Source organism: Balaenoptera musculus, chromosome 17, assembly GCF_009873245.2.
Source record: "Balaenoptera musculus isolate JJ_BM4_2016_0621 chromosome 17, mBalMus1.pri.v3, whole genome shotgun sequence".
Taxonomy (NCBI): Eukaryota; Metazoa; Chordata; class Mammalia; order Artiodactyla; family Balaenopteridae; genus Balaenoptera; species Balaenoptera musculus.
In genome coordinates, this window is record NC_045801.1 from 41,469,920 (window position 1) to 41,542,008 (window position 72,089).

The 72,089-nt window shown below is 38.8% G+C and overlaps 1 protein-coding gene and 1 non-coding gene across 8 annotated transcripts; both read right to left on the reverse strand.

The window, feature by feature from the left end:
* Window positions 1–15,428: 15,428 nt before the first annotated feature.
* LOC118883542 (NADH dehydrogenase (ubiquinone) complex I, assembly factor 6) lies at window positions 15,429–53,757 on the reverse strand. Of its 7 annotated transcripts, none has more exons than XM_036830489.1 (9): window positions 53,551–53,757; window positions 47,914–48,013; window positions 35,752–35,874; window positions 31,370–31,426; window positions 26,847–26,949; window positions 24,782–24,915; window positions 23,630–23,731; window positions 21,137–21,193; window positions 15,429–16,824 (listed from the first exon to the last, which is right to left on the reverse strand). In XM_036830489.1, exons 1-9 carry the CDS (start codon window positions 53,745–53,747, stop codon window positions 16,696–16,698), a joined length of 1,002 nt encoding a protein of 333 aa, XP_036686384.1. In that variant the 5' UTR covers window positions 53,748–53,757; the 3' UTR covers window positions 15,429–16,695. The 7 variants fall into 7 exon arrangements, with proteins under 7 accessions (XP_036686384.1, XP_036686389.1, XP_036686385.1 ...); XM_036830494.1 differs by having other exon boundaries at window positions 47,910–48,013; window positions 53,551–53,688; XM_036830490.1 differs by lacking the exon at window positions 31,370–31,426.
* On the reverse strand, window positions 22,902–23,025 carry LOC118883906. Its single transcript, XR_005017135.1, has one exon. It is a non-coding gene; the product is annotated as a small nucleolar RNA SNORA14 (small nucleolar RNA).
* Window positions 53,758–72,089: the final 18,332 nt, after the last annotated feature.

Genomic DNA, 72,089 nt, shown 5'->3' on the forward strand with positions numbered 1-72,089 from the left:
ATTATGCTGGTGCTGAGATACATGCAAAGACTAACTTCTGGGAAGGAGAGCGTTAAAAACTATGGAGGGGGAAACGGGCATTTTTTGTTACTCCTCTCCCGATAAAATAAAGCCAATCTGTGCAGAGTGAAAGAGGTCTTGAAAGAAAGTGGATGCCAGCAGCAGGAAACCCCTCTGCCTGGCACTGAACCCCCTGCCAACACAGCTCATTTCCTCAGCAAAAGCCGCTTAATAGGATCTCAGCCTCAAACAAGGCACAGGGCGTAGGGCTGGCACTGTTGACGCAGCTGCTTCGGAGGTGCCCTGGGGCGCTTCTGGGGCTGAGCCGTGGCTCAGGAATGACTTCAGCCCCTGCTCTCAAGATTCCCACAGGCGCCTCAGTCCCCACCTCTTAAAGAAGGAAGGACGTGTCTCACATCCAAACTCATCTCTGCAGGAATTCTGCCAGGAACTACTTACCGGCAAATGGAGCCAAGATAGGTATTTCCAGCACATGAACCATTCTCCCTGTGCCCACTGAACAGGATGCAGATTCCCTGAAGCCCTCACAAAGAAGCTGCAAAGGTCACTGGGTCAGGCCTGGTAAATGGTCAATGTCTTAAACCCTCTGTGGGCCCAGGAGCCCCCAGGACAGCCCTGGGTGCTATGCAAGCCTGCAAGCCTGTCTGGCTAGGGGCCCTGTGCTGATGAAGTCAGCCTTAGGCTTTCAGATAACCAGCCATATGGTACTAACAGATGCAAAGCTAGTTGGTTTGACTGGGCAAGGAGGGCATATTTAATTTCTAAGTGATCTGGATGACCACCAATGTGGTTTCCCTGTTATAGAAGTTACTTTTTACTGCTTGTTGCTTTTCTAAAGTTATTTTCTCCCTCTGACTTAGACAAATAACATAGGGAAGGGGATTAGAGGGGGGAAAAAAAAGGGGGGGTGGGAAACCATGGGAGATATGCTTCAAAACCACAAACCTGAGGAAAAGGGGAAGTGAGGGAGAGAGGGTTTTTCTGTTTTTAATTGCAGTTGAACTGCACAACACAGTGCCATAGAAGTGAATGTGACACCAGAAATTCTCTGCCCAGCTTCTGGTTGTTGATACATTTTAATTCTTATGTGTGACATTAACAGTTTTAGTGTATATTAATTATCTGCCATCTGGCCTATTTCTTTTAAACATACCTCTGAATTAATGGATTTTTATGTGCCTTTTGTTTTGTTTATATAAATCTTTTTTTTTCTCAAAATTCAAAGTGGAAAGAAACCCAGCATTCATTTTTAGAAGCTCATTCTCTAAAGTTGAAAGAGATAAAAATGTATTTCTTCTCTTAAGTTTATTTGTTTAATAACCTGAATTTATTAAAGCATCCAAAACGTAAAAGTCCAAGATTCAAACCTTAATGGCAGTGAGATTCCAACAGATGAAGTCCAGTGACCTGGTTTTCTCTTAAAGTGACAGAAGTATGTATATAAATAGATTAAAATAGCAAACACTCATGTAGCACTTATTAAGTACTAGGCACTGTTCTAAGCACTTCATAGGTATTGACTCATTTCATCATCGTAAAGATTCTACAGACTAGGCACTATCATTACTCCATTTTAAGGATGAAAAAATTGAGGCACAGAGAGGTTAGATAACTTGCTAAGGGTCACACTCTAGGAAGTAGAGGAGCCAGCACATAAATTCAAGCTGCCTGGTGCCAGAGCCACATTCTTGTCCCATATGCTATGACTTTCAAAACTAAAAAGAGCTTCCCTTAGGACACAGTGGTCCCTCAGGGGAGCTGCCTTGAACTCTTGAGCTGAGCCCTTGTCTGGATATGAGGTTCATGAGTTGAGGGGCTCCTGGAGGCAAGAATAACGAAGGTGCAGAGATGCTGAGTGACTTGCCCCAGCCTGTGTGGCTGGTACGTGGCTGCACAGGTTCCAAAGTCATTGTGTAACATCAAGAACATATTAAACCGCTCTTAGATATTTGTAAAGTCCTTAGGAAAAATTAATATGTAATAATCAGCAATATTTTAAAATCAACAGATTTTTAAAATCACCAACTATGTTAAAGCACATCTTTAAAGTAAACCTCATACGTAAAAATAAGGTGGTAGCATTACTTTTATGGAAGTAACACAATTTTTACCCTCAGTAATTTTAGAATTAATAGATAATTGAGATAATGTACATGAAAGTTTACAAGTTTGATTAACATGGTTGAAATGTCATATGGCTCCATAACTAACTGATTTGCTGCTGTTGTTTGTTTGCTTTCTGTGTCTTCCACTAGAATATAAACTCCATGAGAATAAAGACCTTGTTTACCTTGTTCCCTGCTATAGAACAATGCCTGGTACATAGCAGGTGCTCAATAAATGAATGTTGAATGTATGAATGAATGAGTGTATTTATCAGCCTTGTTGAGGCTGTGAGCTTGGATAAGCTCTGTGAGTCTGTGGACAAGAAAGGAAGAATCTCGCGGAATTCTGCCATTCAGACGATGGCAGTAAAAACTGGAGTCAGAAAGTAATCCGTGGGGTGGAGAGCAAAGCAAGAAAGTGAAGGATCATGAAAGTCAAGAGTAGGGAGAAGTTTGGGAAGTGGTGAATAGCATTAGGAAACACTGCAGAAAAATTTTAAAGGGTGATAAAGGGAAGGCACTGTTGCATTTGGTCTTTGGGGCTGAAAAAAAGGCAGCTGCAGAAGAGAAATTGGAGTGGAACCCCATTTGCACAGGAATTAAGGAATAATTAGGACACTAGGCAGGAAGCTTGGCAGTGAATAGAAGGAAAGAGAGTTGACAGCACTGGGCATTTGCCTGCAGAATGCAAGGACATTGTTAATTCAGTAGAAAAGTGTCATGTTGTCACTTTGTCACTGTCTCAAGTGGGGGCTCCCTCTCACTTGTCCTTTGTCCTAAAAGAACAAAAGGGGCCTTGAATTTCATGAGTGCCCCAATGATGCTTCTGAGAGCTCAGGCTTTGGAATCAGACTGTCCAGGTTCAGATCCTAGTTCTTCCTATTACCAGTTGAAGAAGAAGAAATTACTTAAGTCCCTAAGTTTTCTCATTGGTAAAGTAGAGATTCAGTCACTGAATATTATTAAGTGCCTACCATGTGCCAGACACAGTTCTAGTGAGGGAGTTAACATACCAGCGATAAATAGATCTCTGTAGTATTCCAAAAACATGAAACTAACTAATATTTTAAAATTATATCTTGACTTCTGTTTCCAGGAAGATGGAGTAGATATACTTTTCCCTGTTGTTAAGTAAAACTGAAAACCCTGGACATTGTATATAAGACATGAGAAGACTCTGAAAGGTGGAGAGAAAAAGACAGACAGGCTAGGGACTTTGGGATCTGAGGCACAACCTGGTGATGAGTTCCCTGGGTTTTCTTTTAGCTTTGTGGTTCCCAGATTTGGAGCTGAAGAAGCTGGCATCCCCTAGAAATGCCAAAAGGAGCAAACAAACAAAAAGTCCCCAACAAAAGTCAAAAGACCAGGAAAGGGGCAACCTAACAAGAGTAAAAACTTTTAAACTGTAACCACTTACCCCAGCCAAAAGCCACAGAAAAAATGGTGGCTCCACTCCCACCCACACCAGCAAAGGGGGACTGGGAGCCTAGACTTCCTGCCCAGCCGGGTATATCAAAGGACCCCAACTGCAACCCCCCACCCCACACACACACATTGCAATGGTATAAGAGAAGCCCATAGGGAGCCAGACTTTCATCCCCACCTGACAGTAATGGGTCGTGACCCTATGATGTCAATGGAGACCACATGGGGCATCTGAATTCCACCCACAGCAGCAGTAACAAGGCACCCCTCTCCATCCCTGCTGGGGTGGTGTCAAAGGCAGCTGAGTGGAGAGTCAGGACTTTCACTGCTGCCCAGAGATAACGAGGCCACCTTGCTATGGTGTCAGTAGTGGCCACATGGGGAACAATAACAAGGCAGTCCTACCTCTCCCAGCCAGGGTAATATATATTGGTGGATGCCTCGTGGGATCCAAACCTCCCACCCCTGCCCAGCAGTAACTAGGAGCCCCTTTCCTCTCCAGTGTCAACAGAGATCAAGTTGTGAATCTGGACTTCTACCCCAACCTGGAAGCAACAAGGCAGTGTCCCTCCCTTCCTCTGCCAGGAATCAGAAGAGCCAGTTAAAACAGAAAGTTTAAGTAAGATCCAGAGCCTCATAACGTAATATCCAAGATGTCCAGTTTTCAACTGAAAGTTACTCATCACACCAAGAACCAGGAAAATTTAAACTTGAAAGAGAAAAGATCATCAATAGGTGCCAACACTAAAATGACAGAGATATTACAATTATCTGACAAAGATTCTAGAGCAGCCATCTCAACAATGTTTTAACAAGCAATTATGAACGTGCTTAAAACATGAAAAAATAGAAAGTCTGAGCAAAGAAATGTAAAGTCTCAGCACAGAAATAGAAAACGTAAAGAAGGTCAAAGTGGAAATTTAAGAACTGAAAAATATAACTAAAGTTAAAAAGTCAGTGAATGGGCTCAACAGCAGAATAGAGGGGTCAGAGGGGGAAAAAATCTGTGAACTGGAATATAGAGCAATAGTAATTGCCCAGTTTGAACAATACAGAGAAAATAGACTGGGAAAAAAAAATGAACAGAGGCTCAGGGACCTATGGGCCCATAACAAAAATCTAACACTGATGTTGTCCAAATCCCAGTAGGAGAGAAGAAAGAGAGCAAGGCTGAAAAATCACTTGAAGAAATAATGGCTGAAAACTTTCCAAATTTGGCAAAAGACATAAACCTACAGTTTCAAGATGTAAGTAAATCATGAACAGGATAAACCCAAAGAAACCCCATACCAAGCTAAACTTCTCAAAACTAAACACAGTATTTCTTCTTTTTTTTTTTTTTTTTTTTTTTTAATTTTATTTATTTATTTATTTATTATTTTTGGCTGTGTTGGGTCTTCGTTTCTGTGCGAGGGCTTTCTCCAGTTGCGGCCAGCGGGGGCCACTCCTCATCGCGGTGCGCGGGTCCCTCACTATCGCGGCCTCTCTTGTTGCGGAGCACAGGCTCCAGACGCGCAGGCTCAGCAATTGTGGCTCACGGGCCCAGTCGCTCCGCGGCATGTGGGAATCCTCCCAGACCAGGGCTCGAACCCGTGTCCCCCGCATTAGCAGGCAGACTCTCAACCACTGCGCCACCAGGGAAGCCCAGTATTTCTTCTTATATTTATTTAAATGTAATTTTATGCCACTGAATATAATAATGAAATTTCAACAACAACAACAAAAACTCCTAAAGACGAAAAAATCTTGAAAGCTAAGAGAAACAATACCTTACATAAAGAAGAAAAACAACTTGACTAATAGTAGATTTCTCATCTGAAACCATGGAAGCCAGAAGGAAATGGCATAACATTTTTGAAGTGCTGAAATAAAAGAACTGTCAACCCAGAATTCTATATCTAGTGAAACTATCCTTCAAGAATGAAGGGGAAATCAAGACATCAGCTGAAGAAAAACTAAGAAAGTTCATCATCAGCAGACTTATCTTAAGAAAATGGCTAAAGGAAGTTCTCTAAACAGAAAGGAAATGGAAAAGGAAGAAATCTTGGAATATAAAAAAGGAAGATAGCACAAAAAGAGTGAAAAATATGAGTAAATACATTTCCTCCTCCTCCTAGGTTTTCTGAATTACGTTTGAACATTGAAACAAAAATTATAACACTGTATGATGTTCTTCTATGTAGAGGAAATATTTAAGACAATTAGAAGCAGGGGAAGGCAAAGAAATGTAAAGGGAGATAAGGTTTCTACACTTGACTTGAACTGATAACATATTGACACCATTAGATTGCAATAAATTATGCATATGTAAAGTAATACCTGGAGCAACTACTAAAAAAGCTACAAAGAGATACACTCAAAAACACTATAGCCATAGGAGAATGTACAGATTAATGTAATTACGAAATTAAAATTAAAACAGTATAGATAAATAAAACATAATTCAAAAAAAGTTCAAGTAATCCATAAAAAAGCAAGAAAAATAAAACAGAAAAATAAGAAATAGAACAAACAGAAAATAAAATGGCAGATTTAAATTCTAACATCAATAATTACATTAAACATGAATGATCCAAATATACCAACTGAGGGACTTCCCTGGTGGTGCAGTGATTAAGACTCCACGCTCCCAATGCAGGGGGCCTGGGTTCAATCCCTGGTCAGGGAACTAGATCGCACATGCATGCTGCAACTAAGAGTACGCATGCCACAACTAAGGAGCCGGTGAGCCGCAACTAAGGAGCCCTCCTGCCACAACTAAGACCCAGCACAACCAAATAAATAAATAAATAAACATCTTAAAAAATAAAATAAAATAAAAAATAAATATACCAACTAAAAGACAGAAATTGGCAAAATGGATTAGAAAATATGACCCAATCGAATGTTGTCTACAAGAAACTCACTTAAATATGACTATATATGTAGGTTGAAAGTAAAAGGATAGAAAAAGACATATCATCCAAATATTAATCAAAAGAAAGCCAGAGTGGCCATAATAATATCAATAAAGAACACTTTAGAGCAAAGAAATTTACCAGAGATTCAGAGGGACATGACATAATGACAGAAGGATTAATCCACCAAGGAGACATATCAATATTAAATATGATGGAGGCACCAAACGATAAGAGCTACAAACTACATGAAGCAAAAGCTGATAGAATTAAAAGAAGAAATAGACAAATACACAATTATAGTTGGAGAATTCAACATCCCTCTCTCAACTATTGATAGAACAACTAGACATAGAGTCAGCAAGAATATAGAACATCATCAAGCAACAGGATTTAATTGACATTTATAAAACACTTCACCCAACAAGAGCAGAATACATATTCTTTTCAATTGCTCACAGAACATATGCAAAGATAGGATTATATCCAAATTTCACATTTAAAAAAAATCCACTAATCAGATCTATTGATACTTTAAATATCTAGATATAAATACTGGGGGTTTTTGGAGTTATTTTATCAAAAGCAAAGATTTCAAATGAAATTTATTACACATTCATTGGGAATGATGTTGACTGCATCTGCCATCAACAATAACTTCTTTCTTTCTTGCCCAGATGGGGCACAGCAAATTAAGGCAGGGGAGGCACTCACTTTAAATAAACAAAAGTTATGAAAATCTGGATTTACAGAGAAGATACTTTCACATTCCCAGATGTTTTTGCAAAAGGTTGGCCAAAATATTGTTTTATTGGAATCTCCCCAATTTTAGCCTAAATTCTCTCTCCTAACTGAATAGTACTGTTTACATTCCACTTCTATAGGCAGTTTCCTACATTAAGGCACATGTACATTGGCTCTGATGAAAGTTTGTCATTTACCTTCTCTGGGCACACAAACATAAACTCATAAGCATACATTTGATCACTATTGTCACACAGCAGCAAGATGAAATTTGAGCCTGTTATTCAGCAAAGGATATATGCACATACATTTCATTTCTTCAAGCTCTCAGCTCCTCAACTGACCAGACTGCTCTGGTTATGAGTGACAGAAATTCAAATCAAACTTGCTTAAGCGAAAGGGAGGAATTTCCTGGAAGGCCCATAAAACCCAACTGTTGGCAGGACAAGGGGTGCCAGTGGAAATCAGGGACAATGGGACCATGAATTAGATGTCTTTCGGACTTTCTCTTCCACTCTCTTTCTTTTATTTCTACTTCTTTCTAAATAGGAATTTCATTTCTCAGATTTCCACATGGCTGAAAACATGGCCACCAGTGGTTCTTGAGACTCACATCTCTTGCCATGTGTGTGTCTGTTTCCCCAGCTCCAGCTCAAATAATTTCAGGAAATGAGAGAGATGCTGGTTCATAAGACAGCAGGTGGTAGATATATGCTATAGTCACACGGTTCCATCCGCCACAAACACCTCTTCAAACCCTAATCCCCCTGGTGAATACCTAGTTTACTTTTTTTTTTTTTTAAATAAATTTATTTATTTATTTATTTTTGGCTGTGTTGGGTCTTCATTTCTGTGCAAGGGCTTTCCCCAGTTGCGGCGAGCGGGGGCCACTCTTCATCGCGGTGCGCGGGCCTCTCACCGCCGCGGCCCCTGCCGCCGCGGAGCACAGGCTCCAGACGCGCAGACCCAGCAGCTGCGGCTCACGGGCCCAGCCGCTCCGCGGCATGTGGGATCCTCCCGGACCAGGGCACGAACCCGTCTCCCCTGCACTGGCAGGCGGACTCCCAACCACTGCACCACCAGGGAAGCCCTCTAGTTTACTTTAAAGGTTCCATTTAAGCATCATTTCCTCTAAGAAATTCTTTTCTAGTATCTTCTTACAATAGAGTTTAACACTGTTCTTTGGATCCCTACATACCTTCTATGTATTTACCTCTATCATGGATCCGGTGATGCTTTATTTTGCTTATTTGTTTACAGCTCTCTTTCTACTGGACCCTGGCATCATAGACATCTTTGCTTTCCCAGCCCCTAACAGGGCAGCTAGTTTGCTGAATGACTGCTGATGATTTTTTTTTTTTAAACAAAACCCATTGCACAACTCATACCAGGTGTAGACAATGAGTAGTTGGAACCATCAATGTGCTCACTAATGTGCATGAAGTAGTGACTACAGTAGCAGAAGAAATCACTGATGTTCACCCAGGAAGAATGAAAAGGCCTGCCCCAGGCTAGGGTCACACTTAGCATTTAATTGCATTCTCTACTCCCTAGTGTGGTTTCCTTGGTTCAGGAGAGATAAAACTCCAAACAGAAAGTGTCATGTCAACCTAAATAGTGATTTAAATCACTACTAAATATCTAAGCAGTTACATCCCAGAAATGTCATTGAAAAAAATTCCCATCTAGGGAGTCTGCATCAAGATTAAAAAATTTAAAACTCAAGACACACACACACACACACACACACACACACACACAAAGCAAAAAGGACCCTTCCCCTTTCCCCCTTGAACAAAGAGGGGAAAAGATGAAGGAAGAGCCAAGTGATTTTTTTTTTTTTCTTTAATAGTGGGAGAAAATTTACCACGGACAAGAGATGCCCTTTGCCCCAGATAATAAGTTCTCCACATCTAGGAGCTCTGGGCAACTGCAGAACCAAGCTCAGGCCTCCCAGTGGCCTATGGACTGCTCTGTGGGTAAGACAGGAGAGTGGCCTTTCAGCAAAGCAGCCATCCCTGAGAGCCACGCCTGCCCCAATTTCCTTTTCCCTCCTGTTTCTCCATCCTGCTCGATGCATTTTCTAGGAACATTCTATGAGCCTGGACCAGTGCAGCTGCACTGGGCAGGGATTAGTTGCAATAGTAAATCTTCTCTGGTGGGAGCAAAATAGATATCTTTGACCTCCAGTTTTTCACCAGGACCCAGCTGGATTGGTCCGTCAGAGCCCATACTCCAAGGCACACAGTAGCTTAATTTTCCCTCTGACGTTCAGGCAACACAGCATAAATTCCTCTATTGCTCATCCATCCTCTCTCATTCTCACTTACAGGCACAGACATGAAAAAGTCAGAGAGACTAAGAACGAGCTCCCCACAGCAAGTTTACAAGGTGAGTTGAGCAGCTGTGTGGGGCATCAGTGCATATAGGACATCACTAGAATAACTCAGAAATGCGTTTCCATTAACTCAGGTCCCACAAGCAATTCCTCACATAACCAGTAGATGTGAATTGGTCCCACGTCCACAGAAAAAGTGGGGAAAATAGTCCTCACCAGCACCAGCTCCATCCACACTAAATTAATCTTGAAAATTTATTTAAATGAATATGAGTTTGGACAGGCTAAATTATTACTCATATTCCTTGGTCGAGTACAAGTGCCCACTTCTCTTGTTTATTATGGCTCATATCTGAGCTAACCAATCAGAAAACAAAATGGAAATCTTGTTTTACTTCATATCTGTCCAAAGCCAAGAGAAAAAAAATTAAAAAAGAAAAGAGTGTCAAGATGATTTAGAACTCTATTTCAAAGTTTTTGCTCAGAGGCATGCTAACTTGCAGTGTGGTTTACAGGCATCTAGTTTATTCTCCTCCTCTCTTCTGTTGCCTCTTCACTGTTTGAGGAGGGGAAAAAAAGGAAACCAAGACGGTGAAAGAGAAAGCTGATGGGGTGGATTAAAGTTTGATTGATGCTCCAGAATATGCCATTTTGGACAAACAGTAATTTTTTTAAAAAAACAGATTTATGAAAAATGATCAAGTGTGACCACTCACTTCTCAAAGAGTCTTTTATTTTTAATAAAAGGGAGTTATGAGAACATTTCTTCAAGAAGTGACCTCCTCTAATGTATTTAAAATACACTTCAGATTCAAATACAGATGGAAATTGAATATATGCCTAAGATGGCTGATGATATTGGTTCACGTGGATCTATACCTCACATCTTGCTTCAAATTCATTCCATGTAAGAAATCAAAACACAAAAAATACTAAAAGAAGTCATGGGAGAAAAGATTTTTTTATCATCTTCAAGTAGGCAAAGAATATAAAGAATTAAATCAAAGGATAATCAAATGGCTTTTACATATATGAAAAGATGTTCAAATTCATCCATAATAAGACAAAAACCAAGTAAACTATTCTGAGAAGTGATGTAAGTACATAAATCCTGTGTTCCATTCTACCCAGGAAATCCTTATAAATATTGACAAAGGCTATTATGCTGGCTTTTCACAGAACATTACATGGAATGGTGGCTTAAATGACTTTATTTAGTTATTAAAGGAAGGTTTGACTTCAGAAGGCTGGAGGCCTTAGCTATATTTGGATTACAATTGCAAAATAAGAGAGAGAACATATTCCCACTAAATTAAAATAATGTTCTTAGAATAAAAATTAAGGGACTTCCCTGGTGGCACAGTGGTTGAGAATCTGCCTGCCAATGCAGGGGACACGAGTTCGAGCCCTGGTCCGGGAGGATCCCACATGCCATGGAGCAGCTAGGCCCGTGTGCCACAACTGCTGAAGCCCGCATGCCTGGAGCTCGGGCTCCACAACAAGAGAAGCCACTGCTATGAGAAGCCCGCACACCACACAAGGAGTAGCCCCTGCTCGCCACAACTAAAGAAAGCCGACGCGCAGCAACAAAGACCCAGCACAGCCAAAAATAAATAAATAAATAAATAAATACATTTAAAAAAAAAAAATTAAGAATATTTTTCCAATATGATCTTTTTCAAATTGTATTATTAAGCTAAAATGCAGACTAAAAAAACTACACAGAATATACCAATTTTGTATATTATATGTATGCCAAGGAGAAAATTGGAAGGACATAGACTAAAATGTTAACGGTGGTTATTTCTTACCTGGTAAAATTATAGTTGATTTTTAAAAGGTTTTCCTTTATGCTTTTGTGTTTATTTTTTTCCCCAAGATTTCTGCAATGAGCACATGTAAGTTACTTGTGTAAAAAGAAAATAAATACATTAATTTTTGGAAAATGATCTCTCAGTAAAGAATTATACACTCCCCCAACCAAGACTCAAACAGATCTAATTCTAACGACCACATGGAATAGCTTACAAGAAAGGAGTGGAGGAGGTGTCTTTATGTTGATTGAGAACTTTCTCAGCTTATTAGTCCACTTAGAAGATAAACAAAGGATAAAACCACTGCAGCAAGAAACAAATGTAAGATATAGTAAAATAGCTTCTCAAATCATTAATGTGGGGTCCTAAAGAATCTTTGTAGCACCCATAAAAGAGATCTTGTGGTTTTAAAAAGCTCTAAAACTTGCTCTCCAAGAAATTCAATCTGTAGGCCTGTGTTTAAACACACAGGATATTATTACATAACTAAGCAACTGGGAAGATTAATCGTGATTAAAAATAAAAAGGAAAACACACAGAACACCAAGGCAGGACTTGTTTAATGAGCGAAGGGTAACTCAAAGGAAAACAGTATTTGTACAGGGTAATAAGAAGTCAACCCACAGACTTATAAAATAAGAATAAAAATATTCTATCTCATATCTGATTCAAAAGGTACACTTATCAAAGATATGATTACACTAGAAATAACACAAATGATATTCATAAGCATATACACAAAATATATTATGGACCATTTGCGATTTATTTCTAAATCTCATGCCATTCTTCAAATCCGAACACCTTAATATGTCTATGATTTCCCTTTCCAGACTTACTTTTCCTTCCTCACACCCTGCTTTCCGACTGTACCTGATAATAGTTGCTTGAACACCATATACAGTCTACTCACTTTTTTTTTTTTTTTTGGCTGCATTGGGTCTTCGCTGCTGCTCACAGGCTTTCTCTAGTTGCGACAAATGGGGGCTACTCTTCGTTGTGGTGCATGTGCTTCTCACTGCAGTGGCTTCTCTTGGTTGCGGTGCATGGGCTTCAGTAGTTGTGGCGCACGGGCTTAGTTGCTCTGTGGCATGGGGGATCTTCCCAGACGAGGGCTCAAACCCTTGTCCCCTGCATTGGCAGGCGGATTCTGAACCACTGTGCCACCAGGGAAGCCCTGCCCACCACATCTCTGACATGAACTTCCAGTTTGTCATGTACATATCAGCCCCAACCCATTTCCTCAGATCCCACGACCCCACCTTACACTCTGGTATGTTCATTCAGACCATAAAGGTTTATGGAGTAGCATCAGGATCTATGATAGGTTCTGGGGACACAAAGATGAATAGAACATTGTCTTGCACTCAAAAGAACTTTGGCTGAGTGAGGGACAGATGTGTAAACAATAGTTAAAATACAGTTGGCTTGTGGGGAGAAAGCATGGCTATGCTTAGTGAAACCAGCCTCCACTTGGTGGTCACTTATTAATCCATCATCCACAAATTCTCCGTAACCATTGCTTGCAAACTCGAGTGCTTACAGAGTAAGCAGGTAACATGAATTTATGAATCAGGTTGGGTGTGAGACAGTCGCTCGTGCTGAGACCTGTAGCCAAATGGAGAGTACCTGTCCTATCTAAAGGCATTCAATTTCTCACTCTTTTTCAAATGCCATGCCTGAATAACAGAATATGCCTGCAGGCCTGATTTGGTTCAGGCTGCCGGTTTGTGACTTCTGTATACTAAGATTAACAACGTCGTTTAATGTTCGCTACATGTAGGTCCCTCTCCTAAGCACTTTGCAAGTATTAACTTACTCCTCACAGCAACTGTGGAGGTTGATATTATGATTTTGCCCATTTTACAAAGGCACAACTTGGGCACGGGAGGGTTCTCATATCTTGCTGAGGTCACACATCTATTAGGGGGGTGAAACTGGCACCTGAAGCCAGTCAGCCTCCTTCACAGCCCACACTCTTAAAAGAAGTACTTCATAGCACTATACTGCTCTGTATCTAAACTTTCAAAATTCCTTTATTCAGCTTAAACTACATAATGAATTACATATTTAAAAATGTGCCAAATATTATTCCTTTTTGTTGTTGACCAAACTTTTTTAATTGGTATAAACAGACGTGATGTAAAAATTTGACCATCTATCTGTTCACCTTTCCATAAATTTCATTACATTCCTTGCTTACCATCATCTTTCTCATTTGAAGATCCTAATTCTTTAGAAAGAACTTTGCAGTTATACTCCAAGAAATACATGTTCATTATAGGAGAAAGCAGGTAGAGTTAAGTGTTATTTAAGGTATTTTCATGATGACTCCCCGTCTCCTCTCCGTTCCCTCCAGTCTACCTCTGACATCCTTCCCAATTCTGGGTGTATGTGGATTATTAGCCCTCCAAACAGTAGGACAATGTTTTGTTTTCTTTTCAATAATTGTCAGCATAATGTTTACAACTCTGTGGATCTTTCTAGACAAGGCAATCGATCAGGTCATGTCTTCAGGGAAGTCCTATTTATATGAGCTAAAACAAATCCAAGGACACCTAGGCATTTGGTGAAATGGGCAAAATATAAACTCCCAAGTCTGTGATCTTAAGTCAAAATGTTCCACTAGACCAGGAGATGTGGCCACTTTTTATTCACAAACTTTCCTAAGAACTCTGGACGTTACATTATATTCTTTTTACTTAGGTAAGTTGAAGCCAAAAAATGAAGTCTTAGAGAGGCTATTGGTTCGGCCTCCTGGCCTTTGTTCCTACTGCTTCCTCAGCCAGGACCTCTCCCAACATCTGCACCCTCTTCCCAAACCCTGCTTCCTACCTGACCTTCCTGAAACTCCTCACACGGCCCCTCCTCTGGGAAAACTTTGACCTCCAAAGTGGTTACGTGCCCTTCCTATATATACCCAGTGACCAGCACTTAATATCTATTTCAGTTGTCTACTTATTTCTCTAATTTGTTGTTGGAATTTATGTAGTAATTATACTTCTTAACCTAACTTGTACATGAAATTTATGCAGTAACACTTTATTTCTGGAAAAAAGTTGTGCCCTTGAGCTTTTAAACTTGGCTGTTTATTTTACAATCTCAAGAATAGTAAAAATATATGGGTTGTGGGCTTTGGCATTGAACTAATGTGGGTTTGGCATCCAGCTCTAGTTCTAATGGCTGTGTGACCTTGAACTGAGGCAGTTTTATCCTTTGGAAAATAAAGACCTACTGCTCTGTGAATATTAAAGCTTAGGAGCGCAAGAGCACATCACCTGTCCAAGTTCGTGCTAAGTGTTAACTGCTGTTGTATTTCTCAAGAGTAATTTAATTTCATCAAAAGGAGAGATTTAACCAAAAGAATAGAAAAAATAATGCCAGCTGATTTGGAACTACTCAAATGCATTTTATGATAAGCAACTTTACCTACATTGAGATTAATACTTAACATTTGTTATCTGTTGCTCTCTACCTATTCAATATCAAAATACATCTTAAATGGTTTGAAAATGTATCTGACTCCTTTAAATGCTCTAAAAAAGAGATCTGAAAAATGAAAAACAATGTTGGCACCATCTAAGGGAGTATCTTTTAAGCCAGGAAATTAATAGTACAGTAAATGTCACCGAATAAGACCCTATCTTAATCTCTAGGAGACTGGAAACGTCAGTTCATCCAACTCTCTAAGCATCAAATTTCAAACGGCTTAGAAAGTATTTTGAAATTATTTACTTAAAGTAAATTGGCTTCTGAGCCAGTAAAAAATCCAGTAATCCAGTTGAGTGTTTAAACCCCTCTTTTTAACCCTTCTTAGACGGGAACTAAGATGCTTAGCGATTGATTGCTGCCAGATTTAACCTGGTAAGACCCACAAACAATTCTTACTAATAAAGACTATCTCTAATGAACTTTCCAACTCTGGACCATTCAGAATCCCATGAGGAAATGTGTCCCATTTCCCTGGATTTTCCTCTTTTAGATAAGCTTTAAGCTCTCTAAAGCCACAGGATTAAATAAGAGGATATTCTTTCAGCATCAGTATAAACCAAAAGTACACTAACATAAACAACAGCATTGTATGTTCATTCATTTATACATTTATTAATCTCCACTTGCTCTAAATCAGAAGCCATACGAGGTGCTGGGGGATCCCAAGATGAATAAAACAATCTATTCTTGCCCTCAAGCAGCTCTCCATTTGAATTTTATTTGCAAAACTGTAATACTTTAAGCCATCATTAATTCACAATTGAAGTAGGCACTAATTCATAACTGAAACCAAAGATTTGAGATGGCATAGAGAAATGGTACAACAGAGGTGGGAGTGGGCAGGAAACAAGACCACTAAAAAAAGAAAGGAAAAGGAAACTAGGGCATAATTCTGGTTTTAGGAGTCAGAGACTCATCCAGAGTCCAGATCTGCCAACTACCAGCAATGTAAACAATTTTGGTTTTTGCAATTAGTATGTTTAATTAAAAATTTTTAATTACCAAAAATGTTCCTTGCTTCAGTTTTGAAGATCAGATGAGAACACTGGAAAGTATACAGCACAGAGCTTTTTAGTGGGAAGCTCAACTAGTATAGTAATTTTTAAAAATGTAGTATCCCCTTAATGAATGTTCAATACAATTTTGTTAATTTACATTAATACACATTTTGTTAATACAGTTTTGTTCATGATGATAATGCTCAATAATAGAGAGTGAAACAAAAGGGTAAACAAAGAAGTAAAAGCCTTCAAATCAGCCAGATGTAAAGTCAAATTAGGGTTCGAGCTCTTGAAAGAAGTTATTTTATCATCATGGTCAAATTTTCACAGGGTGGTAAAGATTAAATGTTAGAGATATAAGGCCCTCAACATAGCGACTGACACTCCTCAGATATAAACTTCACTCTTCATGATCCCTAAATAAATGCATTTCCCAGCTGTCCTGGACGCCTGGGTTTTGGCTGCTCAGAATGCAAACCCAGTACTTCCTGAGCCCCTTCCCCATTCTTCTCTAAGGGTGAGGACAGGAGGAGACGTGCTTCCCCCTGCCCTCTGGTGGCTGAAGCATGGCCTGCAGCCTAAGCACAGCTAAAACGATGCTCCCTCCTGGGGCTCGGACTCTGCAGGGATGGCACAGCAGACACTGTCTGGGCTGCTGGTGACAAGGGCGGTGCCTGCAGCAGAATCTGGGCATCACGGCCCCACAGCAACTTCTCATTAATTCTGTGACCTACACACTCATCCAATAAGTGAATGTTCTCCTTAGGTAAACAGTTCCTGTTGTTTGTAAACAAGAACCCTAAACTAGTACACTTTTGTAAAACTAATAAAAGTAAATATCAGTGCCACGAAATTATTTTAATATCTTTTTCTCCATGACTGAATATACAAAGATAATGGAAGTAAAGTATTCTTCTGCTGTAAAGATGGGTGGAATATATCAAAATCCACTTGTTGAATTTTCTTTAAATAGTCCTCCAGAGCAACCTGAAAAAAGAGAATAATGGTCACTAGATCACAGAATGATTAAGTCTTTAAAAGAAACAAAAACAAACCCAGCAGGTATTAAGGCTATTGTAGTTTTCCTGAGATGGTCTTCTACATACTAAGAATGTAAATGAAAATTTTAAAAGAGAGAGAGAATAAAGACATCTTCTAAGAAGTTTTCTATGAAGCCAGTAAAACTATGTCACAGATCTAGTACTAGAAACATCAAGCCAATTCTGATCATAGTTTAGCGTTCTGGTCAAAATGTGAAAGAGAAATTATTTGTCAGGTCTTATTACTAGATTCTGTAGAATACAAAAGGGGCGTTTCATTTGAGGAAAATGAACCCACCCCCCACCCCACACAGAAATGCACAGTGCCATGACGGGGAGCTCAAGTTGTTTCTTTAAAAGATTATTTTGTAGAAAAAGTTTAAAGGGTCTCCATGTTCTTGCTGGAAAACAATTTGCAACCAGGGAGAACAATCACAGGTCCCTAAAAACGTCACACCATGCTCCCCCCCATCACTCAAAACTTGACAAAGCTTTCTCTGGGACCGGGGGCCAGAATGGAAAACAGTGACGATGGGCAGTGCTCCTTATGCTTTTCAATCTTATTAATTTGTAAATTTTTATTAAACAGAGAAGCCACCTACTTTTGCACTGCACAATGTGAAGCGGCCCCACCGCCTTCTCAGCCCACGTGCACAGCTCCCCCTAGAGTTCTGCGGCGCAACCTGTGTGACCCATAGAGAGCATGCTTGTCCAAAGGACTGTGTGTTCTCCCAGACTTCTATACACTATAAACGGATGAGTGTACATACAAATTCACTCTCTACTTTTGAAACCCTACACTTATATATATGTACAGCAATAAACATGTGCATTAATGTGCACAGATGCAAAAAACCTGGAAACAATCCAGAAGTTCTTTGACAAAAAAATAAATGTTCACACAATGAAATATTAAGCTGCCATGAAATAAATGTAGCTAGATGCAATAATATGGATAAATCTTAGAAACACTCTGTGTGTGTGTGTGTGTGTGTGTAACCCACAAGACATAAACAGAAAATGATCCATTTTTATACAGTTCAAAAAAAAAAAAAACCTAAGGGACTTCCCTGGTGGCGCAGTGGTTAAGAATCCACCTGCCAATGCAGGGGACATGGGTTCGATCCCTGGTCCGGGAAGATCCCACATGCCACAGGGCAACTAAGCCCATGTACCATTACTGAGCCTGTGCTCTAGAACCCTCAAGCCACAACTACTGAAGCCCGCACGCCTAGAGCCCGTGCTCCACAACAAGAGAAGCCACCGCAATGAGAAGCCCGCACACCACAACAAAGAGTAGCCCCCGCTCTACGCAACTAGGGAAAGCCCACACGCAGCAACGAAGACCCAATGCAGCCAAAAAAAAAAAAAAAAAAGGCAACATTTTGGTTAGGAATACATAAAATAGGGAAAAGCTTTTCTAGAATAAAAGCAAGATAATAATAAATACAAAATTCAGGATAGCTACTTGGAGGAGGAAGGCAGAGGCAAGGGGATGAGATTGGGAAAACACATGAGCACAATTTAGTGGTAACATTCTAGTTCCTGGATTAAGTGGTGAGTTCATGGGCATTCATTATGTTATGCTTTATAATACATGCAGACATATATATTCATTTGTAGATATCAAAGAAAAAACACGTTAAGAGAAAAAACTTTGAAGATATTTTAGTGTACTTTCACATGTTCGCTTTTATTTTTGGAAAAAAAGAGCTCATGTTATTCATAATGTTCTGTAACTTGCTTTTTTTAAAAATCAATTCATATACTGTTATTAACTTTCCACCTCTAAGAACGTTATTATGTTCATTTTAATAGTTTTATAATATCCAATTATAAAGAATAATGAAATTAAGATACAAGCACATGAAAGAGTATTATACAGCCATCAAATATTGTATTAATAAATATTTCTAATGATGTGGTTAAATGTTTGATAAATAGGACACTGCCATATAAAGTGTGACTTTAAATATACAGAGAAATTCATTTAAAAGAAAGAACAGTGGAAAAAAAAAAAAAGAAAGAACAGTGTAAACAGCATTTATCTCTGGGTCTGGGAATTATAGGTGATTGTTATTTTCTTCTAATATTCTTTTTATATTGTCCAAATCTCTATTATGAGAATGTAATGCTTTTATAATTAGGAGAAAATTCCATTAAAATACAGATGAAACATGACCTCAAAATTAGAGCTCAACTGGGCATTCACAAATTAGGATTTGGTTCATGGTTAATGGTAAATAAATTGTTCAAAGTAACAAATTCATTGTGAAATTCTCAAAGATGTTACAATCTCTGAATATAGCTTCTTAAAACCTCATGTATAGAGCACAACATACTCTACCCTAGACTAGTCATTTTCAAACCATTTTTAAACAGCAAAACCTTTTCTTTGAACAAAGTAATTAACAGATGCTCCATATATAAAACAAATGAGAAGAGACGTGCCCCAGCTGGACTTAGGGTGTAGGATAGAACCAGCTCCTCGGAAACTGCCATGTAGTCCCTCCACTTTCTCCTGGCACAGGACGGAAACAGAGCTGGGCTCCAGCCCCTAGAGTTTCTGATCTGTGGTGGATCCCAAGATCTACATTTCTAACAATATCCGAGGCATATATTGCTGGCCCGGGGACCACACCACTAGCCTAAGATAGTGGTTCTTAGGCCTAGCTGCACTTCATGATTACTGGGGGAACTTTTAAGAAGTATCAGTGCCTAGATCCAACCTCTTAGGTATGATTTAACTGGTTTGGGGACGGGCCCAACATTGCTTTGTTTTGCTTTCAAAGTTCCCCAAGTGATTCTAATGGACAAGCAGAGTTGAGAACAGCCTATTCCACAAAAGTGAACAAAACAAAGTCTTGAACTTTCTTGGAGCTTATAAGTCAAGACAGGTGATAGGGTACTTCCCAAGAGGTCCAGTGGTTGGGACTCCACACTTCCACTGCATGGGGTGTGGATTTGATCCCTGGTTGGGGAACTAGGATCCTGCATGCTGTGTGGTGCAGCCAAAAAAAAAAAAAAAAAAAAAAAAAAAAAAAAAAAAAAAAAAAGAGAGACAAAAGAGATGATAGTACATCACCAAATAACCAAATAAATAACAATTAAAAATGGTGATATAGAACAATGTGTTGACACAGAAAGAGATGCTTGGCACCTCATTTATACAAAAAATACATATATAATTACATGAACATAAGAAGTCCAGAAAGATGAACAGACATTATCTCTGGAAAGGACAGAACTGTGAGACCATTCTAATTTCTTTTGCCTCCTCTTATGTGAACATCTAAAACATTAACATATTACTTTTATAATAAGTAAACCCAGAAAAGAAAGAAAATGATTTCAAACACTCAGATCTGAGACCCAGGATAGAAGATGTGAAAGGATAGAAATGAATCTTTAAATATATTTTAGGGAAAAATGTAGAAGGTATGTTTGGTACTGTAGAAAATGCATGAATTTCCCTTTTCAAACATCACAAATCTTTGAACCTTGGTTTCTATCTATAAAATGAAGTAAACCACACCTAGGAATAATGTATGCAATGACCTAGCTCAGAACCTGTCCCACAGGAGGTGCTACTAACCGGAAGCTATTCTCATTTCTTTATGTATTTTACCACAATGGTTCCTGAACCAGGCTACACATCAGAATCACCTGGGGAATTTTTAAAAATCACAGATCCTCTTAGAAATGCTCCCTTCCCCAACCTCAAGAGTCTTATTTAGTAAGAAGACCCCAGGAATCTGTATTTTTGAAGAAGCCTTCCAGATTATTCTGATGCAGCCAGCTCAGCACTGGTCTGTGAACCACTTTCAGGAACCAATGCTACAATATGGTCACTAAGGAGAAAAAAAAAAAATAGACTATTAAGTCATACTTACATGGCTATAAGTAGCCTAACAATCCTATGAGGTGGTTTCTCCTATGATTCCCATCTTACCTATGAATAAACTGAGGTACATAGTGATTAAGGAACTTGCTCCACAGCTAGTAAGTGGCAAAGCAGATTCAAACCGATGCAGTCTGGCTGCAGCCAGTGCTAATGACAATTCCACTCACCTGCCTCTGGGGAACAGAGGCATGACCTTCACCAAAAGCAGAATGTAACTAACAAAACATACCATAGGGAGGAAAACAAAACAAAGACTCCAAACTAAAGAACTGCACCGGGAACCTTATAAAATAGAAAAAAAAATTATACACATCTGCTTCATTAATTAAACAACCTTCTCTGTTAATCTACTTACTGTCTGAAGGAAAGCAGGAAATGCTTTCACAGGAACACTTTTGTGGAAGGACCTAGCCTAGAAAAGGAAGACAAAAGGAAACTGGTTTGAAATACAAATATTTCTGGAAATAAACACTCTCCCTCCGAAAGTGCGCACAAAGCAACACCAGCAGTTTAAATCAGCACTGCTAGGGACGCTCTCGAAAGCACGAAAATAGTTCTCATCTCCTGCCGGTTGAGATTAATTTGCCAGGATCTAAAGGAATCAGGAAAAGGTACTATATTAAGAATTCTCTTCTTTCTTACATTTGGTTTTGGCATTTCCAACTGCCTTATAACTTTGACACCCCCAGCTCTGTGGTAAGGGGTAAATGAAGACATACAGGTGACCCTAGAATAACATGGGTTCACTTACACGCAGATTTTTTTCAACAGTAAATACTACAGCGCTACACGATCCTTGGTTGGTTGAATCCACCTTGGATACAGAAGACCACCTATAAATTATACACGGATTTTCAACTGCGTGGAAGGTTGGAGCCCCTAACCCCCGTGATTGTTCAAGGGTCAACTGTACTTGCATACAAGTCCCAGCACCTCCCCAGCTTGGATGTCATTCCCTCCTGTCTAGATGAATATAAGATCCTTCTAGCTGATCTTCCTGCCTCTGTGTTCCCCAACCTTTAATTCATGCCCCACAGTCAGCCAAATTCATGTCCTAAAGTCACTGTTTTACTTTTTCTTTCTTTAACTTAACCCCCTGATAGATCATGTCCCAACTATTCATCTTGGAATTCAAAGGTCTACACATCTTGAATCCAACCTCATCTATCCAACCTAACACCCTACTACACTGGACTACAGAGCCCTGATCCACTCAGGCTGATGCCCATCATCCAGGCCTCACCAAGCCCACTTCTGTCTAAAGGGCTTTGTTTATATTGTCAGATACCGCTTCTTATTCCTGACTCACTTACCCCATCTACTACAATTGCTCTCTTCAAGATCATCCACAACTTACTAATCATCATACCTATCTTTTCTCTCAATCTCTCCAAGAAATGCAAAACTTCAGTATTCCCCATTCTTGGAACTTGCTCCTCCCTAAGTTTCCAAGACACTGACTCTGAGTTCTCCCTCTTCTTTGATCATTCTTTCCTTCTCCTTCTTCCTATTAAATGGCCCTTCCTCCTCCTACCTGAGAAATGGAGGTGGGCTCGAGGTTCTGCCTTTGGTCTTATTGTTTAAATGTATATTCTCCTTGGACAACAGCATAGCCACACTTAGAGCTTTAAACATAAGCCTTCCATCTGGATGACTCCCCAGTCTGTATCTCCAGTTCTGACCTCCTTTTAAAGTCACAATCCTGCAATCTGCATTTTAGCCCACCTCCCTAAATGCCCTCTAATCCCCTTACATTCAGTGATGTCCAGCAGCTACCGATCAGCACCCAGCACACCACTGCTTTTGTATTGTCGTCTCGGACTGGCACCATCACCATCTATATTTGAACTCCATGCAGCCTTCGACTTTCCTGCTTCCTGATTCTGCTACAATCCAATCAGTTATCAAGTCTAGTTGATTTTTCCTCTGTTATATGTGTGTGTGTATGTATATATGTATATACATTCACATACATACATATACATATAAAACATCTACCCTCTCTAAATCACTATTTTTTAATGACTTATTATAGCTTAATTAGTTGGTTTTAATATTATAGTTTTAATATATTTAAGTTATATTAAATATGATAATCACCTGTTTGTACTTTCTGGGCTTTAATAACTTACATGTAAATTTTAGTTTCAGAAACTATTTTGACTGAGCAACCTAGATAAGTTACATTCGCTCATATCTTGGAAGCATTTAGAGTAAAGCTACCAAGAAGGTTTAAGAATGCAACAAATCAGACACTTCTTTAAATGTGGCAGTAAGGAGATTATATACTAGAGATTATTATTAGAGTAAGCAGGATGAAAGCCAAATTACAGTATGGTGAATGGTGCCATGGTGGTAAGGGCCTTGAGGTAAAATGAATGTAGAACACTTATGCAAAAAAGGTTAATTGGGAGGGAAAAATAAGAAACAGAAGGGTCCAATGGGCTGCCTGTAACTTCAGAAGGCAGTAGCAACAAACCAGAAGATAAAAGGGGCAAGTTATCAGAAAGGCCAACTGAAAATGCCAGCTGGGAACTGCTGACGATGCAAGGTCCTGGAAGAGTAGAAGAGGCATCTGCCTTGACAAGGCAGAAAGACACACCGTCCCCTGAGAGAGAAACAGTGAGTGGATGGATCAGAGAGGAGCCTAACTGAGGAAGCTGAGAGGGAGAAGGAGATTTTTTTAAAGTAGAAAAAGTTTATAATAATCCCTGAGATAAATCTATTGGGATTTCAGTGAGCGATGGATATGGACTGCCAAAGACAGAACACTACAACCATGCTCTAGGAGTAGCCACAGCTAGAAATGATAGTTTCCTAAATGATTTGGCCAAAAGAGGCGACTTACATGCTTTAGGTGCAAGTGTGCCTGGCTGGCCATGTCATATACCACATCTCTCACATTTTTATCTTGGCTCTTCCGTAGAAAATCCTCTTGTGAAACACCATGCTGTGTGGGAAAATGTACATTACATCAGGATTCAAAAAGCACAATTAAAACTAGCTCAAGAAAACTGGTGATAGAACAGTATATACAGTATAATGCCTATTTTGTTTTCTTGTTTTTTGTTTTTTTTAGCCACGCCGTGCAGCTTGCATGATGTCAGTTTTCTTTTTTTTTAAATATTTATTTATTTATTCGTTTGTTTCTTTGTTTGGATGCACCAGGTCTTAGTTGCGGCACACGTGGCATGCAGGCTCTTTCATTGTAGCGTGCGGGCCTCTCTCTAGTTGCGGTGCGCAGGCTCAGTAGTTGCAGCGCGAGAGCTCTCTAGTTGCGGCGCAGGGGCTCCAGAGCGCACAGGCTCACTAGGTACAGCGCTCAGGCTCTAGAGCATGCAGGCTTAGTTGCCCCGTGGCGTGTGGGATCTTAGTTCTCCAACGAGGGATCGAACCCGCGTCCCCTGCATTGGAAGGCGGATTCTTAACCACTGGACCACGAGGGAAGTCCCCTATTTTGTTTTTTTAAAATATATCTATATGTATGTGAGTGCGTATATAGACACACCCACAGACACTCTCTCTCCTGGAAGAATATGCAACAAGATGCTAACTAATGACAGTTGTAGGTGAAACAAAATAAAGCAAGAAACAAACAGATAAGAAGTTTAATAGAACAGACAATAAAGAACCTCCTCCAGAAAACAAAAGTTCTCATAAACAGTAGTCTTTTTTAATGGATTATGTCCTCCTTTAAAATAAAATAAAGAACAGGCTAAGGTGACCACTAGGAATAATTACTGTAATTGCTTGAAAGGGAGTAAGGCATCAACATGAAGTTACACCAAGTGAGGTTCTCTGAACCTTCTTACTCATAGCTCCACCACAGACCTAAAATGCCTGACTGATAAAATTCTGACTTGATAACTCTGGAGCAAAAAAGCAATAAGCATGTGTTTCAAAACGGTCACTTGAATAGACTTAGCAAAGAACCAAGACAGGACCGTCCCTCCCCATATTCTTGAGGTAAATAATTACAGGGTACAAACAACAGCCTTACCAGCATACAAATATCCATGGGAAGGAATACTCTTCTTCTACTACCATGATACGGCGTTGCTCTCAAGCAAGTTACAATGCCTTGTGCTTTTCCAATGTGACTTGCGGCATGATCTGCATGAAGATCCTTTATACCTATAATTTTAGAAATCAACTGGGCTGCTCTTTTCTCTTTAAATGCATGACAAGTCAACAGAAGCAGCATAGAGAAATGACCTAAACATGTAAAAGGTGTTTCTCCCATGTTTTATATCTGAAAAACAGGATTTATGAGAGCAAAACTGGGCACAAAGACAAGCTGACCATTTACCATAAACAGGTTTCTGAACGTCAACTTTTAAATAAAAGAGTTTTCCTCAGAGTACAGCACACCAAGAGCACATTTGGAATTTTAATTAGCTATCCTGGAAAAACACTGCAAGTCTTGCATTTCTTCTCCTCAGTGCAATTTCCATATGACCTCATTTTAAGTATATGCTTAACAAACATTCTGCTCTTTGCTCCCTCCTTTCATTGTGTTGGCAAACATGTCACTGAATGTGCAGGCAGAACAGGTCCGGGACATTTGGTAGGGACTTGTGTTATTCTTTTAGGCTGACATAAAGACATATTACCTTCTTCAAATGGATGATATTGTCCTTGTCCCAAATAATTTCCTCGTTACAATAAGACCTCACCAACTTAGAACAAAATCAAAGGAGGAAAAATACCATCTAAATGGCATAGTTTTTTTTTTTTAAGACAAATCTCACAAAAACTTTTAGATATACAGTTTTATTTCTTCTACCTTTTGTTTTTAAACATGGGGAAGTATTATTGACAGAGAAGGAAGGAGTCAGGCCACAGGCCTTCCAAATTGTAGCAGATGCATAAAGAAATAAAATCATCTGCAATTACCAGATTATTAATTACAGCATTCTCATGAGGTAGCTGAAGTCCTTTTATGAGAGCCTGGGTATTCTGATTAGTCTGCATTCCATTCCAAAGAAAGGTATATATTATATTCCCCTTCTTACTCAAAAAAAAAAAAAGCTATTCCTTTCTAGTTGGTGCAAAGAAAAACTTCAGTGTTAAACTGGTTAGACTGTCAAATTATGAAAGAGTGAAGTCTAAAAGGTGTTTTCTTAACAGTATGCAGAGTTACCACATCATCCAGCAATCCCACTCCTGGGCATATATATCTGGAAAAGATGAAAACCAATTCGAAAAGATACATGCACTACAATGTTCATCGTAGCACTATTTACAATAGCCAAGACATGGAAGCAACCTAAGTGTCCATCAACAGAAGAGTCAATAAAGAAGATGTGAAAAAAAAAAAACAAAAAAAAAAACAAAAAAAAAAACAAAAAAAAGAAGATGTGGGGTGTGTGTGTGTGTGTGTGTGTGTGTGCGTGCGCACACACACACACACTGGAATATGACTCAGCCTTAAAAAAGAATGAAATATTACCATCTGCAGCAACATGGTTGGACCTAGAGATTATCATACTGAGTGAAGTACATCAGATAAAGACAAATATTATATAATATCACTTATATGTGGAATCTAAAAAATAATACAAATGAACTTATTTACAAAACAGAAACAGACTCATAGACTTAGAAAACAAACTTATGGTTACCAAAGAGGAAAGAAGGGGAGGGAGATAAATTAGGAGTACGGGATTAACAGATAACACACCACTACACATAAAATAAACAACAAGGATTTACTATGTAGCGCAGGGAACTATATTATCTTCTAATAACTATAATGGAGAAGAATCTGAAATACAATATATACATATAACTGAATCACTTTCCTGTATACCTGAAATTAACACAAATTAACACTTTCCTGTACACCTGAAATTAACACAATTCTAATAACTATAATGGAAAAGAATCTGAAATACATATATATATATGTGTAACTGAATCACTTTCCTGTACACCTGAAATTAATCACTTTCTTGTACACCTGAAATTAACACAATATTGTAAACCAACTACACTTCAATTTTTTAAAAAAAAGGTGTTTTCTTTAAAAAAGAGAAGTATAAAATAGAAAAAAAAAAACTTACCCAATATTTCTAGTGTTAGATAAAGAAGAGAGCTCTGTGTGTTTTCAGCATAATTTTCCAGTTCCTGGATGTTACGATATGCTTTGTCATCCAAATTTTTTTCCTACAAACAAAATGCTTTATTTGCTTGACGAATTGTCAATATTTTATTTTTAAAAGGCATTATTTTTTTGCCCTAAAGAATTGAGTAATAAAGAATAAAAACTTTTAGTATAAATTGTTTATTACACAATAAAATAAGATTAAAATAAAATTAAAATATTAAAGTCCTACATGTTCAGTACTTACAAATCACCCCTCAAAATAATATCTCAGGAATAATCTCAATGCACAAATCACCACGGACATGAGGTTGGCTTAATTTTTACTTCCTTCTAAAGCCTAAGATATCATGAGAAACTGACAACTGAGCTCTTACTTAAGCACTTCAGACATTATCTCCTTAACCCTAACAACTCCCTCAAAAGGAATTAATACTTTTTTCATTTTGCAGATGAAGAAACTGAGTTACCACGAAGTTAAGGAATACGCCCAAGGTCGCATAGTGAATTAGTGGTGGGGAAAAGATTCAAACCCACATATTTTGACCATTAAGCCCGTGCTCTTAATATGGAAAAGGTTCCTAGAAAAAGAAAGGAGATCACAACCAGGCCCTGCACCCCATTCCCCACAAAAGAAACTATGCTCAATAAACTAACGGTTGATTACCAGAACACACTATATCCAAGAAACAGAAAAATGTAAATCTTAGAACATCCAGCAACTTTTATAATAATACATTTACAAAGACTTGATAGCCAAGGTAATATTATTCCTCCACCCCTTCCTCCTTTTTTACAATCAGGAGAAACTGGCACCAGCAATGAATCCCAGGGGAAAAAATATGCTCCAGCTCCATTACATTTAAACAAATTGGAACATAATTCATATACCATAAAATTTACCCTTTTGAACTATACAATTCAGTGGTTGTAGTATATTCACAAAGTTGTGCAACTATCACCACTAATTCCAGAATGTTTTCCTTTCATCACCTCAGAAAGAATCCTGTATCTATTAAGCAGTCACTTCCCAGTTCTCCCTTTCCTTATCTCCTGACAAACCTCTAACCTACTTTGTCTCCATGGATTTGTCTGTGTGAACATTTTATAAAAATGCAATGATACAATATGTGGCTTTTTGTATCTGGCTTCTTTCAATTAGCATGTTTTCAAGGTTCATCCATGTTGGCACATCTTTTAGTATCTCATTCCTTTTAATTGAAGAAAATATGAATAATATTCCATTGTATGGATACACACATTTTGTTTATTCATTCAACTATGAGTTGTTCCCACTTTTGGACTATTATGAATGAACATTTGTGCACAAGTTTTGTGTGGATACGTTTTCATTTCTCATACCAACCTAGGAGTGAAATGCTAGGTCTATGATAACTCTGTTTAACTTTCTGAAGAACTGCCAAACAGTTTTTCCAAAGCAGCTGCACCATTTTACATTTCCATCAGCATTGTATGAAGGGTTCCAATTTCTCCACATCCTCACCAACACTCATTATTGTTCATTCTTTTTATTATAGCCATCCTAATTGGTATGAAGTGGTATCTCATTGTGGTTTTGATTTCCATTTCCCTCATGAAAAGATGTTGAGCATCTTTTAAGGTACTTATTACTCATCTGTATATCTTCCTTGGAGAAATGTTTACTCAAATCCTTTGCCCATGTTTAAGTTGGGTTATTTGTCTTTTTATTGTTGAATTATAAGAGTTCTTTATATATTCTAGATACTAGTCCCTTATCATATATATAACTGGTAAATATTTTCTCCCATTCTGTGGATTGTCTTTTTGCTTTCTTGAAGTTTTTACTTTTGATGAAGTCCAATTATCTATTTTTTTTTTTATTGCTTGTGCTTTTGGTATCATACCTAAGAAGTCACTGCCCAACAGAAAGTTAAAAAGATTTATGCCTAGGTTTTCTCCTAAGACTTTTACAGCTTTAACTCTTACATTTAGGTCTTTGGTCCATTTTGAGTTAGTTTTTGTATATGGTATGAGGTAGGAGTTCAAATTCATTCTTTTGCATGTGGATAGCCAGTTGTCCCACCACTGCTTGTTGAAAAGGTTATTCTTTCCCTCACTGAATTATCTTCATACCCTTGTCAAAAATCAGCTGACTATCAATATATAGGTTTAGTTCTGGACTCTCAATTCTATTTCATGCCAATATATATGATCTATATGATCAGTATATATTGATCTACATCTCTATGGCAGGTCAATACTACACAGTTTGATTACTGTAACTTTGTAGTTAAGTCTCAAAATTGGGAAATGTGAGCCCTCCAACTTTGTTCTTCTTTTTCAAGATTCTTTTGATGATTCTGGGTCCCTTGCATTTTCATATGAATTTTAGGATCAGCTTGTCAATTTCTCCAAAAAAGGCAGCTGGAATTTTTATAAGGATTATATTGAATCTTTAGATCAATGCAGGGAGATTGATCCCAGTCCTTTATTTTTAAATATCCCTCCATACAAAAGCCAAATGTTATATTCCATTAACCAATGGAAAAACTGCTATTTTTTCATTAAGAAAAAAAGAGAGATTTTCCATTATCTGTCTTGAGTTCTCAAATTTTCTTTACCTCATGAAAACTGAAGACACCTGAAAAATACATTTTCTTAGTACTAATTAATTCTATAGGCCAACTGAGCAATTTTTTAAATGTTAAAGTCATTATCTCATTTTTGCTTATATTATTACTACTATAGCCTATGGTTATTAATAGATTGTATCCAAATAAACTAAGTAAACTTACATTTTCAGGACAACAGTATATGATAAATATCAGGCCAACAAGGACACTTAGCCAACAATGTGTCAGAAAGATTACACAAATCAGCCCAGGTCATCAAGCAATTTGCATGCTTGGTTAGAACTAGAACTTAGTTCTAAGAACTCAGTATAAGACTCCATTTGCTAGAACTGTTGAACTTTCCTTATTCCCTCTATTTGGACAGAGATCCAAGCACTGGGTATGCATAATGATGTGTGTACAACTACTCAAGTTTTGATGATATTAAGGAATTATCCATATTTTTTTAAGGTCTGGTAATCATAGTTATGTTTTATACAAGTTTTTTTCTCTCTTTTTTAAAATTTTTATTTATATTGGAGTATAGTTGATTTACAACGTTGTGTTTAGTTTCAGGCATACAGCAAAGTGATTCAGTTATACATATACATACATGTATTTTCAGATACTTTTCCCATTTTAGGTTATTACAGAATATTGAGTAGAGTTTCCTGTGCCATACAGTAGGTTCTCGTTGATTATCTGTTTTATACAAGTTTTTACCTTTTCAAGATACATGTATATGTACAGATCAAATAATAACATGTCTGGGGTTTACTTTAAAATAATCTAATAGGGTTTAGGGAGGGAAGTTGGTAGAATATAGATGAAATAACATTGGACATGTATTTATAACTATTAAAGCTGGGTGACAGATACATGAAAGTATATTACACTATTCTCTCTACTTTTATATAAGCCTGAAAATTTCTGTTTTAAAAAATTTGTTTTTAAAAACCAAACTAGGGGCTTCCCTGGTGGTGCAGTGGTTGAGAATCTGCCTGCCAATGCAGGGGACACGGGTTCGAGCCCTTGTCTGGGAAGATCCCACATGCCGCGGAGCGACTAGGCCCGTGAGCCACAATTGCTGAGCCTGCGCGTCTGGAGCCTGTGCTCCGCGACAGTGAGAGGCCCGCGCACTGCGATGAAGAGTGGCCCCCGCTAGCCTCAACTAGAGAAAGCCCTCGCACAGAAACGAAGACCCAGCACAGCCATAAATAAATAAATAAATAAATAAAATTTAAAAAAAATAAAAATAAAAACCAAACTAGTTGAGTGTGGTGTGCACACACATGCCTCTGCCTGGGTGCCTGTCCTTGCTTGTCTGTCTCTAGGTACAGGGGTGGGCGGCTGAGGTGGGTGGCATGCAGTGATGGAGAATGGATAAAATGGTACAGTTCTCTAAAAGTTTCCTTCCTCCAAATTTTTTTTTTTTAATTTTTATTTATTTATTTATTTATTTTTGGCTGCGTTGGGTCTTTGTTGCTGTGTGCGGGTTTTTCTCTAGTTGCAGTGAGTGGGGGCTACTCTTCGTTGCGGTGCACGGGCTTCTCATTGCAGTGGCTTCTTTTGTTGCGGAGCACGGGCTCTAGGCGCACGGGCTTCAGTAGTTGTGGCACGCAGGCTCAGTAGTTGTGGCTTGCAGGCTCTAGAGCGCAGGCTCAGTAGTTGTGGTGCACAGGCTTAGTTGCTCTGCGGCATGTGGGATTTTCCCGGACCAGGGCTTGAACCCGTGTCCCCTGCATTGGCAGGTGGATTCTTAACCACTGCGCCACCAGGGAAGCCCTCTCCAAATATTAATACACATACTAAAACAGTTCCTCCCTGAAGATTAGCTTAAGGATTAAAAAGGAAGAAAAAACTTAAGACTTGAGCAATTTCAACTTACTCTTTCATCAATGATTTTCATAAGCCATCTTTTAGTCAGATTATGTCTTTTAACAGCCTAAAAAAAACAAGAGTTGTAAGTTTTAGAAAGTACTAGAAATGACTTCTGTAGACCCGAATAACATAAACAAACCAAATACAAAACTAGGTAAGGGAGCATTTGTAATAACGCATCACCAGATAGATAGCTATGTTAAAGAACTAGGGAAAAAAGAGAATGTCCCTAGAAAACATTTCAAAACATTTCCAAGTAAAGATAATATATCCAAAACTTTTCCCCTAATTTGTCTTTTTTTTCTTATACTATTAGTAATTTAGTGATTCCACTTTCAAAACAAAAACGAAACAAGAATTAAGCAGAGCGGAGCTTCTCTGCTATGTGATATGCCCCAACTTCTATGCTTACTTATTACACACAAACTTTTTTCCATAAAAATGAAGATTCTATTTAATGAAAATAAACACTTTCCAAAAAGAAAACAGTAATAAAGCTCCAAAGAAAACAATCTGCAGGGTACAGTGTTATCTTACAAGTAAAGACACTCTAGTAAGAAAGAGAACACTAGTGCTCAGATCTTGGCCTCTAATACCACTCCCCGCAAAGGAAACAAGAGTCTAGAAAATGGGTGATTCCAGAGCTGGAGCAAGGGAGATTCAAGATGATTCAAGACTATTTTATTGTGCCAGAAAATAGAAAGTGCTCAAAAAAACAATGGGAGGCATGTCAGGACACAGAAGCCAGTTTGATGGGACTCCCACTGTCCAAATCTGGGACTATTTGAACACCAAAATAATTAAGTATAGTAATAAGTTATAAACTACTGAAAAAAACAGGAATTCATGAGTTTATACCAATAATTAATAAACAAATAAATAATATAGGAGAGCGAGAGCACTTGCTTATAGTAGAGTGCCAAGTGGTAAATGTGAACAGAGCATCAGAGTTGCGAAATTATCATTCTGCAATCATAATAATAAAGACTGGATAAGACAAGAACCATCAATGAATGCAGGAAATTTCAAGAGAAGCTGATGAGGAACAGGGCATTTGCATTGTCTTAAAGTTGATTAGTTACAAGGGGAACTATAATTATACAGTAGATTACACACTGGGAAAACCAGGCAACATCTTGACTGTTAACGAAAATGAACAATGCCAATAAAGGACAGATGGACAAAATGTGTCTCCAGATGTGATACCCTGAGAATACATCACCTATGCAGTATTCTGGCCAAGAATGCATAACCTGAATCATTTAATCATGAGAACACATCAGACAAATCCAAAATGAGGAATGTTCTACTACCAAAAAAAAAAAGAAAGAAAGAAAGAAAAAAAGAAGGGGTTACATTCTTCAAAAATATCAATGTCATAGAAAACAAAGAAAAGCTATGGAAATGTTCCAGATTAAAGTAAGCTAAAAAGACATAACAAAAAAAATACCTAACTGGATCCTACACTGGAGGGGAAAAATACATTAGTGGATATTATTGGGTCAAGTGACAAAATTGGAATATGAATGGAAAATTAGATGAAAAGTGTTATATCAAAGTTAAATTTACTAAAGTCAATAACTATTCTGGTTATATAAGAGAATGTCTCTATTAGGAAATACTAAAGTATTTAGGGACAAAGGGACATGATGTATGTAACTTACACTCAAATGATTTAAAAAAATGTGTGAAAATATATACAGAGAGAGCATGCTAGCACACACACACTTGAGTGAGCACACAAAATGATGAACAAATGGGATAAAATGTTAACAACAGGTAAATCTAGGTAAAGGATATAGAAATGTTCTTATACTATTTTTAATTTTATAACCTTTCTGAAATTTTGAAGTTATTTCCAAATAAGTTTTTAAAACATTGTTTTCTTACCAAGTCAACACTAAGTATAATATATTTTCACAATAAATAAATATAGTAGTGAAACAAAGTCTTAGGAATATCCTACACTTCAACTGAGACTCTAAGATGTCACTGATACTAAAATGTAAAGGCTGACATGCTCATCAATACACATTGATGTGACAAAGGGTGGATCTGTGGAGAATGGAGCCCACTTTGCCCTACAGGAACTTAACAGAAGCTAAAAGGGCTACATGGAGCTGGTTTCCAAGTGCTCTCAGCATTATTATAACTACATAGCAGGACTCTCTACAGGCCTCTCTCCCCAGGGCCAGGAATCAGCCTAGGATACCTCAGTCATTAGAGTCCTGCTCTTGCTTTATTTTGCACATGTCTGAGTAGTGCAGGACTTGTTTGATCTTTGTAACCACATCATCAAGCACCATTCCTGGCATAGAAAAGTACTCAATAAATACTTAACCACTGAAAAGTCAGACTCCTATTTACTCAAGACTGACGCTATAACAGCTGCAGTTCCTTGACCACAAAATATAGCTCTCTTGTCTGATTCTGAAGGAAATTGGAGATCAAGATAAAAAATAAATATTTATAAGAAGCTGAAAACCTGCTGAACAAGACTATCAAAACTTTGGAAATAGAAGCCAAATAGAACAAAAACCTTGGCTATAAATATTAGAAATTATAGATATTCAACTATTTTGTACCCTAAAGGCACCAATGAAACAGTGTGGCAAGAATGTACTCTTTGGACAACATGTCACTGTTTCCCTATTTAATCTTCTAAAGAACCTGAAACTCTTCAAAGAATCAATTGAAAGTTTGACTGGACAGTGGCGCAATAAGGGTATGTTCCAACAGAATGGGGAGGGGTAGGGAATATGCAATCAGGACAACTGGTCTGAACACTACCTGCTTCTTTCAAATACTCATATTAACCTTCAATACCTGTCATATTAGAAAGCTGGCCAGGGACTTCCAGCCAGTGGCACAGTGGTTAAGAATCCACCTACCAATGCAAGGGATATGGGTTCAATCCCTGGTCCGGGAAGATCCCACATACTGCAGAGCAACTAAGCCCATGTGCCACAACTACTGAGCCTGCACTCTAGAGCCCGTGAGCCACAATTACTGAGCCCGTGCACCTAGAGCCTGTGCTCCGCAACAAGAGAAGCCATTGCAATGAGAAGCCCACGCACCACAACTAGAGGAAGCCCGTGCACAGCAACAGAGACCCAATGCAGCCAAAAATAAGTTAATTAATAAATTAAAAAAAAAAAAAGAAAGTTGGTCAACATTAATCAACAAAATTTAAGCAGCTATTAAAACTGGACAAATTGGCATACACGTAAACACTGTGTAATTTGATATGTTTTCCAGAATTTTTTTAAGAGAAGCGAAGGCAAGATAAATTTGTGTTAAAGAAATCTCTGACCTTTCACATTATTTCCTGACAAAGGTCAGAATCTTCAGTGCAAGTCTTAGCATAAACCTCTAATGCAATCAGGTTTGTATATAAAATAAATAGAGTTTCTGGATTTTTAGAGAAACTTTTTTCTAAACTGAGTCACCTAGGATGAGATTCTTGAAGTGGGATGAATAAAGGTAAACAACTAATCTAATACTCACAAGCTTCCCATCCACTCTTTCTTCTCAGTCCCCGGTGGAGGGGCCTGGCTTTCCATCCTTACTGAGGCTCTGTGAAGTCAATCTGGGGCCCACAAATGGGGCCTGCCTCTGCTGGGGCACAGACCTGAGAAGAGGCGTACCACTGTCAGGTCTGCCAGTGGCTCCCGTGACGGAAACTATCTTTTGGCATTCATCATATTACAATGGGGACACAGATCAGTGATGAAAGGCACCTAATTCCCTTTCTCTGTTCATAGTTCAGCGTATTTCTAAACTGTGCATGGCTGTTTGTGAATGAGGAATCCATACAGCTTTAATGTAAAACTAATTACTAAATACATCTAGTTTACAAATAATACCCTAGCGCATAGGTTTCCATTCTCGGACACCTAAAATTCATCAACAAATACGCAATTCTATCAAACTAGACAAGGCAGTTTTAGATTTGTGTCTGGACAATGATGAGAGCACGTCTCCTGTCACAAAAGATCAATGCGTGATTTTCTACTGCCCAGAGTACGGATTAAAGCACTGGAATAAGGAGCTGCTGGGCGGTCAGACAGAAAATGTACCTGCCACTGCTTCAAAATTTGTAGGGTTTAAATTCTGCAATCAAATATGTGGAAAATAACTTATAAAGAGACCAGATTCCTCCTTCTTCCTTTAATAAAGAAATACACTGAAGATATATGCAAATTATTCATGGATGATTTTAAATTCTGTCAAATCTAACATATATCTGAACGTTACATGAGCCTAAAACTATTTTCAGGATAGATTCCCCATTGACACTATCCAAATGGTATGTAACAAAAAGTATGCTCAAATAACATTCTTCCAAATGAAAAGTAGGGGTCTTTTTTTGTTTGTTTGTTTTTTTACCTTCCATAGTTCAATGGCCACAGGCTGATGTGGTGGACTGTCACAGTATACATCATCCACAGTTTTTTTCCAAAACTGCATTCTCATCAGTCCAATTGTTTTCTCAGAGACGGAGTCCTTAACCTGTAAATAGTGTTTAAAAACTTTAATAAATGCACTGTTCACAGTCTCAAAAACCAGCATTTGTAACTGCATCATCATATAATTCAGCCAAAAATTAAGTTTCTCTACATTTAATTTTTCCTTGAAGTTATGTATCATTTAAATTATCATCATTATGAGTTTCCTAAGTAAAAGCTACAAATTATCTGGTGCTTATTCAAAAATATTTTCAAGGTCTGCATTCAAAAATAGGAGCAATTCTTCTAGAAAAAAATTGTAAGAAAAAACAAGGAGAGGGAGGGGGATCATTTCGTTTAAAAGAAATTTAAGAGAGAGATCAACCAGTCACATGTAGACCTATCTGAATCCTAATTTAAAGAGACAGAGACAACTAGGAAAATCTGAACACCAGACGTTTAATGATATTAAGAAATTATTGTTAAATTTTTAATATATAATAATGGTATTGTGGTTATTTTTTTAAGTGAGTTCTTTTAGAGATGCAAGTGAAATATTTGCAGATGGAAAAATTTGAGACTTACTTCAAAATAACCTGGAGGTGGGGATGAGGTGGGTGGGGAGTAAAGATGAGAAAACAAGACTGGCCATGAGTTAGTAACAGTTGGAGGTGGGTGATGAGGTATATGGGGGTTCATTATGCTTCTCTCTCTACATATGAATATATTTCATGCTGTATATGACTGAAGTTTTCCAAAACAAAGTTTTTACATAATAAGTGGAAGAGAAGAAAAACAATCCTCACAGGGTTAGTGATAGTAAAAATATTTTTGAGTCTTAAGATAAACCTAGGAAATAGAACCAGAGGCTTTTTAGAGGAAGCAGAGAAGGAACTAATATTTATTTATCAAATGTCAACAGGTACCAGGTACAGTACCAGAGGTTATCTGATCACAATCCTCACAACAAACTCACAGGGTCCTTACAAATACACCCATTTTACAAACACAGAAATTATGGCTCAAAAAGGTAGAAGTTTATCCCATGCTCTGCATACTCACAGCTCTTATAATGGAACCAGAAGGATATGTAAAAGATTGTGGGTGAGGGGAGGGGTTGACTACAAAGGGACACATAAGGGTTGATGGAATTGCTCTGTATCACGACTCTGGTGGTAAATACGTGACTGTAAGCAGTTCTCAAAACCTATAGGACTGCACACCACAAAAAGTGAATTTTACTGTGGTACATTTAAATAAACTCATTTATTTATTCACTAAGTAACTTTTTAAAAGATGATTATTAGACTCTCTCCCTCACTTACTACTGATTAAGAATGGCCCTGGATCAAGCAAGAATCACCAATGCATGCTAAATCTAGGAGGTAAATTTTTTATTTTTAATTGAGCTATAATTGACACATAACAGTATCTTAGTGTCAAGTGTACAACATGATTTGATATATGTATATATTGTGAAATGATCACCATAGGTCTAGTTAATATCTATCACCATACATAATTAGGAATTTGTGTATACTGAGAACTTTCAAGATCTACTCTATTAGCAACTTTCAAACACATAATACAGTATTAGCTGTACATTACATTCCTATGACTTATTTACTTATAACTGGAAGTTTCTACCTTTTGACCACCCTCACCCATTTCACCCATCTCCCACCCACTGCCTCTGACAACCAGAAATCTGTTCTCTGCATCTATGAGTTTGGGGGGGTTTTTTGTTTTGCTTTTGTTTTTGTTTTAGATTCCACATATACGTGAGATCATATGGTATTTGCCTTTCTCTAACTTACTTCACTTAGCATAAAGCCCTCAAGGTCCATCTGTGTTGTCACAAATGGCAAGATTTCCTTCTTTTTTATATCTAAGTAATATTCCATTGTGTAGATATACCACATCTCTATCCAGTCATCCACCAATGGACACTTAGGTGGCTTCCATGTCTTGGCTATTGTAAATAATGCTGCAATGAACAAGGGGGTGCATGTATCTTTTCAAGTTAATATTTTCATTTCCCTTGGATAAACACCCAGAAATGAAATTACTGGATTATATGGTAGTTCCAGTTTTAGTTTTTTGAGGCACCTCCATGCTGTTTTCCACAGTGGCTGCACCTATTTACACTCCCACCAACAATGCACAAGGGCTCCCTTTTCTCCACACACTCTACAACACTTGTTATTTCTTGTCTCTTTGATAACATCTATCCTAATAGGTGTGAGGGGATATGTCATTGTGGTTCTGATTTGCACTTCTCTGATGTTAGTGATGTTGAGCACATTTTCATATACCTATTTGCCATATATGAGGTAAATTTTGATGAGGACCATGGTCTTAAAATGTCTCCTCATATTTAACAAGGAAAAAATTGTTAACACCTTGACTAGTGACCAAAATTGGTATCGCCAATAAGAGGCATACAGACATGTAATGCCTCCTTGTGATTCCCTGAGAAGGACATACACCATTTAGGTAGTTAAGCATTAGACTAGATATATATAAATATAATCATGACAAAAAATAAACTCCAAATGAGAAATACTCAATTTTTGAAAAGGAACAATATTGTTTTTAAAATGTCAATGTAATAGAAGACATGTTCCAGATTAAAGGAGGCCAAAGAGACATGAAAACTAAATGCAATACATTATCCTAGATTGGATCCTGTACAGAAGGGTTAAAAAATGCCATAAAGGACATCATTGATATCATCTGACAAAACTGGAAACCAGAAGGTAGATTAAATAAATGTACTGCATCAATCTCAAGTTTACTCAAACTGGTAACTGTTATGTAAGAGAATATTCTTATGGTAATGAAATACAGCTCAAGTTTACAGGGATAAGGGCCATGGTGTAGTCAAGTTACCGTAAAATGATTCATAAGAAAAACAGTGCATGTATGTGTGTGCATATTTGTGTGTGTGTGTGTGTGTATATACACAGAGAGAGACAGAGAGAGGGAGAGAGAGAGGGAGAAGGGGAGAGGGGCACAATATGATAAAGCAAATAGGGCAAAATATTAACAAAAGGGTATATGCGTATTTGTACTATTCTTACTTTGGTGTGTGTGAAATTATTTCCAAATTAAAAGTTTTTTTTTTTTATGGTCTTGGTGCTGGGTAGGTCTCTTAGCAATGTTTAGTGTTCAGATCCCATGGCATACGGTCTATTCTCAATACAGCATCAAGAGTAATCCTTTAAAGAAGATGTGGCATACACACACACACACACACACACACACACACACACAACGGAATATTACTCAGCCATAAAAAAGAATGAAACAATGCCATTTGCAGCTATAAGGGTGGACCTAGAGATTATCATACTAAATGAAGTAAGTCAGAAAAAAAGACAACTACTACTTACCAAAGTGATATCATTTATTTGTGGAATCTAAAATATGACACAAATGAACTTATCTATGAAACAGAAACAAACTCACAGACATAGAAAACAGACTTGTGGTTGCCAAGAGGGAGGGATGGATTGGGAGTTTGGGACTAGCAGATGCAAATTATTATATACAGAATGGATAAACAACAAGGTCCTACTGTATAGCACAGGGAACTATATTCAGTATCTTGTAATAAATCATAATGGAAAAGAAAAAATAAATAAATACATTTTTAAAAAGAGTCAATCCTTTTAGGAGGGAGATCAAGAAGGCAGAGTAGGAGGACACTGAGCCCACCTGCCCCCATGAACACATCAAAAATACATCTACATCGCGGAAAACAACCTGGAAACTGGCAAAAAGGCTCTTCTACAACCAAGGCTGAGAAGAAAGATGCACATGGAGTTGGGGAGGAAAGGAGAACCAATTAGGTTGGGACCCAGGCCCTTAGCAGGGGACACAGAAGAGGAGGGGGATATCACACACAGGCTCAAGGAACCACCCTGGGAAGCAAGGGGTTTGAGCCACACATCAAGCACCCCAGCCCAAGGGTCTGACACCGGTAACACAATTACCCTTAGCTGGTTTGAAAACCAGTGGGACTTACTGGAGGGCTGTAAGAAACCAAGACTCTGCTCGTGAAGAGTGTGCACACACTTACTTATTCCCGGAATAGCATGGAGGCTGCAGACTGAAAACTGCCTGCGGCTCTGACCAGCTGCCTGCTCCAGCCTCTCCTGCTCCAGCACTGCCCTCCACTAGGGCGAAGGCTGTCATGGCTAAGGGGAGTGCACACACTTAAAGAAAAGGAAGCCAGCTTGGGCCTGACTCTGCCTCTGAATAGGGTGAAGGCAGCCATTAACAGCATGCACATCAGGCTGCAGGCTGAAAACTGCCTGGGGCTCTGACTGGCTTCCCAGACCATTCCAGCATGTACCCCAGCCCACACCGGGCGCCTGCTCCAGCCCCTCTTGCTCTCGACTAGGGCTAAGGCACCATTGCTAGAGGAGTGCACACACTTAGAAGGATGGGAGCCAGCTCAGACCAACCCTCAGGGCTTGTGCTCCAGCACCTTGGGCTGGAAGAGCAAAAGAAAAGCCCCAGCTCACACCTGGCTCTGGCTATAGCCCTTTCATCTATAGCCCTACCTCCCACCAAAGTGGTAGCTGCCAGCACACCCCAGGAGAAGACATGACCTATGCTCACTTCAGATCCAGCTCTCCCACCAAAGTGACTGGGCACAAGCAGACTGCATAGGGGCAGGCCCACCCAAGGACACCCCTTCAAGATTGGGACAGGTAACCAATCTTATCACCTAACTCATAGAGACAGAGAAAGTTAAACAATATGAGAAGACAAAGGAATATGTTTCAAATGGAAGAACAAGAAAAAAAAAACCCTGAAAAAAACCCTAATGAAACAGACATAAATAATTTACCACATAAAGTATTCAAAGCAATAGTAAAAAGAATGCTAACTAAATTTGGGAAAAGAATGAATGAACACACTGAGAATTTTAACAAGGAACTAGAAAATATTAAAAAGAACCAGTCAGAGCTGAAAAATAAATGAAATGAAAAATGCACTAGAAAGAATGAACAGCAGACTAGGTGATAGAGAAGAACACATAAGTGATCTAGAAGAAAGAATAATGGAAATCACCCAATCAGAACAGCAAAAAGAAAAACAAATGTTAAAAAATGAGGATAGTTTAAGGGACCTCTGAGCCAACATCAAGTGTATTAACATTCACATTATAAGGATTCCAGAAGAAGAGAGTGAGAAAGGGGTAGAAAATGTATTTGATGAAATTATGGCTGAAAACTTCTTGAAGCTGAAGAAGGAAACAGATTTCCAGGTACAGGAAGCACAGAGAGTCCCAAGCAAGGTGAACACAAAGAGACCCACACCAAGACACATCATAATTAAAATGGCAAAAGTTAAAGATAAAGAGAATCTTAGAGGCAGCAAGAGAAAAAAAAAAGAGAGAGAAAAGCAGAAAAACATACAAGGGAATCCCCCTAAGGCTATCAGCTGATTTTTCTGCAGAAGCTTTGCAGGCCATAAGGGAGTGAGTGGCATGATATACTTAAACAGCTGAAAGGAAAAAACCTACAACCTAGGATACTCTGCCCAGCAAGGTTATCTTTCAGAACTGAAGGAGAGATAAAGAACTTCTTGGATAAGGAAAAAACTAAAAGAGTTTATCAGTACTAAACCAACCTTATAAGAAGTATTAAACGGTCTTCCTTAAGTGGAAAAGAAAAGGTTACAAGAAGTAAGAATTTATAGGGGAAAAAAAATGCCACTAATAAAGACAAATCATATAGTAAAGGCTGTGGATCAACCACTTAAATATTAAAGCCAGTATGCAGATTATAAAAAAAAAACTGTAAAAGCAACCATAACTACAATAAACAGTAAAGAGACAGACATGAAGATGTAAAATATGACATAAAAAACACAAAATATGAGGGAAGGGAGTAAAAAACATAGATCTTTTAGAATGCATTTTAACTTAAAAGACTATCAGTTTAAGTCACGTAGATATAATTATTGGTCAACACATATGAACCCCATGGTAACCACAAATCAAAAACCTATAATAGATACACAAAAACCAGTAAGAAAGGAACCCAAGCATACTACAAAAGAAAATCATATAACCACAATGGAAGAAACGAAATGAAGAAGAAATTAACAGAGAAGAACTACAAAAACAATTGGAAAACAAGTAATAAAATGGCAATAAGTACATACCTATCAATAATTACTCTAAATGTCAGTGGACTACAATTACTTTAAATGTCAAAAGACACAGTGTGGCTGATTGGATAAAAAACAAGACCCTTCAACATGCTGCCTACAACAGACTCACTTCAGGGATAAAGACACACACAGAGTGAAAGTGAGGGAATGGAGAAAGATATTTCATGCAAACAGAAACGACAAGAAATCAGGAGTAGCAATACGCATATCAGACAAAATAGACTTTAAAACAAAGGCTATAACAAAAGAAAAAGAGCATTGTATAATGATAAAGGAACCAATAGAGCAAGAGGATGTAACATTCATTATCATATATGCGCGTAATATAGGAACATCTAAATACATAAAGCAAATATCAACAGACATAAAGGGAGAAATTGACAAAAACACAGTAATAGTAGGAGACTTTAACACCCCATTTACATCAAAGGACAGACAATCCAGAAGGAAAATCAATGAGTAAACAGTGGTCTTAAATGACACATTTGACCAGTTAGAATTAATAGATATCTATCTACAGGACATTCCATACAAAAACAGAATACAAATTATTTTCAAGTGCATATGGAACATTCTCTAGGACAGATCACATGCTAGGCCACAAAACAAGTCTGAAAAAATTTAAGAGGATAGAAATTATATCAAGCATCTTTTCTGACCACAACAGTATGAAAGTAGAGATCTATCACAGAAAGAAAAATGGGAAAAACATTTAACACATGGAGACTAAAAAACCAATGGGTCAATGAAGAAATCAAAGAGGAAATCAGAAAATACCTCGGGACAAATGAAAATAAAAGCACAACTTTCCAAAACCTATAGGACACACAGCAAAGAAGTTCTAAGAGGAAAGTTTATAGTGATACAGGCCCATCTCAAGAAACAAGAAAAATCTCAAATAAACAACCTAACTTACCATCTAAAGGAATTAGAAAAAGAAGAACAAACAAAGCCCAAAGTCAGCAGAAGGAAGGAAATAATAAAGATCAGAGCAGAAACAAATAAAATAGAGACCAGAAAAAGAAAAAAGAAAAAAGAAAAGTTCAATGAAACCAAGAGCTGGCTTTTTGAAAAGATAAACAAAATTGATAAGCCCTTAGCCAAGCTCATTAAGAAAAAGAGAGAGAACACAAATAAACAAAGTAAGAAATAAAAGAGAAGAAATTACAACTGATATCACAGATACAAAAAAATCAGAAGGGAAAACTATGAACAGTTATATGCCAACAAATTGGACAATCTAGAAGAAATGGATAAATTCCTAGAAACTACAATCTTCTGAAACTAGACCAAAAGAAATAGATAATCTGAACAGACAGATCACTAGTAATGAAATTGAATCAGTAACCAAAAAACTCCCAGCAAACCAAAGTCCAGGACTGGACAGCTTCACAGGGGAATTCAACCAAATACACAAAGAGGAGCTAATACCTATCCTTCTCAAACTACTCCAAAGTATTGAAGAGGAGGGAAGATTCCCAATCATGAGGCCACCATTACCCTGATACCAAAACTAGACAAAGACACTACAGAAAAAGAAAATTACAGGCCAATATCTCTGATGAATGTAGATGTAAAAATCTTCAACAAAATATTAGCAAACCAAATTCAACAATATGTAAAAAGGATCATACACCATGGGATTTACTAAATCCCATTGGGATTTACATCCCATTTACAAGTGGGATTTACTAAAATGATGGTTCAATATCCACAAATCAATTAATGTGACACCATATTAATAAAACAAAGGATAAAAATCACGATTATCTCAATAGACTCAGAAAAAACATCTGACAAAATTCAACATTCACTCATTCATGATAAAAACTCTCATCATGGGGCTTCCCTGGTGGCGCAGTGGTTGAGAATCCGCCTGCCAATGCAGGGGACACGGGTTCAAGCCCTGGTCTGGGAAGATCCCACATGCCGCGGAGCGACTGGGCCCGTGAGCCACAACTACTGAGCCTGCGCGTCTGGCGTCTGTGCTCCGCAACGGAAGAGGCCGAGATGGTGACAGGCTGGCGCACCGTGATGAAGCGTGGCCCCCACTCGCCGCAACTGGAGAAAGCCCTCGCACAGAAACGAAGACCCAACACAGCCAAAAATAAATATAAATAAATAAATAAATTTATTAAAAAAAAAAAAACTCTCATCAAAGTTGGTATAGAGGAAACATCTCAACATAATAAAGGCCAATTATGACAACCCCATAGCTAACATCATACTCAATGGTGAGAAGTTTCTTCTCTAAAATCAGGAACAAGACAAGGATACCCACCCTCGCCACTTCTATTTAACATGGTATTGAAAGTCCTAGCCACAGCAATTAGACAAGAAAAAGAAATAAAAGGCATCCAAATTGGAAGGTAAGAAGTAAAACTGTCACTATTTGCAGATGACATGCTACTATATAAAGAAAACCCTAAATCTCCACCAAAAAACTATTAGAACTAAGAAATGAAGTCAATAAAGTTACAGGATATAAAATTAATATACAGAATTTTTTTGCTTTTCTAATACACCAATAATGAACTATAGGAAAGAAAAAGCAAGAAAACAATCCCGTTTAAAATCACATCAGAAAGAATAAAATCCTAGGAATAAATTTAACCAAGGAGGTGAGAGACCTATACTCTGAAAACTAAAAAACACTAATGAAGAAAACTGAAGATAATACAAAGAAATGGAAAGATATCCCGTGTCCATGGATTGAAAGAGTTAATATTGTTAAAATGTCAAGCCTACTCAAAGCAATCTACAGATTTAATGTAATCCCTATAAAAATACCCATGACATTTTTCACAGAACTAGAACATATAATCCTAAAATTTATATGGAACGACAAAAGACCCTGAACAGCTGAAGCAATCTTGATAAAAAAAGCATAAAGCTGGAGATACCACACTCCTTGATTTCAGACTATACTACACAGGTACAGTGATCAAAACAGTATGATACTGGCATTAAAACAGACACATAGATCAATGGAACAGAATAGAGAGCCCAGAAATAAACCCATGCATTTATGGTCAATTAATCTTTGACAAAAGAGGCAAAAATATACAATGGGGAAAGACAATCTCTTCAATAAGTGGTGCTGGGAAAACTGGACAGCTACATGTAAAAGAATGAAATTAGAACATTTTCTAATATTATATATGAAAATAAACTCAAAATGGATTAAAGACCTAAATGTAAGACGACACCATAAAACTCCTAGAAAATAGGCAGATCACCCTCTGACCTATGTCATAGCAATATTTTTTTGGATCTTTCTCCTCAGGCAAAGAAAACAAAGGCAAAAATAAACAAATGGGGCCTAATTAAACTTAAAAGCTTTTGCACAGCAAAAGAAACCATCAACAAAGTGGAAAGACTACCTACTGGATGGGAGAAAATATTTGCAAATATTTGCAAATGGTATGTCTGTTGAGGGGTTAATATCCAAAATATATAAACAGCTCATACTTGATATCAAAAAAACAAACAATGCAATTAAAAAAATGGGCAGATGACCTGAATAGACACTTTTCCAAAGACAATATACAGATGGCCAAGAGGTACATGCAAAAATGCTGAACATCACTAAGCATCAGGGAAATGCACATCAAAACCACAATGAGATATCACCTCACATCTGTCAGAATAGCTGTCAGGGAAAAGACCACAAATTAAGAAATGTTGGCATGGATGTGGAGAAAAGGGAGCTCTAGTACACTGTTGGTGGGAATGTAAATTGGTGTACCCACTGTGAAAGCAGTATGGAGGTTCCTCAAAAAACTAAAAATTGAACTACCATATGATTCAGCAACTCCAATCCTGGACATACATCCAAATTAATCAAAAATAATGTACATTATCACTTGCATGTAGAATCTAAAAAATAAGACAAATGAATAAACATAACAACAACAAAAAAAGAGAAGCAGACTCACAGATATAGAGAACAAAGTAGTGGCTACCAGTGGGAAGAGGGATGAGGGGAGAGACAAAATAGGGATAAGGGATTAAGAAGTACAAACTACTATGTATAAAATAAATAAGATATAAGGATATACTGTACAGCACAGGGAATACAACCAATACTTTGTAATAACTTTAAATGGAGTATAATCTATCAAAAATACTGAATCATGGTTGTACACATGAAACTAATATAATATTGTAAATCAACTATACTTTAATAAAAAAATTTTTTTTAAAGGGTAATCCTTCAGAAACATGACAAAGAGGTGATGTCTTTCTCTGCTCAGAACCTTCCAATGGTTTTCCATCTCACTCAGAGTAAATGCCAAAGTGACTGAAGTGGTCTCCAAGACCTTACTTTTCTGGCCCAGACACCTCTAACCTAATCTCCTCCCACACTCTCCCTCCTTTCTCTGTTGTGCCACACTGGCCTTCTCGTCTTTGAATATGTCAGGCACACTTACATCTCAGGGCCTTTGCACTTGCTGCTCCTTCTGTCTAGAAGACTCTTCAGCCATGTATCTCACTCCCTTGCCTCCTTCAAATCTTTGCTAAAATGCCACCGTCTCAGTGAGGTTTTTCCTGATCACCCTACTTAAAACAGGAACCCCTGCTATACCCAGCCTTCCCTATCCTCCTTAATTTTTCTGTACAGTATTTACTTGTTCCTTGAATACAGGGACTTTGTATGTCTTATTCAATGCTATAACCCAGTACTTAAAATAGTGCCTAGCGTATTTTGGACAATACCTGTTGAATGAATGAACAAGACTGTGTGTGTAAAAAAGCAGTAAGACAGACAGCCATAGGGAGATGGAAGTGGCATCTTGTGCAGGGCAGTGGGACCAAGGGGCAGCCAGGTGGACACTGCCTGGAGTGGCACACAGGTGCGAGGCTACCTGCACAGTTGAATTTATTTAAATTAAAAAAAAAAAAAAAAAAAAAAAGCAAGACATTCCTATAAGGTGACAGAGAATCACGGAAAATATGGAAGATTTATTTATTAAAAATGGAATTTTAATTATTTTAAAGTTATAATGGAAGATCACATTGGGTACTATTTATTGTTAAATTGTGACTGACTTAAGATGCTGAAGTGTAGTTTATACCTGAAAAAGGATGAAGTAAAAAAATATAGACCCATGACTTCTAGAAATATACCGAGGACAAACAGCCAGAGTCTATTACTCTCTGCAGATTTACAGGGTCTCACCACAATTATGCCTCAGTACTATACTCACATCCTTTCATGTGCTCCTACTTCACGTCCTACCATATTCACCAGAGGCTGTGTCAAAACCTGTCATACTCTTCAAGACTCCAAACCCTCCTGTGCTCCCTCACTCTCAATAACTAACCTCTCCATTTCATTTACTGAGAAGATCAACGCCATTCTATCTCAACTCCCTCATTTACATTCTCCATCTCAATTTATCTTATATCAGCACACGTTCTTTCCAGTCTAAGAGAAAGAAGAGTCGCTCCTTTGTTTGTAATTCTTTAGAAAAAAGTGAGTTAGTATGATATAAGGTCTGGGTTTGTTATAATTGCTTCAATTTCCATTTCACTTTAAAGCTAAAACCTCAATTTAAAAAGTGCTTTGAAGAACTGCTATATACATGTAAATTATGCAAATGTGGTAAAGAATAAGCAGTAATACTCTGATGAACCTATTCAATTAACAGACAAATGTGCAGTGTTAATTGCATAGTTTTATAATATCTTTAAAAAAAGAAATTCCAGGATGGTCTTTCCAAAAACATTAAGTTCATTAGCTAGTTTTATTTTTGGAATTGAATTGTTAAGCAGGAGAAAGAAATCACCAGCAGAAACCTTAAACACATCTAACATATAAATTACAACTATATTTCTTTATTGTTCAGCATTAAACATATTACATCACTATTTTTACAAATAATTTTTAATGTATTTTAATACCAGCCTGAGCCAGTTCCACATTGAAAGCTCTCAGTGCAAAAGCAGAGCTTCTGGATTCTGCAGGGAGTAGCAGGGAGCATAAATAGCCTTCATAATCTCGTTTCCTATAATAAATAAGCAAAAAAAGATAATTACTTTTCACTTTCCAAACTGCACACAAAAAAAATACTGACCAAAATGAACTGAAAACAAGGCTTCAACTCAAAATAGCCCCCAAGTTTCCTATATTTTATATGTTTCTCTACAATTATAAAAAATTTATGTGCTTCCAATCCCAGACCAGATAAAATGAATAATCAATCTCTACTAATTTATTTTGACTTATATAATATATATATAATTTTAACTGTTTCAGAATCACTTTGGTTTTAGTAAGAATTCAAATGAGTTACAGATGTAGAAATCAAGAAAACAGTGCCAGCAAGTATTGGTATGAACTCATGGTTTTGAATGCACAGACAAATATACACATAAGACAAAGACAGAGAACAATATGCGGGGTGTGTGGGAGGGTGCACCTGTGTGTATGCGCACACACTCACACTTACTTCTATTTCCCTACAGCATCTGCTGACAAAGCCTAGAAACAATGATATCCGCCCCCCCATACCCACAGTGTCAGCGAACACACCTTGATTTCTCCACTGAAAGAAACTAAGGCTCCTTGAAGGAATGACTGTCTCCAGGGCTGGTGCAAGGAAAATACCAGATAAGCCTGAAACATCTTCTTGAGCAGAAAGTAAACAAACGTTCAAAGAATGGAGTGACTTGTTAAAAGGACAAAGAAATTGGCTTGATGAAGTTCTATTGGCCAAGTCTGGGACAATTTGAGCAACAAAAAAATAATGACAGTAAAAGATTGTAACAGGACCCCATGAGCTCATACCAATATAAATGAATGAATAAATACAAAGAGAAGGAAAAATTTGACAACCAGTACAAAGCCAACTGATAAACCTACAAGACATGATTAAATTTTTAAAATCACCACTTGATAACTATTAAAGTAAAAACTCATTCAAGCAAATATCAATAAATGTCTGAAAATGTTAAACAGGTGAAAGTTTGAAAGAAAAAGAGTATTTACATAGTATTAAAGTATCTCCTCACAAAATAAATATTATTTGCTAACATTCTTATTAATTTACAAGGGAGAAACCTGAAAGACACTTGAGAACCAAGTAACAAAAAGTTCACTCCACAGTAGTAGGATAAATCAACACCATGTGCTTTCTGACATGATACTGAGAAAAGCACAGCATAACTTTTGTAATATTCCTGCAAAAATTGGGTAAATCATGAGTAAACATTAAAAAAACCCAAACTGAAAGTCTACAAAGTAGCCTGTCCTGTTCTCTTATAAAAAAAAAATGTCAAGTTCATTAAAGATAAGGAAAGACTGAGAAACTGTCCCAGATTGGAGAAGACTAAAGACACATGACAACTAAATGTAGCACATGATCCTGGATATATGAAAGACATAACAGACTAATTAGCAAAATGTCAATGGAGTCTGTGGATTAGATGGTAATACTGGATCAATTTTAATATCCTGATTTTGATGGTTATACTATGGTTATATGGGAGAGAATCCTTGTGTATTAAAAACACACACCAAATTAATAAGGGGGGTAATGGGGCATCTACATCTTATTCTCAAGTGGTTCAAAACGTTAACAATGAGGGAATTTGGGTGAAGAGTACATTGGAGCTCTGTGTACTATTTCTGTAACTTTTATGTGAATTTGAAATTACTTTAAAATGAAAAGTTAAAAAAATATAATCCTTACTATATTCATTCTAGGATGACTTAAGTATAAAGTGCTTACCAGGGCTTCCCTGGTGGCACAGTGGTTAAGAATCTGCCTGCCAATGCAGGGGACACGGGTTCGAGCCCTGGTCCGGGAAGATCCCACATGCCACGGAGCAACTAAGCCCGTGCGCCACAACTACTGAGCCTGCGCTCTAGAGCCCACGAGCCACAGCTACTGAAGCCCATGTGCCACAACTACTGAAGCCCGCGTGCCTTAGAGCCCGTGCTCCGCAACAAGAGAGGCCACTGCAATGAGATGCCCGCGCACCACAACGAAGAGTAGCCCCCGCTCGCCACAACCAGAGAAAAGCCTGCGCACAGCAACGAAGACCCAGCGCAGCGATACATACATACATACATACATAAATAAAGTGCTTACCAGACTGCCTATTGACAAGGCTACTTTCACTGTAATACACTGGAACCTTACTGTAACAGTATTTCCTATAAAACAGTACTCAGTATAGAATGGGTCCAACCTCATTCCATGGAGTTTAGGTTTTGAAATTCAGACTACTCCCACTTTTCAACTGGTTCACACTTTGTCGTGTGGCTAACAGAGAACTTAAACCTTCACAATTCCCCCAACTTCCACATAAACAAAAGGGAGAGATCATGAATAGATAGCAGTAACCTTGTTATCACAAGACAGCTCTACTAAAAAATCTCACCATATGCGGTTTCAGCTACAATATGGAGAGTTCAGACAAAACTTTATAGCTTATACTTGTAAATATATATAGATGTAAACATTTCTAAATTTTATTTTATTACAAACAGTCTCTAAACTTCAAAAATGTTTAAAACACCTGAAAGTTAATATGAGACAGTAAGAAAACACTGAATAGGAATCAAACTACAATCTTAATTTCCATCATTCAACTAGTTATTGACAGAAATGATACCAGTCATGTCTATTTCCTAACTTGAAAAATGAGGATTGATATCCTACCTGTTTCATATCTCCTTAAAAATAACCAATATGTGAAGTACTTCAAGTTTCTTAACACGAAAATGAAAAATGAAATGAAGACATAACAGAACTGTAACAGTCTTTGGGAAATAAGATATTCTACACAGCTAATGGTTTGCCCTGTTAACAATTTTTAAAATACTTTGGTTGGAAATTTTTCTAAACAATATTACCCACTTCTTTGCATTAAATAGGATATACTATTTAACCATTTCTTCATCAATCAGGATCATTGTTATCAACATTGATTACTGGTATACAAGGATAACCTATAAATAGCTAACCAAGGTCCAGTTACCTAAGAACTGTTCCAGATAATGAGAAATGCTATGCTATGATGGCTTTATACAGCAGCAGGGTCAATAACCTTTCATTCATTCATTCATTCAAACATTTATTCAGTGTCTAGCACATGCCAGGCACTGCGCTAGACACTGAAGATAGGTATAGACTTCAGTCTAGCAGGGAGAAACAGACATATGAGAAGTAAGCATATCTAGTGCTAGGACTGCTATGCTAATTCCATGGACCTGTGCCACTGAAGCACAAAAGAAGTGGTTCCTCAGTGAGGCTGGAGAACTGCACTTCCAGATACCACCACTGCCACCTCCTCATCTTATTATAACACTAATCCCAAGGCCTGAGGCGGTGTTCCTCAAACCAAATCCCAAGAAGCCTATGTAAATTAGGCTTGAGATTTTCCCAGGAACCTTGATTCCTAGAAGATCCTCGGCTGGCTAATCTGAAGTTATAGCCTAGTATCTTGTCTGATATTTGGAGGCCTTGCCTAAGATACATGTCCAGAACAACCCTGCACACACAATTTCGGAGGCCAAATCTTGCAAAGATTAACGGACAATTAGAAGCTAAAAGTTCTAATCTTCCTTTCAAGTTCATTTTGTTTTTATTTTAAACTATTTATTGAGCATTTGTTATGTACCAGCATTTTTATATACATCATGTAATTTAATCCTCACAACCATGTTATAAAGTAGAAATCTACAAATGAGGAAATAGCTGAATCTTAAAGTAATTAACTTTCCCAAGTGACAGAGCTAGGATTAATAAACTCAGATAAGGTCTGCCTGCTGCCTGCTTTTCGATAAATCGCTAGAGTCAACAGCCTCCATCCCACTTAAATACCAATATGGACAGATTAAGTATCTGGCCATTTATAAATATATATTTGAGAAAAACTGTTATGTGATATCCACAGACTATTTCTGGAAGAATATATAAGAAATCAGTAACACCCTGGATAGGAAAGTTAGGACACTACTGGTGTCAAAGAAAAACTGCACTGAACAAGTGAATATGGATGGTATACGTTTTGGGAACTTAAATTTTTTTTTTTTTTTTTTTTACTCATTGGAAATTGAATGCAAACTAAGACCACTTGACTGTTACTGAAATGAATAGCCCAGTTTGCTTTTTTTTTTTTTTTTTTAAAGAAATTCACGTTCTTTTATTTATTTATTTATGACTGTGTTGAGTCTTCGTTTCTGTGCGAGGGCTTTCTCTAGTTGCGGCAAGTGGGGACCACTCTTCATCGCGGTGCGTGGGCCTCTCACCATCGCGGCCTCTCTTGTTGCGGAGCACAGGCTCCAGACGCGCAGGCTCAGTAATTGTGGCTCACGGGCCCAGTTGCTCCGTGGCATGTGGGATCTTCCCAGACCAGGGCTCGAACCCGTGTCCCCTGCATTGGCAGGCAGATTCTCAACCAGTGCGCCACCAGGGAAGCCCGGTAACTTAAATTTCTTATCATCAAAAAATGATAACTTAAAAATATATATAGATGACTATAATCTTTTTGGCTTTTACAATTCTTAATGACCTGATTTCCACTAATGCTACCTTGTTTCTCCTACAAACAATCAACAATAAGGTGGGGTAGGAACACTCTTTTAAAAAGTGATTAAAAACAAAATACTGAAATGCATGGGAATGTTGTCCTTATGCTACATTTTGCTACAATGGAATTCAAACAAATTGGATTTACTAGCCCAATCAAATTCAAGATAGTTTAACTATTCTAGCACTTCTCAGAAGTCCTTGAGACCAGGTACTTTGAGACTTTTTGCCACTGTTACGAATTAAGGGCAGCAAAAGGGCAGCGGGGGCGAGGCCGGGGGGAGGTGGTGGTAAGCCATTCACTCCTGAAGCCAGGCCTGGATTCCAAGGCAGGCCCCTGCCCACATGTACCAGGTAACCTGATTCATCCAATTTATCCCACAAATGATTAACAGCGACTCCGATGTGCTATGCCTTTCGCGTGCTACCAGAATAACTGACTTTATGAGGTTTAGATTCCACTCAACTCAGGTAAATTCCAGAATCTCTCTAAACCTTCATTTCCATGTCTGTTAGATGAGATAATAAAGGTTATACCGTACTCACTGTACCCCTGCTTTGCGCCAGGCACTGTTCTAAATGCTCTAATCCCCATAACTGTAAGTGGTAGGTCTACAACTGTTCCCTCATACTTTGTAACGAAAATTAGATAATTTACTTGTAAACTACTTTGCATAGTGCCTGACACATAGAAAGAACTCAAAGTTAACTACTGCTTAATTAAAATTAGTTACTAGCCATCTTTCGAATTTTAAAAAGCTATTCATGCAAAACGTTTAATTAGGTAAAAGTTAAGGCTCGGGCAAGGGGACAGACGAAGGAATTTTGCCACAATTTTGTGACCAGTGTGAAAGCTCCTGTTGCCTCACTCCCCCATACACCCGAGCTCACACGCTGAGGGACACGGGGAAGGTGCAGGTCCGCCCCGAGGCCCGCCGCGCCCACCAGGGTCCCTTTCGGCCTGCTCCCCGACCTCCCGGCCGGGGGCAGTCGGGCTCGCTCACCGCAGCAGCTCCAAGCAGTAGCGGTCAGTGCCCGAGGCGCCAGGTCCGCTGACCGCGGCCACGCTCCGCCCGGACCCCGCGAGCTCCGGGAGCCGCCGTGCGTGCGCCCACAGGCCCCTGGGCGGCCGGCGGCGGCACAGGCCGGGGACGCCGGGCCGTAGCGGGCCCCACGCCGACACCAGCGTGGAGGCAGCCATGACACGGACGCCGCCGTGCCCTTCGACCTCGCGCTGTTAGCGCTCGGACACGCCTCGCCTCGCCACGCCCCGCCACGCCCCCGGCAGCTCCGTCTGCGCACCTCTTTGCGGCGGGAAGGAGACCGCTGGGCGCCCCTCGGAGATGAGACAGGTGTCGCTGTGGTCCCCTGCATCTGCGCCTCCGCCGCGCTCGTCGGCCTTATAGGTTCCAGGAAAGCCCCGCCTAAATTCGACGGATCTCGCCCGGGCTCTCCCCCTTCCTTCCAGGTCCTTCTGAAGATGTATTGATATTTATCGAGGCAGGAGGAAAGAGAATAATTTGACAGTTTACTAGCTTGATTTATAACTTTTAAACATTTATTCACATGGTATGTGAGCCTCCTTTGGCACTCTTACCATCAGGCCCCGCAAATATTAGAGTTCGGTCTAGTTGCCACCACCTGACCTGGTCCAAGCCAGCAGCTGCCTACATCTGGATCCCAGTAACACCTCCTGCCTCCAGGTTTGACCAGATTTTTCGCGCTGCAGCCACACTTGTTCTTTCGAAAGGGTGCCTCCGATCATGGCCCCTCCCTGCTTGACCAGTTTTACTGCGTGTTGGATAAAGCTCCTCCACGATAGTAGCCTCTTTTTACCTTTCAGCCTCAACCCTAGCTATCTGCATTTGTGACCCCATTTTAATGTTTCTCCTTAAACCCATGGGAGAGTACTCTGTTGTCTGGACCTAAGAACTCCAGCCAATTCACCCTGCTTTGGTTTTCCTCCCTGACACTGGCTCTCTTCAGCCTATGCAGGGCCTCAGTCCCTCCTGCATAATATTCTGTTTTCTCTCTGGGCTTCTGTCCTTTAGTTCTGACAGACACACACTAGTGTTTCTGATACCAAAGTTTAATAAACCTGCTCAGTTAAAAAAAAATCACTTATCTACATCTCTAGTTCTGGTCTCCTGCCTAGCTGGACTTTTCCATCTCCACATCTTGCCATTACTTCAAAGTTTATGTCTAAAAACCAAATTAAACTAACTCCTCTCCTTAGTCTTTTTATCTGGACAGTGTCCCCCTTCTCACAACCAGGGGAAACACTTTGGAGTCACCATTACCTCTTCCTGCTTCTACATCTAATGTAATCTAACTTGTCAGGTCCTGTCAATTCTTTTACCTTCCTATACTCACATCCATGGCAGCATAACTTGTGCAAAACTACCTGGATTCAGATCCTGGTTCTACCTCCTACTATCACTGTGACCTTGGGTGACAGACTTACCTTTTCTTGTGCTTCAGATCCCTCCCCTGTGAAATGGTAATAGTAATAGAACCTACCTCATAAAGTTCTTGTGAGAATTAAATGAGTTAATATCTTCCAGGCATCTAGGGCGATGCCTGGCCCATAAATAGTACTCAAAACAAGTCATCTGTGTAGGGAAAACATTAAGAAAGACTGTTTAAAGGGACCAAAAAGATTGCTGGGTGTCTTAATGGAAAGTTAGACATTGTCCAGTTTATCTGATTTTATGGGGTTTTTGTGCCTTTCATTGTCTTTGAACTATTTTACAATTCTGTAAGTTGCAGAATATTGACAATAATGCAAATAATTCTTGTCCATAATTTATGCAAATTATACCCGTAGGAGATTCAGTTGATTATTGTTCTATGGATATTATCTGTTTTTGCCAGTTTCATATCTATTAAGCAGATTTACTTAAGCATTCCTGACTGCCTATAGATGTCTAGTAGTTTGAATACTTCTTTTTTTTAATACTTCTTTGAATTGGTTGCAAAATCTTACTGTTTCCCCCACTAATTAATGAGTTAAATGAAATTTTTAACATGTGTTGACTTTATATCTGTACGAGATCATGACTATACAGTTTTGTTAAAAATTATTTCTTGGGCTTCCCTGGTGGCGCAGTGGTTAAGAATCCGCCTGCCAATGCAGGGGACACGGGTTCGGGCCCTGGTCTGGGAAGATCCCACATGCTGCGGAGCAACTGGGCCCGTGAGCCACAACTACTGAGCCTGCGCGTCTGGAGCCTGTGCTCCGCAACGGGAGAGGCCGCAACAGTGAGAGGCCCGCGCACTGCGATGAAGAGTAGCCCCCGCTCACCGCAACTGGAGAAAGCCCTCGCACAGAAATGAAGACCCAACACAGCCAAAAATAAATAAATAAATTAATTAATTAAAAAAAAATTATTTCTTAACAGTTATCATTGGCTATTATTAACTTCTCTTTTGTTTTATTTCCCATACCCAATTTCATATCTTTCTGATAGACCTATTTCATTTGTTTTCTTGTCTCCAGGACAGTCAATCTATTTCAAAAAATATAGCCATTTCTAATAATTCACATAATCATAAATGCATAATAAAGATGTTATGAGCCTTTAGATATTTAAACTTGAAGGCAGAATTTCAATTAACGGCAATAGAAGAAAAATTAAGAACTTTTAAAATTATTCTATGGATAACACACTGTCACCAACTAACATTTATTGAACATCTATTATTTGCCAATCTTGAAGTTAATTTTTTTTTAGAATTATGAATACATGAAAATATTTCCTTAGTGTAATTTCTTGGTATTAAAATCAGTATATTTGAAATATGCATACACTTCTCTTCAATCAAGGTTATAATCCAGACAGAAGCTCAGTGCTTAACCAAAAAATTAACATTAAGAAATAACTGCCCACAGAAGCACAATTTGTTAACTTGGCCTTTAGCTGTGGCAGTTGCTTACTCTGTCATCTTTGAGTTTATGACTGTCTTCATGGAGACTATAACTGATTCATCTGTGTAATTGTGAATGAAATATAATAAAATTTATTTCCAAGCTTTAGCCCAATAAAGATTGTCCTATGGTTTTTGCTACATTGTAAAGAGCTGTGCATTATTATTCCAGAATATTGCTCCACGTCTTATTTTTTTCCATGGCCTCTGTTAAGAAGTGAGTGTCATTCTTTATGTTAAGAGTCAGGCTGGCCTGTTGGCTTTTTTTTTTTTTTTAAATAAATTTATTTATTTATTTTTGGCTGTGTTGGGTCTTCGTTTCTGTGCGAGGGCTTTCTCTAGTTGCGGCAAGCGGGGGCCACTCTTCATCGCGGTGCGCGGGCCTCTCACGATCGCGGCCTCTCTTGCTGCGGAGCACAGGCTCCAGACGCGCAGGCTCAGTAATTGTGGCTCACGGGCCCAGTTGCTCCGTGGCATGTGGGATCTTCCCAGACCAGGGCTCGAACCCGTGTCCCCTGCGTTGGCAGGCAGACTCTCAACCACTGTGCCACCAGGGAAGACCCGGCCTGTTGGCTTTTATATGACACCTTGAGTATCTAAAGGGTCTGAGAGGGTCTGCACCAGACCACAGCTGGTTAAATCTCCCCAGACAAGAATACTCCACACACCTCCTCCAACTTTTCCATGGCCCTCAGGGATCAACTAACTTCTCCTAGGTCCATTTTGTTTTGTTATATGTTTTTTATTATATATATGTTTTCTTTTTCTTAAATCTCATTAAAGGAAATTTGGAAAATATAGGCAAAAGTAGGAAAAAATCATGCTAAAACCTATAATTCAAACAGTTACTATTCACATTTTGTATTTTCTTCCAACCTTTTTTCTATGCATAGGCTTTTTGCTTGTTTTTACATACTGCCTGTACAATGTTATTTGATTAGCCTAATATGCTCATGCACATTTTCTTATGCTATTATTTCATTCATTTTGAAACATTTATTAAGAATCTACTCTGTGCCTACACTGTACCAGTTGCTAGGATTCCAGTGAACAAATACCTATGTTCCATGTCCTCAAAGAACTTACTCTTTAGTGGTAAAGACATTTAAACAAAAAAAATCATCACAAATCAATATATAATTACAAAATATGATAACTGCTGTTGTATTAATAAGGATATAGGTTCAGCTGCTCAAATAAAGACACAAAATAACACTGCTGTAAACAAAGTAGACATTATTCTTCTTTGAAGTAGCAATTTGTATGTAAGCAATCCGGGGTTGCATGGAGATTCCAGGGTCCCAGAGACCTAGGCTCTTCCAGTCTGGTTGTTCTATCATCTGAAGAGGTGTAATTCTCACCTGCGTGTCCAAGATGGCCCATTGCTAGTTCCACATGCCAGCCAGCAGCGAGAGTGAAAGGGGAAGGGGCAAGATGCCCTTCTCTTTCAGACAGGAGCTCCGTAATCATTTTTGTGCCATGGCATATATGTGCTTCTTTAAGCGTTAAATAATAAGATTTAGCAGTGAGTCTAATTTCAAGTTTCATAGTAGTGATGAACATAAACAATATTGAAAAACTATTTGTGATTTCATTTGGTGACAAGATCACAGTTACTCCCAATACTTTTGTGCTTTGTTGCCTATATTCATAACTGAAGCCAATGCTAAATTTTAGTTAGCAGTTAGTAAAATCAGATGTCGTTTTTTTTTTTTTTTTTCCTATTCAAGGTCACAGACCCCTGTGAATTCTGTGCACAGCTTCCTTGAGTTAAGAACCCTCTGCTTTAAGGGCACAACCCTGAATTTGCACGTATCGCATCTGCTCATATCCCATTGGTCAGAATTTAGTTTACTACGGTGGAAGCTGGAAATAGTCTTCCAGGCCGCCACGTGCCCAGTTAGAAATCAAGGACCCTATTATTATTGAAAATGAGAGGAATGGATATTGGGGAACCACTAACAAGAAAGAACCAGTTACTATGAAAGAGTTTAACAGGGAGTCCTAATCCAGATTATGGGGTCAGGAAAAGTATCTCTGAGAAAGTGACAGTTAAGCTGAGATCTGAAATAAAATTGATAGTAATAGTAACAATACCTGTTACTTAGTGGGTGCTTACCATGTACTAGGCATTCTTCTAGATATTCATTCAGTCTCACAACCGCCATATTCAGTTTAGGGTGACTGTTCTGGTTTTAGCACTGAAAGTCCTGCATCCTAGGAAACCCCCTGGTCTGGGGCAAACTGGATGGTTGTCACTCTATTGGTACTATTGTTATCATCCCCATTTTACAGAAAAGGAAACTAAGGCATGAAAAGGTTAAATAATTTGCTAGTAATTGTCAGAGGCAGGATTTACACCTAAGAAGGCTGCTCCAGAGCTCACCTGCTTAACTACTGTGTTAGTTTGCTAGCAAAATACCACAGATGGGTGGCTTAAGCAACAGAAATTTATTTTCTCACAATTCTGGAGTCTAGAAGTCCAAGATCACAGTGTTAGCAGAGATGATTTCTTCTGAGGCCTCTCTCCTTGGCTTGTGGATGGCCGCCTTCTTCCTGTATCTTCACATCGTCTTCCCTCTGGGTGTGTCTGTGCCCTCATCTCATCTTTTATGAGTATGCCAGTCATATTAGATTAGGACTCACCCTAATGATCTCATTTTACCTTGAATTACCTCGTTCAAGATGCTCTCTCTAAATAACAGTCATATTCTGTGGTACTGGAGGTTAGGACTTCAACATATGAATTTGCAGGGGGACATAATTGAGCCTGTAACAACTGCTGTATAATACTGCCAGGCAAAGGGGGTGAGGGTGGGGTAGTGTCTCACAAGAGGGAACTGCATGTACAGAAGTCCTGAATCAGTAAAGGGTTCAGCACACTCAAAGAACAGAGTGAAAGCCTGCGTAGCTGGCGCTTACTGAGTGTGCAGGAGGGTGGACCATCTGAGACTGGAGAGGTCTCCGATGGTGATGGGACGTTTTGTAAGCTAGATTGAAATTGGAGGATTTTATCTTAAGTGCCCTGGGAAGCCACTTAAGGAATTAAAGCAAGGGTTTGACATAATGGGACTTAGATTTTAAAAGACAACTCTGATGACTGTTTGGAGAAGAGATTTGAAGCAGGGAGATGGGTTAGGAGTTCATGGCTGCAAACTGGGCCAGAGCTGTTGGTGACTTGGACAGGTGCAGTAGTGGAGATGGAGAAAAGTGGGTGGATATCAGACATGTGGTGAAGATGGCACCAGCAGAACACAGAAGGGGTCAGGAAAAAGATACTGCCTGCTTCTTCCACCTGGCAGAACCCTCTTTGTGCGTTTATCGGAGGAGCCGGGTACCATCCTCAGTCCACAGAGGAACATCCAATGAGCTAATGCGCCTAAGCATAGTGTTTCGACTTGCATCACCAGTGACTGGTCCAGGACTGTGCATGTTTCCCCGCTCTGGCCAAGGACACTTATGGAAAAGTCCACTATGGGGTTTCTGAGAAAAAAGCCTCACTACTAAAAGGAGACATAAGGTACAATATACTACTTATGAAACACTCTTGCCAAAAAGATTTAACATAAATCTAATTAAGCTTCTAAATCTAATTTTGAAGTTTATAAGGAATACAAAGACAAGAGGAACAAGATAAATGATACCGTGGGGAAACATATCAGAATAATTCAAAAGAAAATCTCAGTGAGACAACAAACTGGGAGAATGTTCTAAATTAAAAAGGACCAAAGAAATATAAACCAAGTGTAATGTTTGAAACTTGATTGGATTCTGGCTTGAAAAAGATAAGCTATAAAACACATTTTAGGGATAACTGAGGAAATTTGAACTTCGGACTGGACATTAAGTAGATGTTAGGGGATTACTAATTTTTCCTCAGTGTGATATTGTGGTTCTACAGGAGACATCTACAGGAAATATAGGCTGAATTATATAAGGGTAGAGTGGTGTGATATCTGCAACTTATTTTCAAATGATACAGGAAACAAAATATAAATATGTATACACATATCAATCACAGAGTGAAGAAGAGAGATTAAGCAATTGTGGCATGTGGCAAAATGTTATCAGTTGCTGAATCTAGGTGGAGGGTATATGGGAAGTCATTGCACCACTCTCAACTTTTCAAAATGTTTACAGTTTTTCAAAATAATACCTCTTCTTCCTCTGGATTTCTGAATGAGACACCTGTAACTGAAGCAACCATCCTGCAGCAAGACTAGTCTGAGGATCAAGCTGAAATGCTGACATGGCTCTGGGTCCCTGCTGACATTAGTGAGTAGATGCATTTTCAACCACCAGAGCTGCCCTTCCTCAGAACTTTTTGTTCTGTGAAATAATCCATATTCCTTACTATTTAAGCCATTTTGAATTGAGCCATTATCTCTAGTGGAGACAGGACAAAAAGACTGAAAATAGAGTAGTCAAGGAGGCAGCAGGGAAGCCAGGAGACAGTGGTGTTACAGATATAAATTGTTAATTCACATACAAGTTTGCCCTCTGTTTTTTAAAATATTATAACATGAATTTTCCCATATCATTAAGATTTATTTGTAAATATTTTTATTTCATATGTTTGAATAGGTAATATATTCCTGTGGTAGGTTAAATATGACCACAGATTTTTTGCAGCTACTCTCATCAAGAGGTAGAGTCTGTTTCCCACCCCTAGAATATGAGCTGTCTTTGACATTTGCTTTGACCAATGGAAGATAACAGAAGTGACGTTGTGCAGGTTCCAGAGCCTGCATTTCAGAAACCTTGCAGCCTCTGCTTTCCCCTCTTGAACACTTCTCCGAGTCTGCCATTAAGGAAACTGATTTAACCTACTAGAAGAGAAGCGGTCACGTTGAAGAAAACCAGGCAAGAGCCAAGACCAATTGCCAGACATATGAATGCAGTCCATTTGGACCTTTGTGCCCACCAGATCTCCCAGTCGAATTCCACCACATGACTGAGGCCAGGTAAACTAGCAGAAGAACAACCCAGCCAACCCACAGAACCAGGAGAATTAATAAATCATTGTTGTTATAAGTCATCCAGTTTTGGGGTGGTTTGTTATACTGCAGTTGAGTACTAATGCAATTTCCATGGTGCAAAATATTTTAAATATAAAAATATACAAGTGGGCTTCCCTGGTGGTGCAGTGGTTAAGAATCCGCCTGCCAATGCAGGGGACACAGGTTTGAGCCCTGGTCTGAGAAGATCCCACATGCTGCGGAGCAACTAAGCCCGTGCGCCACAACTACTGAGCCTGCGCTCTAAAGCCGAGCCACAACTACTGAAGCCTGCATGCCTAGACCCCGTACTCCACTACAAGAGCAGCCACAGCGATGAGAAGCCCGTGCACAGCAGCGAAGACCCAACGCAGCCAAAAATAAAATAAATAAAATAAATAAATTTCCAAAAAAAAAAAGAGAGAGACAAATTACTTCTCTCTTGAGGACCAACATCTGCATTCCTATAAATATATATATATATATATATATATATATATATATATATATATATATATACAAGTAAGGACTTGAAGAGATATTTGTACACCCACAGTCAGAGCAGCATTTTTCAAAATTGCCAAGCAACCCACATGTTCACTGACTGATGAATGGATTAAAAACGTGGTATACACATACAATGGAATGTTATTCAGCCTTAAAAAGGAAGGAAGGAAATTCTGACACATGCTACAACATGGATGAATCTTGAGGACATTATGTTAAGCAAAATAAGTCAGTCACAAAAGGACACATACTACATGATTCCTCTTATATAAGGTACCTGGAGTAGTCAAATTCATAGAGGTAGGAAGTAGAATGCAGAGGGAGGACTGGGGCATTACTGTTTAATGGGTACAGAGTTTGTTTTGCAAAATGAAAAAGATTCTGGAGATGGATGGTGGCGAAGGTTACACAACAATGTGAATGTACTTAATGCTACAGAACTGTATGCTTAAAAATGGTTAAGATGGTAGATCACAACTTTTTCCCAGTTTGTTTTTGGTTTTGGTTTTTCTTGTGGAATCTTGCCATGTAGAAATTTTATAATATATTTTTATATAGTCAAACTTATCAATATTTACTTTTATGGCTTCTCTTATGTCATCATTAGAAAGGCCTTCCTGATTCCAAATTTTTTTAAATAATTTTTCTCCCTTGTTTTCTTCTAGTACTTTGGTTCCTTCTATAGGGCTTCTACAGGTCCAATTTATATATATGTGTGTGTGTGTATGTATATGTATTTATTTTGGAGGGAGTAATGTTACAAAGGCATGGATCCAACTTTTTTCTTTATATCTATCTAGTTGTCTTACCATCATTTATTCAGTAGCCCACCTTTTCCTCCTTTGATTTGAGATGCTTCCTTTTTCACAGAGTAAAGTCATGTATGTGTTTTTTGTCTATACTCTTCCATTTGTCTCTCTATTAACATTCTAGTGCCACACTCTTTTAACCACTGATGGCCTAAAATATGTTCCCATATATATCTGGTACTATTAGTTCTCATTGCTCTTATCCCTTCCCAGAGTTTTCCTGGCCATTCTTGTTTATTTTTTCATTTGACTTTTTGGATCAGTTTTTTCTACTAAAAAAATTCTGAAGGTATATTTATTGGAATTATGTTAAATTTGTAGCAAACATATTTTCTTCAATTTTTGTTTTTATAAATCATTCTTAGATAAGCCATTATATTTAGTTGAATCTTTTCCCATAGCTGTGATTATTGCCTTATGATAAATTCCTAGAAATAAAATGTGAGCTTTTGAGATATCTGTCATTGCCAAAATTCTTACCAAAGAAATTATATACTCCTACAAACTGTGGATGAAAATGATAGATTTATTAAATTTTTTAAAAAGTCTTGCTACTCTCATAGGCAAAAAGTGGTATCTCACTTTTAATTTTCACTTATCTCATTATTAGTGAGATAGAAAATTTTTTGTTTGCTACCTATTTGTATTTAATTTTCAGTGATTTAATATTAACATCATTACCCATTTTTTGGTTAAAATCAAAGTTTTATTTCAAAGTACAACTTTCCTTATGCATTTTAATGCTGATGGTCTTAATGTTTTTCTTTTCGAGCGTATAAGCTTATATATATTATGTCTATCAAATCTATTTTAAGTGTTTATCATACTTTTGTCAAATACTTTTCCAGTTTGTTTACTTTTAGTTGTTTATAGCATGTTTTATTGTATGTAATTTTTTAATTTTAAAAGTTGCATAGGACTTCCCTGGCACTCCAGTGGTTAAGACTCCACGCTTCCAATGCAGGGGGTGTGGGGTCGATCCCTGGTTGGGGAACTAAGATCCCACATGCCACGTGGCACAGCCAAAAAAAAAAAAAAGTTGCATATATTCACTGAATAAATTAAATAATACAGAACCATTTGTTTATACTTAGAAAGACATTCCCACACAGAAGTCAGAGGTGGAGGGGAGGCAGAGCGACTACGGAGAAACCAGTAGGTGGGCTCCTGAGGTTGTCTGGGCATGAGATTATTGTGGCTTGGACTGGGATTGTGGCACAGAGATAAAAAGAGGTGGACAGATCAATACGTAATTTGGAGGTTGACTTACAGACTGATCAATGGGGGGAGGTAATGAAGAAAAGAGAGAAATAAATGATGGCCTAGATTTCTGGCATAAGCAACTGGTGGAATGGGGGTATTTTTTCACATTCCTGAGCTAAAGAATGTGAAGTCTTTATGGGGTGATTAAGGGTATTTTTGTATATGATACTTTCCCAACGATATTCGTCAACATGTGAGCCCCTTTAGCAGCTTCCTTAAATATGGACTGACACACCCCTCAGCTCTCTGTGGCTGCCCTCTTGGACCTGCCATGTTTTAATGTGCCTGCCTACTTTGTAGGAATCTTCTTTTTATGTTTACAAAGTGATCTTGAGTTTGTCACGCATTCTCTTTGATGACTTCTTTCTAGGTGCTGACGTGGGCTAACGTTGTCTATTCCCCAGTCAGTGGGAGCTTCAGAAGGAGTGTTTTGGGCACCAGAGGATCACAACACAGTCTGGGAGGCACTCCTCAGTGCTTTCTGCAGTTATCAGATTGTTGCAATGAGGGCCCTCGGGCAGTTCCTGAGAGCTGGTGCTGTATAACTCACCGCCATCTTTTATTTCAACATTAGGGTCATCAAAGGAGAACTTGGTTTATGAGTGTGTGGCCTGGAATAGCTAGTCTGGAACTAATCAGTAAAAACGGCGTCAGCGGGTTTATTGTTGGTGTTGCTATTGTACAGAACAGTGCCCAGTGAAGCTTCTCGTCTGCCTTGAACTCCACAAACAGGTTCAGAGAACACCGTCATTTCAGAACATCATGGCAACGTCAGAGGAAGAAATAAAGTTCTAGGGGAAGAAAGAAAGTTCATTGCCTCTGACCCTTGCACCCCAATACAATCAGTTTGATGCCTGTGTATGACTGCTCTCCCTTAATGACCCAGAAAAGACATCCCTGACTTCCTGCCAAAAGGACACACAGAGAGCTGCTTCTCTGAGAGTGACAGTGGCTTGTGTGGAGCTGTGTTTTCTAGCAACCAGTAGCATGTACTAACAAGGGAAAAGGTTTACTAGAGTTAGAAATGTCATCCGTGGTCTTGGAACAGCTTTTCTGGGCAAAACTAATTGATCCTTCTAGGGAAACAGCAGTCTAGGGCTTTCAAAAATTACATTCTAGCTAATCCACAATTCTATTGCATAACCAAAGGTCACACCTGCAGGCAAATTAAGTGTTTGTCACTAATATTTCCATCTGGCAAACAAAATACTGTGGGATTATGCTGCTCCCTCTTCCTGGAATGTCCTTGCGTGCTGTATCTTCAAGGAGGCCATTTGGCCACGCTCCCAAATCCCCAGCCTTTGACCAGTCACCTCCTGCCTCCTCAGGTGCCCGAGAGAGAGCTATGCAGGGGGACAGTCCTGGCAAATGAACACTGTTTATTACTCTGTTTATACAAGCCCCACTGCTGAGCTTGTCTGGATCACTTCAAAGGCAAAAAGAGACATAGACAAATCCAACAAAAATGGTGGGACCCAAGACCTAGATCAAAGGGATAAAGCTGCAACTGAAGCTTTATTGAGTTTGTGGGTACCAGAAGAAACCCTTGAGCTCGTCCTTATCACCAAAAGTCCCAATACCATTTCCCACCTCATAAACGTCCACTCATCACACATTGAACCCCAATTCAAATGCCTCTTCCTTTCTGAATTTTCCCTGACTGCAGCCACATCCAAGAGAAATGAGTGGTTCTTTCATTTGTGATTCAACAGCAATCTCTGTGTGTTTCTCTTTGATCACTTTACTAGGTCTTATTGTGGTAATCTGTTTACATGGCCCTCTTCCCAGTCTCCAAAAGTAGACTCTGTTTTATTCCTCTTTTTATTTCCAGTACCTGGCTGAGTGCCCAGCATTGGGAGGTGTTCAGTGTATTGTTCTGATGCCAGTGCCATGTTTTTTTGGCACTGGCATCAAGGCACCTGGTTGTGCAGTTTGTGCACTGCACAAACATGCCTGGGAGTGGGGGTGAGTGGGGCTGGTGTATGGTGGTCTGGGGCTGCCAAGAGTGAGGGGAACCTTCCTTTCACACAGAGGCACAAGTTGGTAGGGCTGCATGAGCCCCGAGGGGGGCATCTCCTAATTTGCACCAAGATGCTGTATAGGCTTGCACTCTTCCTTATTGGAAGAGCAAACCAGCCACTTTAAGAATGGCAGAATGTGAAGAAATTCAAGCTTGAAAGGAATAGTTCCCCTTGTGAAAAGTTTCCACTACTCATTTAATAGTCAACCAGTGACCTGATTTTGGAGAACTTATTGTCAATTACGAGTAAGAAGAACTTGAATGCATCATGCTTTTCAGTGTAGTGTACTTATCCTCAATTACTATTTTTTTAAATACACAACTATACAGTTTTAGTCCTGAAAGAAAGTTATCTACTGATGTTTTTTTCTGAGCATTTTAATGCTGGCTATATGCTTACTATGGACTAGGCACTAGAAATTGTAATAAGGTTGGCCAAAGTCAAACACTTAATTGGTGGTGAGTTTCTCATTTGCTAAAAAGTTGTCTATCATACATTTCTATCAGAAACAGTAAGAGGAGGGACTTCCCTAGAGGTCCAGTGGTTAAGACTCCACACTTCCACTGCACGGGTCACGGGTTCAATCCCTGGTCAGGGAACTAAGGTCTCACATGCCAAGTGGCGTGGCCAAAACAAAAAAACAAAACACAAAACAGAAAAGAAATAAGAGGCAAAGTGGTCACTGTGTTAGTGCAATTGCAGTTTTATCCATTTTACTCTTCAGTTTCCACTGTGGCCTTATATTGCCAATTTTTCAATGCAGAAGCTGCTGATTCTTTAGTTTGTTTGTTTGTTTCTCTCTGTGTTCTCACCCACCTACCACAAATATACCGTCAACCATTCTGGGGATAACACTGCTAAATACTCCACAAAATTATGTCTGTGAAGAAGGAAGATAGATGGTGGCCCCTGCACAAGACGCAGACATGACCTGTCATGGTTGTCATGTGGTTATGGTGAGTTGCCTCTGCACAAATTGTTTTAAATCAGAATTAAAAATTCAAAGTTTGAAAATAGTTTGCTTTTCATATATATTAGAGATGATTCCAGGTTTTCCCTATGATAATGTCGTTCCAATATGGGAGAGAAAGGAATGGAGTTTCAGTTTTGTACCAGAAATTGCAAATACCTTCCTAAGCCACAGCCCCTAAATCAAGTGCCCTGGGGGGAATGGCGTATTTGTGAACAATGCCATGGATAGGTAGGGGGAAATAGTTAGTACCCCAAGAGCTTATGATGTCATTTATTTTTCTTCTTTTCCTCTTTCTTCATCTCTTCCTGTTTCTTCTCTTCTTCTTTTCTCTTTTGGCACCCACATTGGGTTGCCACCCACAACTGTTCCAAGATCAGTTCAATACAATTTGTATTTAATGAGCATCTTTACCCATGTGTTTTTATCCCGGTGTCTGGGATCTACATTCCTTCTTTCCCATTTCCATACACATTCTTCCCAGGTGTTTTCTTATCTGCTCCCACACTACTAGATTGGGAGCACCTTCAGGAAAGGAAACAAGTCTCAATCTTATTTGTTTTTACTCCCTGGATTTATAGTAGAGTAAGTAGTTGCTAAATACGTCTTTTTTAAATGAAAGTTAATGAATGAAGGCATTAACGAATGAATGGAGGTGATAAGTGACAAGAAGCCTTCCAATCTGTGATGTTTTATTTTAAAATTCTGAAACAAACATCAAAATATTAACATTTTCTAAATTAGGGTGGTAGACATGAGTATACATTATCTTATTCTCCATAACATTTTTCATATTTGAAATTTTCTGTAATATTTGAAAACCAGGATGAGCAATGAAGGTGGTAGCAGTATGATAAAAATGCCTTTCTTCAAAGATCTCATCACTTAATTAGGGAATTGTCCCAAGAGCACATGATTGCAGAAGTCTATTGGACTGTACATTTTTAGGAGTTGACTGGCTAGCTATTTAAAAAAAAGCAGCAAATAACTCTAAACCTAGAAAAGCAGGAGTTGACATTACTTGTCCAGTTTGCAGGGTATCCTAGGAATCAGCAGATAAGCACTTCTGGTATTTTTTAATACATATCCAGCCTCTATGAACTATGAAATATAGTCAACAAGAACTGGATGGATCTAGGCAGCATGGTATTGGCTAGCTATATACCTGGGGGTTGGTAGAAAGCCTGTTGAGAACTATGGCAAAATATCTCTGTTTGCTCCTTCAGGCCAAACAGGTCTACTCTTCCTCTTCTCCATCCTACTCTCTGCCTAGAATATTGACCCTGTATGGACCACATTAGTGGCTGCTCATGACTCTGCTTTCTGGTTGGGTTCAGCTAGAAGTCAAAGGAAGGGAAGAAGGAGAAGGAGGTCAGGTTGCTTAATCCCTTTGTTTCCTTCCTATAAAGTTGCCTCCAGCTGGCTGTGTTTCTCGAATAAAGGTCACTGCTCCTCTCATATAGAGTGGCAGCGCTACATGACTCTGTGTCTCTGTCTCTGTCTCTCTCTCTCTGTGTCTGTCTCTTGGGTCCAGGAAACATCTCTTCTCCTCATCTCTTTGGGCCTGGGTATTAAAGGCTCATTAAGAAGCGCCAGATGCCTGCACACACACACCTTTGAAAACAGTCCCTTTGTATATAAAACATCCCAAATTAGCCTCTTCTGAGTGTGCCATCTGTTTTCCGTTGGGAGTCTGATTAATCAAGGGCCTAGACCACAACGTCCAAGTTTTACCTCTTCAGCAGTGCTTAGTACCCAGGTTTCTGTCCTTCACTTAGCAGATGCCAGGAGAGAACTTCAGAGAATTACCTTTAAATACTAAACTCCTGTATATACCTGGTGTCCTCAGCTCTTTCTAAACCATTTTTTTTTGGCTGCATTGGGCCTTCGTTGCTGCGTGCGAGCTTTCTCTAGTTGCTGCGAGCAGGGGCTACTCTTCATCACGGTGCATGGGCTTCTCATTGCAGTGGCTTCTCTTGCTGTGGAGCATGGGCTCTAGGCGCGCAGGCTCTAGAGCGCAGGCTCAGTAGTTGTGGCGCACGGGCTTAGTTGCTCCACGGCATGTGGGACCCTCCTGGACCAGGGCTCAAACCCGTGTCCCCTGCATTGGCAGGCGGATTCTCAACCACTGCGCCCCCGGGGAAGTCCCCTTTCTAAATCTTATCCTCTTCTTTCCTACTACAAAGTTATAGAAACCAAAATGTTAAATTACTATGAAACACTTGAAAACATATTGTCAGCATGAAATAATTACAATCATCCTTTAATAAATTCTACCTTCTGATCACTTTTTGTCACTTTGTGATCTTCATATTTTAATACACTAATATATGCAAATAATAATCAGAGGGGGAAATCTAAATATTCATTCTACCATGTAATGATGAAAAGGGAATGTGTGTGATTTATTTAATTTGAAATATAATGGGGACCTCCTTGGTGGTGCAGTGGTTAAGACTTCGCCTTTGCCTTCCAGGGTGCGGGTTCAATCCCTGGTTGGGGAGCTAAGATTCCACATGCCTCACAGCCATAAAACCAAAACATAAAACAGAAGCAATATTGTAACAAATTCAATAAAGACTTTAAAAAAAAGAAAAGAAATATTATGGAAAGCAACAAACAATGGAAATGTAAGTGTCTGGGATAATGTCCCTGGGGCTGGCCAGGGATGTCTGGTGATACCCAAACTCTTTAAGGCCTTCGCACATGCCATTCCCGCTGCCTGGAATACTCTCCCTGCCTCTCCCACTCTTCATCTGGCTAATTCCTATTCATCCTTCAGCATTCTGCTTCAATGTCACAACCTCAGCTAAATCCCTGATCCTAATCTAAATTAACCCCCCACCTCCTGTCAGGTCTCTCTGATAGAACCCAGTTCTTTTCCTTTTTCATACTTATCACAATATAAAGTATATATTTATATATGTGTTCATTGTCCAATGTCCATCTTACCCATGAGCACAGAAACCAGGTTTGTTTGGTTCCCCCACTATATTTGCAATTCCTAACACAGTGCCTGTCCATACTAGGGGCCCAACCAATAGTCATGTAATAAATGAATGCACAAAGTTCTTAGAAAGGAAGAGCCATTGAATTTATGAATTATAACTCGATTTATACTGCTGTTATCAAAGGTGGATTATTGACATTCCTTAAGTTGAGTATGCCCCTAGATAAGTTAAAATAAATGTATTTAGATATCTACTGTAGATTTGCATTTTATGAGTCATATTTTGTTCCAGGAAGGGAAAAGCCCAGCGAAGACCTTGCCATAAATAGTCTTTAAAAAAATAAGTCCTTTCTTAAAGTTATAATTAGATGTACTAGGGTATACCTGCTGGTTTTGCCCGCACAGCTTCCTTTCTCCCTTCTTTAGGTTACAGAGCCAAGGACCACCATCTATGGCCTCTCCTGAGTTGTACACTCCCCAACTCCAAGAGGTCCCGTTCACATACACTATAAGATGAATTAGAGTTCTGAAGCTATGCAGCATGGTGGCCCTGACATAACTCCTTCTGTTGGTAAATGCTCCTCACCCACCATATCATTCAACCTGTGGGTCAGCTCCCTTGCCAAAGAGGTGGACATGTGATCCAAGCCAGTCAATCAAAAAGCTGTCTCTAGAAATCACCATTGCTTACTGTAGGACTATATATAAATTGGGATTTCCAATACTAAGAAGCATGAAAGTCTAGAGCTGCTAGGTGTTCTTTTGCCACATAACAATAAAAACCTATCTGCAAGTAAAATCAACATAGAGGAAGGCAGAACTGAAAGAAGGAGAAAATGAAACAGATTTTTGATGATAGGGGTTGATCCCCAGCTCTGCCTAAACTACTCATGGGCTTTTTGGTTATGTGATCTAATAAGTAAGTTCCCTCCCTTGCTTAGTTGAGTTTGAGTTGAACCTCTGTTACTTACAACTCCAAGAGTACTGGCTAATACAGATACATAACTGAAACCATAAATTAGGAACTTGGACCTTGTTTTCTACTTAACAGAAACTAAATATGCTACTTGTGACAACAATGATGTCATTTCTCTGCCCATAGTCCTCCAATGGCTTCTCATCTTACTCAGAGAAAAAGCCAACTGTCCACACATGGCCAGTCAGTCCCTACATGGTCTGACCTTTTCTCCTCCCACTTTCCCCCCCTTTGCTTACTGTGCATCAAGAATCCTGACCTTGGTGATCCTTATACCTGCCAAGCATGCTCCCACCAGAGGGTATTTGCACTTGAGGTTCCCTCTGCCTGGTACATGCTTCTCCCAGTTCTCTGTTCATATGTGAACTTCCCTCATGACCCCATCTAAAAATCTTACTTTCCCTCTCTGTCCTAGGTTCCTAGGGGTTCCATAACAAAGTACCACAAATTGGGTGGCTGATTCAACAGAAATTTATTGTTTCACAGTTCTGGAGGCTGGAAGTCTGAAATTAAGGTGTTGGCAGAGTTGGTTTGTTCTGAAGGCTGTGAGGGAGAATCTGTTCCATGCCTTGTTCCTAGATTCTGGTGGTTTGCTGGCAGTCACTGGCGTTCCTTGGTTTATAGAAGCATCGTCCAGATCTCGGCCTTCATCTTCACATGGCATTCTCCCTGTGTCAATGTCTGTCACTGACTGTATCCTAATTTCCCTTTTTTATGGACACCAGTCATATTGGATTAAGACCTACTCCAACGACCTCATCTTGACTTGATCATCTGCAAAGATCCTATTTCCAAATAAGGTCATATTCACAGGCCTAGGACTTCAACATCTTTTGGCGGGACACAATTCAACCCATAACACTCTCTTGTGCTATCTTATTTTTTCTTTATAGTATGTATCTGACATTATAAACTTATGTTTATACTGATTTAATGTCTCTCTTTCCCTCAGCGTACGTCCCATGAACATGTAGATGTAATATTATAACCACAGTTTTTAAAACAGTGCCTAGTATACAGGCAGTAAGCAATCAAAATATGTTAAATAAGTTAATACTATACAGGAAAATGGGCTCTCCTATTTTAAAATATATAGTCTGAAACTTCTATTTTTTTTTAATTA

Excerpts from the sequence above, each read along its gene's own strand:
- LOC118883542 (XM_036830489.1), bottom strand. The coding sequence starts at position 53,747 with ATGGCTGCCTCCACGCTGGTGTCGGCGTGGGGCCCGCTACGGCCCGGC. Across the intron at positions 48,014-53,550 it reads TACTGCTTGGAGCTGCTGCG|GAAACGAGATTATGAAGGCT; the intron begins GTGAGCGAGCCC and ends TATTTATTATAG. Across the intron at positions 31,427-35,751 it reads TGGCCATTGAACTATGGAAG|GCTGTTAAAAGACATAATCT; the intron begins GTAAAAAAACAA and ends TGTTTTTTTTAG.